This window comes from Calonectris borealis, chromosome 1 (assembly GCF_964195595.1).
Source record: "Calonectris borealis chromosome 1, bCalBor7.hap1.2, whole genome shotgun sequence".
Classification (NCBI taxonomy): Eukaryota; Metazoa; Chordata; class Aves; order Procellariiformes; family Procellariidae; genus Calonectris; species Calonectris borealis.
This window is the reverse complement of record NC_134312.1, coordinates 16,862,949-16,920,129: the sequence shown is the minus strand read 5'-3', so window position 1 is coordinate 16,920,129 and position 57,181 is coordinate 16,862,949. Positions and strand designations below refer to the sequence as shown.

The following is a 57,181-nucleotide window of genomic DNA, read 5'->3' as shown; positions in this document are numbered from 1 at the left end:
ATCTCTATTACAGTGGAAATAAACAGTAATTTCATGCCCGAGCGAGCTGGTTGGCGATCCACCAACAGCCTTCACACACTTCTTTGTGTCTCACCCACACAACAGCCACCCAGTTTGACTATTCTCCTACTCTGGGGACAGAGTTCCCTCCTCAGGGTGATGGGGAGCTGGCTGCTGTGGGTACTCCTGTCAGCACATGCCACACACAAAGCATTAGGTGGCCCTTGAAGACTGTCCCTGTGCCCCACACGCTCATCACACTTATCATGGGTCCCAGGTGGGTGGCCTGGGACAAGTGTCTTCCAGCATGACAAGAGGATGCTGGAAGTGATGGTGTCTAGGCAGAGAAACCATAGCATGCCAGAAAGGCATTCCTGTGGTCATGGTTGGATGTGGCCAGAGGTTCCTGAAGGCATCTGGTGTCCCATAAGGACCAGGGATTTAAAGATGTTCTACAAATGGGTTAAAAAAACCATTTAAACTATCTTTGGCCCATACAATGCTGGCTAACATCCCGTGGCCTAGGGGCTTGAAGTCAGCCTGGTTCTAATGATTTGCTAGAGGTGGGCAGCAATTCCGTTGGCTGTGGGCAGGCTCTTCTGGGATGGGAATGAGATCTCCCCGCAGTGGGAGGAGTGGTTTTCCAGCTGCTCCACCTCATCCTTGCGGTTGGTTAGGGAGTGGGTCCCTGGCTGGCAGTCCCACCCCTCTGCTCTAGCTGGGGAGCGGCTCCTTAGTCTCATTCTTGGTTGACTTCATGGCAGCCCTTGCACAATCCCTGGAACTACTGCCAGGCATCTCTGTTATGTGAACAGCCCCAGAGCTCTTATGTACTCAGCTTGAAACAAACTTCAGAGATGCGCTGCTGCTGGTCTTCAAAAGAAAGTTGCTGCTGCCCCAGAGGGGAAGCGTTCCCTGGCTTCCCTCCTGCCCGGCTTTCTCCTTCCCCTGCCGCACCGCTCGCTTTCCTCTCCTCCGAAGCGCAGCTGCCCTTTCAGCCTCCCGGCCTTTAACCTCACCTCATCAGTGTGAGATAGAGACTAATGTATTCCTCCTTCCCCAGTCGTTTCCACCATGGCAGGGGCCTTTAGCAGAGAGGCAGGGTGCCTTGGCAAGGTTTCCTCGCCCAGAAGCCCTGCAGAAGGACGCCCCGCTATTGCTGCTGGCCTCTGCCCTGCTCCTTCACTGGGGCCTGGAGGACGTGGCCTTTGGGGAAGCCAGGCTGGCAGCTGTGTTTGCAATACAGAACAAATATTTAAGGTGACAGCTGTTTTCTCAGAAAAGCAAATTTTCACCTTTTTTATCACAATCTCCTAACAGTTGGATTTCCACCATTCCCCCCGCTTCCTCGGAATTCTAGTTCTGTGGAGGTAAGTAAAGAGAAGAAAGCTACAGGTTTGTTTTTTTTAAAAATAAAATAAATAAAAAGCAACCTATTGAGAGCTTCACCACCAGAGAGTAAAGCCTGAAAGTATGAACCACAGGCAAAGCCAAATGCAAAGCGGTGCTGTGGGTGTGAATGCCAGCTAGTACTGCCAGCGTTGTGTGGCAGCCCCCTGTCCCGGGGACCTTCCCCAGCACCTCCTCTCGAGAAAGCCAGCCTGGGGTATAAGAAATTGTGCTCAAAACTCAGTGAATAAATAGAAGCACAAGCACAAGGGGAAAAAACCCTAAAATTTTCCAAAAGATCTGACCCCCTTATTTTACCATGGAAGGATAGATTTGGGAGCATGTCCCTCTAATCCTGCCTGTCGTCTTCAAATTCTCTGGCCCATGGACAGGCAGGCAACGTCCGTGATCCCTGCAGTGGAACCTGTCTGAAAGTGAGCTCTGACAGTCTCAGATCTGCCTTCTCTGGGAGCCTCTTCAAAGTGCAGGAGGGAAGCACCACCTGCCTGCTGGATCAGAGGAAGAGTGAATGAGATTTAATTAAGATGATTTTTGCCCTCCAGTCAGGTTGTTTAAAAATTAATTTTAGTTCTCCTACCCCTTCAATTAAACTTGCAAGCTAGAGGGAGCAATGCGCCCTGAAATATTGATTCTGCCTCTCAGATGGCAGTGACCTACATTTGCGGGCGCTCGGCCCATGAGCGAATGCCCGGGATTGTTGCTGCCCTGCCGCACTGCGCACGGGAGGAATGATCAAGGTGCTGGTTTGGATTAGAGGCAGAGTTTGACGTGAATCCTTTAATTTCTTTTAAATGCATCATGATTCATTATCTAAGACAGGATCCCATATCAGGTGCATGAAGAAAGCTTTGTGAGAGGCAAGCTGAGGTTGTTTGATCACAGCTATGCCCTAGGCAACATGAGAGTGCTTCCCAGCCTACTACAGCTGGTTTCTGTAAAGGCAGACAGCACCGGCTCGAGTGCTGGAATTGACTGGAAGGAAGCTTAGATGTGTTTCATTTTTTTCCCCAATATTTTTTCCCCCTCAGCTTATCAGTCATGTCAGTCCTACACAACAAGGAATAACTAAAGGCCAAATTCAATTCCGCTTTCATCTACACCTGCAAAGCTTACATCATCTTCACTGAAGGCTTCCTAAGTGTGGCAGCCGAGTATTCAATTAGTGTCAGCCTGGCAGAGATAAAGTCATGAAACTCTTGGGAAATGCCGTAGTTACTGAGCCCTGCCCACAGCAGCGCTGATCAGGATGCAGATCTGCTCCAATTAAGTAATGCAGCATGCAAACAATGGGGAAAAGTATTTGGGAAGGAATTTAGGATCTGTGAATAATTTCAACTTCAGCTCTCACCAATTATATATTCCATGCTGTATTGCATAGTCAGTCACTCCCAAGAGCTGCTGAGCACCTTAAAATCATATTCATACAAACAAACCCTTAAGTGTCTTCATAACATTAAGGGTCATGGATGCAGTTGTTATTCTATGTTTTGTGCCTGAAAGTAATGGCAATTTCTTAGCTCGCTAATGGCAAAAGGAGTTGCATATGTCATCATCAGAACACTCACTATCAATAATCTTTACAGAGGATACTTGCCAATAAAACCACTGTAGCTATCCTGCGAAGGGAGCAAGCCTGGCTCGGGAGCAAACCTTGGCAATGCTACGCTGATATGAGTCTGCAAACTCAGCAGTAACGTGGGTTCTTGCAAGTTCCTCTCTAATAATCTAATCAGCGTCATTAAGGAAACCTTTTAAGAACAGCTAGAGATGCCTGGTGACTTTCAGCTTCATGGACCAAACATTTGTTTTGTTTGGTTTTGCTGATATGACCTGTGTTTCACCAGGAGTAAATTTGGCTCCACTACTCAACGTGGTGTTCAACTTGGCGTCACTTTTCCTTCCTGCCAGAAGCCCACTGGACTGGAGTTTTAGCAGCACTTTCCAACCAGGATTCCTGAGGCTTAGCATTACGCGTGGAACAGGAAATCTGAGCCTATAAGACTGCACAAAAGCTTGTCTATTTGTGCCTGAATCTGGTGCTCAGCCAACTGCAGGAGAAACTGATTGAGGTAAATGAAGCAAGACATCGGTGATGAAGAGCTCTCCCAGCTCTTAAGTATTCCTGCATGCTGATGAAGTGCATTTGGAGTGAAACTCTGAGACCGTAAGTTCTCCACGGCATGCGGCAGAGCTGTGTTCTCTCCCCCACCCAAGCCTGCTGCGGGTGAGGACTCAGCTTCAAGTGCAACAAAGCAAATAGTTTCTGCTCACACACGCCTCATCCTTCAGGAGAGCGTGCGGCCATGCCTCTTCTGCCTCCACCCACAAGAAATCCAAAAAAACTTGAAAAGATCATGACAGGCAGATGGGATTAGAGCACAAACCCAGATTATGGCCCAGTTTAAGACCTGTTTGGGCAGGTGGATGCAGACAGCAGAGGTCTTCTGCCCATGCTCCAGGCTGGCACGGCAGGAGCCTGCTCTGATCTGGAGGCAGCCCAGCGCTGCGTTTAGTGCAGCCCAGCGTCGTGGTCAGCCTGGCAGTGGGTGATACAGGGCAGCTCCTGCGTGAAGAAGTGCCTTTTCGAGGTGGGCAATGCTGGCTAAGCGTGCTTTCATGGGTGCCGGGGCAGGGCAGCTTGGGTCTGTCTGTTCTTGTCCACCTGTGAACGCAGGAAACGAGCTGGAGAGACTCGTCCTTCATGGCTCCAGGTCTTCAGGCCTTTCCTCCCAAACTCACAAGCAGCTTGTCTCTGCAGCAGCGTTCAGCATGCTGGCCGAGTTGCCCGTGAAAGCAGAGGCGCTGCAGCCCTGTTGACTCCAGCAGCGCTGGAGCTCCCGCTTTCATAATTACCCGTCGGCCAGGAGGGGCTGTTTTGGCACCGCCTAACGCAAGCCATAGATGCCATCGAACAACGCCCAGTGCCAAACAGGCACTTTCGGCTGGAGCACCCCAGCACCCATCAGAAGCAAAACCTGTCCTGGTTTCATTCAAGCCTGAATTTGTCTACTTCCAACTTCTGCATCTCGTTTATGCCTTTTGCAGCATAAGGCTCTGAATTAGCAAAGTAAACACACATCTTCAAGCACGGCTTTAACAAAACAAACCAAAACCACTTTGAACATGGCCTTACACTTCACAGCAGGCTAGGCAGGTATTTGATGATACAGCCCTGAACTACGTCCTAGGTAAGAGCCTGCTTTGGCCCATCTGATCCGGTTTGTCTTTAAGATGCCCCTGGGAGCTCCAGCCTCCACTGGAAACTTTGACAGGCAGAACAGGAGTTAAAGCCAAGAGAGTGAGAAGCTTGTTTTTTAGGAAATAATCCTTGGTTGGAGAGGAAGGGGTCTGGAAAGGTTGGAGCCCATGCCGGTGCAATAACCCCGGGTTTCCCAGAGGCACTCCGCGGGGCAGAGGAGCAGGCAGTGTCCCGCGGGGAACCGGGGTGCGCAGTCCTCACCGGCGCAGCTCCATCCTCGCAGAGCAGCCCAGCGTCGGAGCAGGGCGAGGAGGTTGACAAAGCAGATTGGATTGATTAAAGGGAGCACCCATCAGGCTCATTTTTAAGAAACAGACATTTTTTAATACCTTTAAAACTGCTGATGCCACCAGGGTTTTTTTCCTGGTTGTTAATTAAAACCTCTCTCAGACAAGCAGTTTTCGGCCCATGACTTGAAAGAGGAATTGAACCTCCCTTCAGAAGTCCCTGGAAGTAAGTCCTTACACAGGAAGCGCAGTCGTTCTCCCAGGCCGGCATACCTTGCCTCCGCTTTCATCTTGGCATGAAATGCATTCATCACTCCTTTTTTTCCCTCATAATAATGCAAGCAAGAAGAGTCTAATAAACAGAGTCCTCGTCCTCTGATGCTCAGCAATGAGCCATATGGCACATACATCAGTGAAGATTAGTGATGAGACAGGGGTTGGATACTCTGTAACATGATTACAGTACAAAAATAGGCTAGCAAGAGACTGCAACAGCACCTCCTTCCATGCTCATTTTGCATCAGCAAGGAAATGGGGATTTTCATAATTTTGCTTCTGTGGCTGCCATTTCATACTGGATATAAAGGCATTTTTGATTGAATAACAGAGCTCAGACAAGGCATGTCGTTATTTAAGAATTGATTATATTTATGGGTTACCTAGAAATACTCCAAAGGACATTATGAAAAGCAATTGCGTGCTTCTGATGACCACTTGCTAGGATTAAAAGAGGATTATTTGGGTTTTTATAACTTTTAAACCACGCATTGCAGGCATAAACTGATACTGCGATGTGTTTGCTCAGTGCAAGAACGTCCTATTATTAGAGCACGCATCTAGCAAAGCCCAGCTTTGTCACTACTAGTTGTTGCACTTTGGTACTTTGCATTAGTACCTTGTTAGCTTCTGATCATTTAGTAGTACAGACATTATTTCTTAAGACTTTTCCTAAAGGTGTTTGCTGACTACCTATAAAAAACAGTTGCGAAGTCTGGCCATGAGATGCTCGAGGACTTCTGCTGCTCACCCGCATGTTCATGCAGTACATTTCCCAGGGAGGAAGGCACCAGCACGCGGATGTCTCAGCGCTGCACCCATCCCGGCGGGGACAGAAAGCGGGCCAAAAGGGTGGGAAGGAAGACTTCGTGCAACCTGTATAATGAAGATAGAGATCTCCAAACACACCGGCACAGGAAACACCAACTGATAGAGAAGTCTGTCATAAACTTAATGTATTTATAGCACAGTGTGGCTATAATTGAGAAGAACATTTTAACTGAGATACAGAGGACAAGAATATTAGAATTACTGAGTGCAATTTTTTTAAATTTAAATATTAAATATTTATTGCTTTAAATATTAAATAGGTTGGGTTTGCTTCAATATTTTGCTTCTCATTTACAGTGAGAATAATTCCTACTTCCCAAAGACCCAAATCTTTATGAAAAGCATTATGAATCTGACCTATTTGAAATGCAGTCTAAAACACAACAAATATAAACTCTCTTTCAAAGACACTGCAATCTAAATAACTTTTATGATAATTTTCATACTAAAATTGATCAATAAATGAACACTTTTGTTTCTCTTGTTGTTTGTGTTATCCTACAAATGCTGTGTCAGGGCCAGCTTGTCTCTATATATTTGATGACAATAGAAAAAAAGTAATGTGCTATTGCATAATTATTTTATGTCCTAGACAGGTTTCATTATTCCCTTTTTCCAACACCTGGCTCCTCCCATGGGCTTTTTTGGACTGATTTTTCCCAGGCTTCATCCCAGCCTGGTTTCTCACTGGGGGCTCAGCCCCAGGACCCAGCTGGCTCCTCAGCCCTGCATAGCCATCATCACAATCTCTTTCTCCCTTTTTTAATTACCTGTTTAAAAACAGATTGTTCATACTTGCACTGGGTGGGTGCAGTATTTTTAATATGTCGCTGTTACCCTCTCATAGATGGTCTCACTTATATGACGTTAAAGACACTAATTTAAAAAATACAAAGCAGGTGCTGCAGAATGAGCCATAATCAGAAATAAGGCCATAGAGAGAAAGCATAAGGTGTTCTTCCAGATATTCCCCACTTACTAGAAAATTTCACCTGTGGGAAGTCTTTGAACACCTCTGCTCTGAATATTTCCTGAGGCCTTTTTGCTCCCGTGGTATGAGCCTTGCTGTCCCGTCTCTCCTGGGAATACTTAACCCTTGGGCAGAGGCTCAGGGCTCCGGCACTTCACCGCGAACACGTGGCGCCAGTCCTCTGGTGGCCTGATCAGAAAGCAGGAATGCTCTCCAAAGAGCAGACACCAAAGCATGTGCCCCAGCATGGTCCTACAGCCCCCCAGAGACCCCCAAAAATACATTTCTCACGGCTCGTGTCCTGGACTTGCTCTCTGTCAGTGCTCTCCCTCTGCGTGGGTGCAGTAGCTGGAAGGGAGGCACTGGGGATAGGCCTTCAGCTACCCGTAAGGATCTAGTTCTCAAGTGACAACCATCACCATGGGCTCCTCAACTGCATAATCCAGGTCCTGTAGCACCACACAGTACCTCACCGTCCCCCGCCACGCAGCCGGGAAGGGGCTACACAAAAGCCAGCTCTGGGTGCTCAGGAGTCAACCGATGTCCTCATACTCCTGGTAGTCTGAAGGGCTAAAGAGACTGTATTTTTTATCTTAACCCCTAAGAAAAAAAAACCCTCCTTTTCTAGGTCAACATGGGCACTTGCTTGTAATATTTGTGACATTGATGCTTTATGCATAACTTTTTCTTCCAAAGACCATAATAACAACCTTTGGGAGCGATGCTGCTGAGGCCACCTGACGTTGTGCTACTGACAGCGTCCCCTGGCGCACTGCTCGGCGCCAGCCTCCCTGCAGAACTCTCCAGCAAGCGCTGGCAGCTCTTGTCACCTTCCCGTCACGAATCAGGTCCACGTTGAAGTGGATGGGCATGAGACATGAGAAACCTGACAGCAGCCTTTGACGCCAGCCTGAGCTAGGAATGAAACACTTGTTTTAACTTGCAAACACGCAACATCCACCCCAAGCTTTCCTACCCCGTCGCAGAAACAAGGAATGGGAAGGGGCTCCCAGAGCACACGCAGGCAGGTCCTGACTGCTTTGTGAATGATTCATAAGGAACACTGTAAACTCAAAGTAAATGCAACATGTTTTATTTGAGGTTGGAATAAATTACAACTGTAAAGCATAATTTATTGCTTTATAAATTGTCTGCTCTTAAAAGGCATTAATATCAAACATAAACAAAACAAAGACACATTGAATTAGCAGTTCAGTTCTCTTAAGCTTCATGAACAGCTCAGTAGGGGGATTTCATTCTATATACAACTGAAATCTCTGATCACAGGCTCGTAAACTTGACTTTAACATGCATTCAGACATATTGAGGGGACTGTAGATGGGTTCATTTGCTTTAAGATATAATTTTTATTGCAATTTTCCCTGAAATATCCCATTGAATACCCAGTCCTTCATTCCTCAAATACAAGTGCCCACGGGTTTCAAAAAACTCCGTTAAAATATGTGTGGGGTTTTCTACCCCTGCAGAAGGAGGGCTTCCAAGTCTGAACCAGGAACGAGTCTGGTCCCAAAACTAAGTGAAAAACAAACCCCTCCTAGGTTAAAATACTGAAATCCCATGCACAAAAAATGTGTCCTCCCATTCTGAAGATCTGAAGAAAAAATCCCAGCATTATCTGATCAAACTGATGTGGATAATTCGTACTTTTATTGTACAGTTACTCCGTGCCTGAGACTGGTATGAATTTTGCTCAGCACCTGTACTCCTCTAGGATGTAGACCCAGGCAAGCCCAGCCTGCCCTGAGTGCCGGGGGATGAGAGGGTGCTCACGGCAGGCTAGGTGCCTGCGCGCTGCGCGCTACCCAGCCCTGAACGCACAGGTGCTGTGACACACCGAGCTGGATCTGGCTAGCTTCAGCTAGATGTGACAGGCAGAAGGCAGGCCAAAAAGTCACTTCCTCGGCCTCCTGGGGAGTCACGGCTCCTCAACACCAGAAAGGGAATGAACATTGATGAGCAGCTCTCATCGCACCACGAAAAAGGATTCCACCATGGCATCCTGCCCTGCTCCGACCCTCTCGCACTGCAAGGGCCAAGTGCTCCCTGTGCCTTGGCTCCAGAACAGCATCTCCCTGAGCTATTCCCTGAGCAGGGAGCGTGCAGCTCTGCTCCTGCTTTCCAGCTGGGTCCGAAGCAGCACAAAACGAGCTGGCTTATGCCCTGCATTACACCAGAGGTAAAACTCTCCAGAAACAGAACTGGAGACTCCTGTCTCAATTAGCCCTTGGAACAACTCAGAAAGTTTGCAGAGAAAATCTCCAGGGCAGCTTCTCTTCCAGCCACAAAACTAACTTTAAAAATAATGAGCCACCAGTACAGAAAATCCTTCTAAAACTGGCTCAGTATTACTCAGTATTACTCAGTATTTAGAGAAGGGTTTCTTCTCATACCAACCTCTAATGTTCTTGTCATGCCTACAAGAATGTAAGTAGCTGAGTGAGATGCTAGGATATTTTATGCTGTATGGGAATGGCTAAGTCTAGTACTGGATCCAAGAAATACATACCAAACTTCAAGGAAAATACTATTACATTGATCCTGGCGCAATTTCAGTTTTCATTAAAATTTCATCAGTAATGTATGTATCTTTTGTATGTTTTCTGCATAATCTCATTTAAAAAAAAATCAAACAAACTTTCTTCTTCTAAACACGGTTTCCTCAGAAGATGTGTTTCTGTTGTGCCGTGAGGGATGGCCACCTTCGGTCTCTGCGAGGCGGTACAGCAGATTTCAGGCGCTGCACTTGCCCATAATGGCTCCCAACAAGTCAAGCGCCATGGAAGAGCTTTGGTGGGAGGCTGGGAGCGTGCAGGGCTGTACCTGGAGCTGTGCCGAATTGGGCCAATGGTTCAGCACTTCTCAGTGTCCTCCTCATTCAGGGACTGGACAACCCTGGTTTAGCTCCCAGCCACGTGGTAAAGTGCTTAACGGAGGGGTGGGGAGCACTAATGCCCCTTCCTCCACCTCAGCTCCTGCTTTGGGAGAGGCTTGTGGAAAGGTGGCTTTGCGTCTGCTTTGCGCTGCAGCTGGGACAAGGGCATGCATATGGTGCGTGCCTGATTCATCACCATCTTAGAGAAACATAACTCAGAAATGCGCAAGCCTTTAAAATCATCAGTCATCTCATTTACGCTCACCGAGAACAGATTCTTGGCTGACTTCTTTTTTTCCTTAGGAGTTCTGAATTTTTCTTTGAAGATGAGAAGGAGGAAAGCTAGCCTTCAGGGAGAGGGACAAGCAGAGACACTTGCAAATTAAAATGCATGCACATGTCATCCACCACAGCAGTGACCTCCAGTCTGCACTTTACAACACAACATCTTAGTATCTTGAACCTTAATTTCTCATCCCTTTCAAAGGTTCCCAAGAGCATTCCTTTCTGTGTCAGTGAGGTGTCCCAGGGGACTCTACAAAGAAAACTAATGAGAGGAAAAAACTGTTGTCACCAGGACAAGTTACAGGGTTACATTCAAGCCACAGACTCTGGAGGAGCAGGACAGGGAGCAGACTTACTCTATTTTCTGGTGCAAGTGCCATACCAAGCAGCAAGACAAGCACACAGTGAGAAGGAAGATGGGCTAATGGTTAGTGTACTGGACTGGGATTTGGCAGATGGAGTTAGTTCACCTTCCCCTTGTTCTTGAAGCGATCAGAAAAAGGAAACAGTTCATATTAACTTCAGGGTGCTCAAAAATTCCCAGCTCAGCAAATACCCCCAAAAGATTTCTCCTCTCCTAATAGTTCTTAAAAGTTTACGCATTGCCCCTCTCAGACTAAGCACACCAGACAGAAATCTTCTAAGAAATCACACTTCTTCTAGGAAAAAAAAGAACCAACAAGCTTCAGAACTGCTACATTTCGGCTAAGGCTCATTTACCCATCTGCAAAGCCTCTCACACCTCCTGATCTTCACTCCTGAGCTGCCCATTTGCCGTGCACTTGCAGTCAGAGAGAGCAAATCAGGAGCTATTAAATCTATTCACATCTTTATTTCTAATTCACCGGGTTTCGCCTCTGGCAAGGCACTCAGGCCAGCACTGTCTTAGAGGTTTCTGTTTAAAGCACCTTCTGACTGACTGGGGACCAGGTTCCTACTGAACTGAAAAGCAGATGGGACAATCAGTGAGTGCATCGGAAAGCAAAGCTGTTAACTGATGCATTTGCTCACGGCGAGGGCAGCGTTCAGCCAAAATATGGCAAGCATATTAATTAGTGGTTACAAAATGCTCTAACTTTTCACAGACCTTTATAAGTGCTGAGCATTTTAATTGGCAGGACAGCCATGCCTGAGAATTCAGTGTATTGTTAGAAACTGATATTTTCCTCTCCTACAGTCCTTCCCGTCACAAAGTGTCTCATGGAACAAACAAGTGTCTATATTGTGATTTTACCAACGGAGGAACTGGGTCAGAGATGGACGCTGGCTGGATCAGACCCATGGAGCAGATGCATGACTTAGTCAAGCAAAAACTAAGTCACTTGATGCCAGGCCCAGTGCTCCTTCCCCCTCACCAGCGGTTACCAAATAGGGGACATAAATAATCCCCCAAAGGAACTGACGTATCACGAAGGGCAAAGAGCCTCTGAAGCTATGCATAATGGCATAAAGTAAAGCACAAGTATATTACACATTTAGCTCTATCCCTGCTTCTCTGTCGCGAGGGCAGTGGGTTGCTCGGACAGTTGTCTTCTGGTCAGCCTATTACGTTATTTCCTATGGAAATGCAGGTAAAGGTGCGTATACGATTCAGTAGTAGAACAGGAGTTTGGTTTTACGTGGGCTGAAAGAATGTTTCTTATACCCAAATGAGATTTTTGCATGCATCTGCATACTCACCCAGATGCTGCCTCTGCCGTGCTCCATGCCTGAGTTTCATGCCAGGTTTGCTCTGCGTAGCAGGCACATCATACGCACACAGTGACCTGGTACAAGAGCACATTCTGCAGGCCAAGTCTCAGGCAAAAATTCACCTACAAATCCTAAGTGTGTTGGTAGTTTTTTTGCAGTGAATCGGGCTTTCACTAGGAATTAACATAAGCTGCAATGACTAATCTTATACTCTGTGCACTTGCTTATTTTCTTTTCACAGTTCAACCGCTTCCTTCCTTAATACTAAAATGCTAAAGTCTTACATAGCATTCAGAGCATTATTTTCTGCTGGCTCTGTTTCTCTATGCTCTAAGCCTCTATCACAATGCATGCAAAGGATAATGGCTGAATTTGTAATGCTTTTAACTAAAAAAATACTTTTAAAAACATAAAACATAAATTATTTATTCCTCTTTGTCCATTGTTTTAAGCACTGAGTCTTCTCCCAAGATTTTACACAGTTCATTCAGTCTCTGCTGCATTTTAGGAATTCCTGCAAGTTGGGATTCCAGTCTCTGTTTTTCCTCACTCAGTGATAAACGGATAGCGGTGTCCAACTGCTCGAAACGCCAGCCGCCTTGTCCGTCAAACTGCAGCAAGTGAGAGTGGTACTTCCTGCAGTAGAAATTAAAACATTAGTAATGGCTCGGGGAACAGATGGTTCATTTTGGCACACAAATTTGGATGTCTGTGTCTCTTTTCAATGGTGCCTCTCAGGAAGTTGAGAGTTGTCCAGTTTTGGATCACTGGGTAAGACTTTTTTTCAGTGACTCATAATCCCAGGACACTCTTTCAAAAGGGATTTGGGTACTTCAAAGCCTGTCACCGGGACCTCCCTAGGCCACTTAGTGAAATTCAGCAGCGAGGTGCCAGCTGTAAGCTATTAGCAGCGGTGTGGGCTCCCCAGCCGGGGCGGTCATTGCCTGGAGCAGCCCGCACGGCCGGGCTGGCCGAGGCCCTCACCTGCAGGGATGCTGGCAGGAGCGGGCAGCAGGGCCGTGGAGGGTCTCCTCATCACCTGCTGTCCCTGGTCACGGTGTCAGCCTCCCTCTTTCTGCCTCCCTTTTAGAAACATTGTCTGTGGCTACAGTTGCCTTCACTGCAACTCCACCAGACTCCTTTTTCTCCAGGAGCTTGAACAGCAGCAGACAAGGCTCCCTTCTCCCCCAGGAATGCTAGTCCCAGTTTATTTTATTTACCTCGCTTTCTGAAAGACATTTTACCTCCTTAGCAGAAAATCCATTCAGGCAGGCATGGTAAACCTGATGCTACTGATAAAACTCTAGTTTGTTCAAATTACACCTCAATTTGTTCCCCTGCATCTTATCAGGTTGGCTAAAGAAACCTCCAGTTCTAAAACATGGTTCAGTTTGCAAGGGGCCAAAATAAAAAAGTCTGTGTAGGAGTCACAGATCCTTCAGTGAGTATCAGGGTGTGTGCACCGAAAATATTCAAAGGTGTACATGTGGAGTTTGTCAAGACCTGACAAGACATTTATCAGGAGGTGCAAGAGCAAGAGCAAAGAGTTCCCTCAGAGCTGGTATGACTGTAATTTATCACTATAAATTATAGAAGATGAGACGCATCATAAAACAGTGATTATAAATCCCATCCAGGGAATGTGACAGTTTAATAAACTCAGTAGCTTATGACATGGGGCTCAAAAGAGATTCAACTCCAGGCTTACATTCACAGCTTCTTGCATATTATTCTTTGTGACAACAAATACTTAACCTATCCCTCTATTTTTCCCCCACCAAAAAACCAAAAAAATCAGGAAGCTAAGATAGCTGATTGACACGTCTAATGTTTGTGGTCTAGGAAAGTAGCCAATATTTTGATTAAAAGAGCAAACATTTCCTGGTATAATCTTGAGGAGGAGAAAACGGCATGTGAACCCGGTTTTTGTCTATGCAGCGCAGTCCCTGTGGGAGCATACCTAAGTTAAAGGCATTTGATGCATATTTCTAAACACTCAGCACTTCTGTTTATTTCTCCAGAACCCCACAAATCACCAGATTTCTGATAATTTCAGTAATACTGTGGAGGTTACAGGAACAATCCCAAACCTTCCTGAATAGCACTAGTAGTAGGAAACAAAAAATGTTGGTAGGAAACTGAACTCAAAAGATTCTTCTCACAAATTCTTTTGCATAATTTCCCTCTGCATCATCATTATTTATAGGTGAGATGCTCTCAAATACCTGTTTCCTTGGGCAGTGGTTTTAAAATAATACCAAACTAAAAAATTTGAATACTACTTTTCTTTTTAAGTGTAATTTACATTATTTTAAAAACAAATGTCTATATGACTTTTTTTCCTACCAGAATACCCATTTCTTCTTAATGTTTAGGTCCTGATCCAACAAAAGCCATTTCCAGTGTCACCATCTACACAGAGGAAGGAGGAATGCTGAGGAAACTGTTCTGTTTCAGAGAAGCAGACACTGATACAGTTTCTTTCCTTTGAGGCAACAGACTGGTAATGGATTTTTTGTTATCAGTTTAAAAAAAGCAAACAATCTGACAGTAGAGATCAAGGAGTTCAGAACAAATAGTCTCTGCTAATGTTAGCTTACACTTTCTTGATCTCCTTTTGCCCTTTAAAGTATTTGGTTGTTTTATGTATTCGGTAACTACATTTATTTCCTTTGAGGGACTCTTCCATACTTAGTACTCCCTCACTAGAATGATGTTTCTCAGAATTCCAGTATTTCTTTTTTTAATAAACAATCAAATTTTGAAAGCTCACAAACCCTGCAGATAGAGGACACAACTGAAGTTAAAACACCAGATGTATTATTCCTGGAAGAATGGAAGAATGGAAGAACAAAGAGTAGTTTAACCACTTGCCATGTTTCCCATCTTCTCCCTGCACTGGTGAACTTCCCCAGGACAGCTCATGTATCTTGTCTCCTTTACAGAATAATCTGGTGATATCTGTTGTGGCTGTGGTGTGGTGGACTAATTAATTGCCTCTTAGATACCTGCATGTTGCTATTAATAGTTAATAACTGAAAAACATTTAAAAAAAATAAGAGGGAGGAATAAATACGTGTCAAAGAATGAGAGAAATCAATGCTAAATGCATTTGCATCACTATTATTGTAGATAAATTATCTTAGAAAGTACAGTAGATATTGATTAAACAACTGCCCTAGTACAAAGAATAAAGGCCAATCCACTGCCTGTCAGAAAGCTAGAAGCAAGGACCATGATAAATCCCTGAACATACTTACCAAAGAGAAGGTCTGTGTGTTATAGAAAGCAGGGATATCCCAGCAGCTTTTGCAGCTTGGAATATCTTTCCTTCAACATCAATGCTTACAGCACTCGTGCATTCATCCAGCAATGCATATTTCGGCCTTTAAAAAGCAGTTAAAAAACATTACTCTTCTATGTTTTGAACAGTATTCCCATGTACGATGTTTAATTGAAAGAACAACAGAAAGGAGAGAGCTATTTTTGCCAGACAGCTGTCTCTCATCTACAACTAGAAGCTGGCTAGCAACACCATAAAGTTTCCATGCATTATTCAGGTGCAGAGCCAGCTTTCAGGAAAAATGGGGTTTATTTTCTGGTCCATCTGAGTACACAGTGATCTAACTTCTATGTTCTAGTTTGACCTAGTGTTATTCTGTCCTGTCATCAAGGCATGCAGTAGCTACAGCCAACTCAGAAACTTTCTATCCACTGCTATGTACAGACTGGGCGGCCTTTGTGTGCTTGCAGTCTCCAAAATCAAAAAGTTTTGGAGTTTGGCTTTCAAACTCCCATAGCCTCTGCAACAGTCCATCAGACTGCTGCAATATTTGTAGGACAGATACAGGGAAGATGTTTGTGCCTGAGATGTTAAAAAAAGGAACATCTGGAAAATGTAATGCTATGTTGCCAAAAACAAAGCTTAAGTAAGCAGCATTGCCCAAACTAAAAGCAGAGCTTGTATGAATACACGACAAGGTCTGAGGTTCTATGCAACCGACTAGCAGTATTGCACATTGCATGGAGATTATAGTCTACTACTGCTCAAGCTATTACAGCAAACCTGCAAACCCCTTCCTCATTTTCAGATGCTACTTAAAGAACAAATCAAAATGCTTACTTATGGTAAAACATCCGAGCCATGCCCATCCTTTGTTTTTCTCCTCCTGATAAGACATCTTTCCAATCCATGATGGCATCCCAGCCTTTTAAAAAAATACAAACAAAACACATCAGGACAATGTAAGTTTATGAAGGAAATGCACCTTCACTTGCAACATCTCTGCAATCTGCAACCAAAAGCATAAAGAGCATTTCCATTGCAGAAGAGACAGCTCAGGGTTCTGGATCACATCTTCTGAAATACCTCAATGCCTTTCCACTGGCACTCAATTGGAAAAATGTCCCAAATATCATGTCAATTTTGAAAGTGGAATTTAACCTTCTTGGTCATGTAGGTATTGTCAAAAAACTTTACTTACCATCTCTTTGAAAAAACATCTTTTACCTGTGTATAACAGATCATTTTATTCTGTCATGTTTGGTTTATAGAACAATTTGCTATTCCTTCTTGAGAGATGTGAGTGGAAATTTAAAAACAAATTCAAAGAAATAAAGTGTAAAAAACATAAAGAGCAGTGCCAGACTCCACTCACTACTGTAGGCAAAGAATAACTGTCAGCAAACTCAACAGAAACACAGATGCAGAGACAGGGGTGTGTTCTCTGTGCACAGACAAGCAGCTAACATACAAACTGCATACAGACAGGAGGATTTTCTATACAAGCTTCCCGCTACCTCATACTTAGAAATGACCCACAACTGTTATAACACTGGGTATCCTTAGTCAATATTCTGCACGGCCTCTAACTGATTTTTTTCTTTATCACTTTCAGATACATGCAACGGGAGCGTGATGCATTTTATCTGCGGTCTTACAGTGGACTGGTGTTTCTGTGAGTACTCTGACGTGATTCATTGCCACTAATGAAAAACTTCAAATACCAAATTACCCTACTGAAAATAAGTTTTCAATCAAACAATCCAGATGGATAGAGTAGCAAAATAGATGAGTTTTGAAAAGGGAGAGTGTGGATGTCGAGAAAATCTGATAAGACATTTCTCTCAATAGATCATCTTATTCATGAGACAGGCAGCTGGAGCGGGGCCGAGCGAGGAAGGGAACATTTTTCCACATCAGCCCAGAAACACTGTAACTAAAAAATTAACAACACAACCAAAAACCCTTTTCTGCCAAAAGAAACATTTGCCAGAAAAGACTATAAACAAGGTCAAGCAAGGAGGGTGGGCTGTGTCATTTCTGGTACCTGAACAAAGGTGAGACAAGCGGGGCTTGTGAAGGTGCAGGAGGCTGGGGAGCGCTCTGCCTGTGCTTGGTGCTACACCAGGGCTTGGTAGGTCTGAACAAAACCTCAGTGAAGCATCTGGCGAGAGGTTGTGTGACTGAAAACAGGAACTGATAATGCTAGAGACTGAATTCCAAGAATTTTCTATACGTGAAATTGTAAAAATATAATGTCATGATTTTTTAATATGTGTGTATATAGTTAGAGTTAAAAACCAGGCATGCACACACCAGAAATACATCACCTTCAGTGATCCTATTGTTTTTCCTTAGTTTCCTTCCATTCTTGTTTAAGGACCCCAGTGGACACCCCCCCTGGGGGCACATACAGTGCTTTCTATCAACGGGTTCCTAGCAAGATGGAGTTGTGTGATCATTACCTGAATCACCATTTGGTTGAACTCTGGTAAAGGGAACAGATACACAGAGGCTGCTGCTGGTGAGCAGTGCTGGTGCTGGGACCACACAGGGAGCTGGAGTGCTGTTCCACCGACACCCTCACCTTCCAAAAAAGACTGTAAAACACCTGGAGCACTCCTTTCTGGCAAAGGGTTCCACGGGCAAGGGATGGGAATGGTCCTTCGTGAAAGCAATAGAAACAACTATGCTGCTGAAGACAATGTTCAGGCTGCTGCTGCTTATATTCTGTTATTTTTAAGCTGAGCACATAGACGAGCTCCAGGGATCTGGATCTGAGGTAGGGTGTGGGTGGGTGTGCATGCGTGCACATGTGCCTGGGGAAGCAGTGTCTGCGTTCATACAGTTTCTTCCAGATCAGCTGATTTATAAAGACTTATTAAAGACAAAAAGGGAATGAAGTTCAAGAAGCAGCATCATCTTGTCAGCAAAATCATTCTATTATTTCCTCTAAAGGTGTAAGATTTCGCCTCTGTTTACCAGGACACAATGCTCATCTCTGTGGTCACTTCAACTTACATTCTAACTGAATATTAAAAGTGTGTCTTGTCTCTTCCTGCCTAGCTCCCTCCCTGACCTTTCCTATTTGCTACTTGGAATGTCTCAAACAACAGATAAGGAAGGATCTGTTTTAATATTACCCCTTTAAAAATTATTTTCTAATGTCTGAACAATTTCCTCCTTAGGCATTGTAACTCACAATAAACTGACTGCCTACTGTGCATTAAGAATAATGCACCTACTTGTTTCTCTTTTCTTCCTGCTGACATGGCACAGGTCAGTGAAGGTTGTTAGTGTTCTGAAAATATCAGCCACTTTACAAATGAAATGAAATGGCTTGTCCATGAACGCAGCACAAATCTCTTAGTAGGTACAAACATAATCCTGGCTTTCAGAGCCCAAATTCCTTGCCCAGCCTCTTGTTACACATAGCCTTTGATCACACGTGGTATGATGTAGATGTTATGAACACTGGATGTCACAGAAAAGCCTTTTGCAACCAGTAAGACAAAGAGCATGTGTAATGTGCTGGGGCAGAGACACAGCAGTAGAAATACATACAGCTGTCAGCAGAAACTAGTGATAGCCTCATGATAGCAGCATTTCATTTTCTTGCATGGCTTCTTTTATAATTCCTTTTACCTCGATTTTCTGAAGGAAAAAGCAAGCTAAATTTGACAACAAAAAAAGGTTACACCTGGGATCTGTAGCGCTGTGTATCCTTCATCCTTGTGAATCCTCGCACTTACATGCAAGACAGAGCACTCAGCTCCATAAAAAGATACGTTTAAAAGTTCCTTTTCCAGATCTACATTCCAATGCACCTCATCAGACATGGGCTGGAGTGCTACAGCTTCATGACAGAAGAAAGGCTACCGCAGCAAACTACAGCCAGAGAGTCCACCCCTGGTGAGTTTTTGAACATGGAGGCCTCTTGCACAGTGTATGTCCGCAGGCAGTTGTCAAAATGGGAGAGAGCCCGGGTGCCGTGCAGGATGAATACGCAAGGGCAATCCTTAGCTGAGGAAGGAACAAAGAGACCATCAATTGCGTGAGCCCCAGCTCAGCGTGACTCTGCAGGGAATTGTCTCTGGATTTCAGAGCCACTGGAAAAGCCAGCAGAGCACTCCAGAGTTCCTGCTGGTACCAATAACAAGAGCAAATCCAGGGCTAAAATGATCAGATGAAAAAATCTCGGAGAGAGGAAATGCTCTTGTCTGTGTGTTCGTATGTGGCCTAGCACAAAGGTTCCCTGGACAAGACCCAAAGATATGACAAATGTGCGAAATAATGAGGAATAGTTATAATCTGGGGTGCTGAGAAACCATAAACAGGTTGAACTTGTTCAGTAATGGCATCAGCCCCAACCTGACAGGCCCGGTCATGCATTCAGCGTGCTGCTACACGTACCCATGGCTCCTCTCATGTGACAGGCGATCGGCAGCTTAAGGCTGCATCACGATTGACACTTGCTAAATATACACAGATTTTCAAAGCAGGTCAAAAAGGAACCACTTTATGTATATCTACTGCACACCTCCATGCTATTACTCACGATTTCTGGACACACCTTTTCACCACCCGTCCTGAATACAACCTTCTTTGCTACCCTCATTTTGTACGAAATTATTGTTCTGGTAGAGCTAGCAACTTTGCAGGTGTTGATGGAGGCACCTTATTGGTAATACAAAGGTAAGTAACAAAACGGCATTCCTCTAATATCCAGCAGGTGAGAAAAACATCGGTGTGGGCCTCAGTGGGAAGGAAATTCTGCCCCAGCAGCAAGGGGGACGACTGTCAACAGCAATTGCACTGGGTTCTACTGGGGCTCGGCCTCAGGGGCATCCGGAATGGTGGTGGTTGGGAGGGGGGTTGTTGTTTTGGTGGTTTTGGTCGTTCTGATGTATTCTGTTGCTACTGACTGAAAAAAGTTTCATGAGGGTAACTTAGAAGCTAAACACCAACCTGGGCTACTTACTCTTGTAACCATTCTATTTACTTCTAACTGGGTCAAACCTTATTGCTAGAAAAAGAGAATTTCTGCCATTGGCAGCGACAAGAACAACATCAGGCTCTTGTTGGCTACTTTACACTTGGAATCTGGTGACCCTTGTACTGATGCAATGTGGAAGTAATTCAGCTAAAGACAATAAAGTTACGCCAGGACAAATAAATTGAGTCAGAGTTGTGCACTTCTGGCTCCATCTGGCTTTTTCATAACTGCCCACAGAGAGCAGAACACAAAACTGCAAAGCATGATATTATACACGCATGACATTCGTGGTCAATTAAAGCACAACAGGGTCGTGCCCTAAGGAGCCTGCTGTCCGGTAGAGGCTTAATACTGCAGGGGATAGGTGAAAAGGGAAGAGACAGAGGTAAGGCTCTGAAGGAGAAGAGGATCTACAGAAAAAAATATTGAAGAATTATATTAGATTTCTGTAAATTAATGATTGACAGATAGTTAGCTCCATTCTTCGAACAGTTTATGGAAATGGTTCAAAATAGCATGGACATACGCCATATATCCACAAGAATCTGAATAACTAAAAATGCTTTCACTGATTTTTTTTCAGATGTAGTACATTTTCAGGAAGTGTATATAATATATAAATAGAAACTTGCTGGGAATTTTTCAGCAAAACTTTTTTCTATTGGAAAATGCCAGTGTTCGCCAACCATCAAAGCAGTTTGCAAAAAGGAAAAAGTTGGTTTGGGGCAAATCCCTTGTTCTACAAGCTTTTTATGGGATTTTTCATTATTTTGCAAAGAAAAAGGTTCCATTTTTAATAGAAAACAGTTTAAAAATCTGTTTTTAAGTAAAAGAATAAAATAAAAATTGGAATTAAAAAAAATCAGCTATGTATAAACAAAAATGTCAATTGTTCACTTTCAACAAGTATTTCTCTGGCTTGCTTGTTCAAAAAACCAGAATATCAGTCTTTGTCCCAGACTGAGGGAGCTCTAAAGAATATGTAAGCATATGAAATCCATGTAATGTGTCAAGTCTTATGTCACGGATTTCCTCTCTGCTGCTACCTTGGCACTTGTCTCCTGCAAATGCAGAGAAACGGGAACAAGTAAGTGTATTATGGTCCTAAAAACTTCGTGGTATGTGGTAATCTCTCCCCCTGTTTTCCGGCTTTGCCCACTTCTGTCATTTTAGATCGCAAAGTACCTAAGACACTTTTTTTAACATTTTTTTTGTGCAGACTTTTGCACGGTGTGCTCTTTTCCTGAGTGGAGTTTCAATAGAGCATCAGTGAACATTAACAGTGTCCTTTAGACTTTTTTATAGACTGTGTGTGTCTTGCATATGCAGTCAGACAGGTAGAAGAGCAAGAATGGGGTCAGCAATAAATACTTTCTTTGGCACAGTAAGTAGAGCAAGACTGATCCAAACCCAGGTTTTCAGTTTGCCAATACAGAACACTGACCCTAGGCAACAGCATCTCCTACGTGGAGCACAGTAACTGCCCCATCATCAGTTACATGCTCCAGCTGCAGGGTTATAAACCCCAATGATGTGCATTCAGAGACTGCTGGGGATATGGTTTTGGCCGCTGAGGGTCATGTGTTGTTCAGTACATCTACAAGTACCAGCAGGCTATGAATGCACACTCCACAGTGGCTTCTTGCCACTGACAATTTAACTGTTCCTCCTTTTCCAGCTCCCCATTCCAATACATCTGCTTGTTCTTCTGCAATCTGGGCACTTCACTTAGTGAAGTAAGTGACTCAGGAATACTAACAGGAATAATTATAATGTCAGTGTAGGGAGTAGAGGTCTTCTCTGCAATTATTCCGGTCACTGAGTTTAGCTCTCTGCCCACTTTTTCAATCCTTGTGTCATAGTATCAGATCTGAATAATAATAATATGAATCAGAATGATGGCAGATTCTTATTTTCTATTGCAACTTCTATTGCAACAGTCATTATTACATTCTTAACAAAGAAGCATTAATCCATGGAAAGATAAGAGTCTATCAACAGGATTGTGACGTGGAGAAGTATCTTTTGCTGCTGTAAATGATTACTACTCCCCACTCTAAAACGTGCAGAAAAGACACCAGATGAGTGTCCACGCATACCTCAAAAATAAAAATTAAAAAAGATATAATAATACACCTTATGCCTTTTGAACAGAGCAACTGGCTGCCATCCAGGAATGGGAATTTAGACGTTGCCTTGGGATTCCCAATGGCTGAAGCACTACTCTCTATTGTCAGAATGATCCTGAGAGACACCAAGCACAGACATTACAAAGCAATGCACGCGAAGTACCCTCTCAAAAAGGAGCACTGACAGCTGGCAGAGAGAGGCAGGGTACATCCAGCACTCCCGACATCAGTTCCTTAGAGGGGTTTGAAGATCCTCCTTCCTCCCTCTAAATGTAACCAACTTTGTCCTATGTCTGTTTTAAAAGCATAATGATGGGGAGAAAATTCAAACTAGAGATTAGTGGCTGGTGGGAACAAAAGGATGAAAATTATTGCTACGCTTGGGGAAAAAAGTCATGAAATGCTCCAGTTCCTTAGACACAAGAGAAGCCTTTAGCATATTGACATTTACTGTGCCAGTGTATTTACACTGTCCCCTACCCTTAGGACAAACAACGCTGAGAGCACATGGCAACTTAAACAGCAAGTGGTAGATGGCAACACTGCTGCCAGCCAGTGTCGTTTGGTTATTTTTAACTTGTTCACCCTGGTGGTGTGGTATCAGACACTCCTCCTCATGGCACATAGTCCTGCTGATCCCACAAACCAGGGAGGTGAAAGCAGACCTGACTCTCCTTTCATTCACATGGTTTCAAATTGGTGTAGTCAGTGACATTATAAGGTTTTAATACAGGTTACATTTTCTAAGAAAATGAAGGAAGGTCAGTGATCTCACAATACCATGAAAAGACTGGCCGTTACACGAGAACAAGGATGTTCAGCTTAGGCATGGATTTACTGGGGAGGAGAGGAGCACTTAGCTCTTCTCCCTCCGTTAGCATCAGGAGCAACAACAATGTGGTTGTGCAGCTCCCACAACCACAAAAGGTCTGGATCCAGTTTTGCCAGTTCAGTAAGTAAAGGTCAGTCACACTAAGACACACATGCGAGGAACGGATTTTGTAAACCTTTTTACAAAAAGATGCAATTTACCTCCTTCTCTTTGAACTATGTGGTACAGGTGAACCATATGCAGGATACACTCCAGATCTTGATCTTGGTAGCCTTTCTCGTGCATGTCATCCACTGAGTCTGGATAGATGACTTGATCACGCAGCGTTCCAATGGACATATAGGGCCTGAGAAACAATACCAAGAAACCGGTAATCTGGAGCTGGCTCCAGGCGAGCGTATCTTGCTGATGCTCTATGAGCAGGGTATAATGCTTTAAACACCATGTTGCTAGAACTGGATTTATCTGTGAGTGCATCGTGGGTGAATGTTTTTCTAAAGTTACCCTAGGGACAATGTATTGTTTCCATAACAGCTGATTACAGGGTAGCAACAGGGGTAGTAGTATTAGCATGAAAACAAAATGACAGATCAGGTAGAATAAACATCCACTTCATAGCCCATTCTGAATGCTTTCACTTGGAATCAGGGAAACTCTATGCTGTATTCAAGGTTTGGTACGCTTAGAGATTTAGAAATCGAATTACACACTCACATGTTAAAAGCGAATTGCAACAAAAAAATTGCAGCTCAAACTGCAAAAGGCTTCCATGGTGCAGAAGAGATACCCAAGTCAGGTAGGAGAGCACCAAGAGCCTCTTTTGCACACTGCTATTCTGGACTGCAGAATTGGGCCCGGGAGTAACTTAGCTGGCTGTAGAAGCCAGTGTAACACTTCTGAATTGCAAAAAGGCATACATTAGAGAAGTTGATCAGCTTAAACCTCCCAGCATCAGCCTCCCTTTGTCAAACACATGGCTGAGCTATATGTGAAGCAGCTTCTGAATCACCACGTTCCCAGATCAGGTAATACCATCCGTCTTACTAAAACGAGCTGTCTCCACGTTGGAGCCAGAGTCCTCAATCATGGCCATGTCCCTGGAATGGCTATGGACAGTCTCCACAATGTCATGAGCTGTGCCCAGCCTCTGGTACAGCCCAGGCCCCAAAAATCCTCCTAGTCTCTAAACAATGTCAGCTCAAAGAACGGCTTTACAGCTCTCTGAAAGATATCAGGCCATTCAGGCTAGGATAGCAAAGGCAATCTAAACCACATCTATTTGGCCATCTCTTTTGCTGCTTTTGTTCTAAGGGTCTCTTGCGAAGGACAAATATCCATCCTGTCCCACAGACACTGCTGATAACTCCTGGAAGCTGGAAACACCCCGGCAATGATCTATGAGATTCTGAGTTTGGAAGGGAAGGCCAGAGCCAAAGAACAGTCAGGCTCCAGACTCTGTCCTGCTTTCTGTGCCAAGAGCTACGCTGACAACCTCTGGGTTCATCTGCCAAAACAATGCTAGTCTTATTAAAGCTGTGGTGCCAGGGAATGATGACAGAGAGGAGCAGTGAAAATCGGGCCAGCAACAAGGAGGCTTCCAGGCAGCTTGCCACTGAGAACTGCTTCCGACAACTTCACAGCGTGTTGACGAGGGGTCAGTTTTCTTCCCTGAAGAGCTCTGGACCTGTGAGGTGGCAAGGTCTCAGCCACGCAGAGGCTTTCCCTGACAGAGATGTGTAATACCTTAGCAGATTTCTTCCCTTCCCTTGGAGGTGCCTCTGCAGAAGGGGTGGATCTACCCATTGTTATTCTGAGCGTCCCTAAAATACACCACAGAGTAATTCCTTCAAATTAGATGCTACAGATGTAGAATTACAGAACTAAAGCTGCAACATGAACTGAAAGTCACATTCAAGCTGGCATCAGCTGCATTGGTTTTAGTGCTGCAGACATCCATGGTGAACTGTCTGTACCCGCCGTAGTTAAACTACTTTCACCACCAGCTGGGTGAGGGTGGGAAGGGCAGGGGATCTGAATGGCTCACAAATATTCGGTCATCTCCCTGCTGTGGGCAGGCACCCAGATGAAGCAAAACCAGAACCACAAGTCAAATACAAGCATTGCTGCTCCTCTTTGCTTATTGTTCTGCTTTGTGCTTATTGTGGAAAGAGTGCTGCTCTGGGCTGCTGCATGAACACTAGCATCAAGTGCAGTGAACCATTTACGTTAATGGGGATATTGCAAAATGTCAACTCTAAAAATTATGTTACTTCATGAAGTAATGATATATTACATTTCCATAGTGCTCTCCATCTAGAATCCCAAAGGGCTTTACTTCTTGCATATGTAGAAATCACTTCACTTGCTCCCTCCATCTCTGGGACAGAAGACAGCAACTCCACCTGGGCTCAGAAAAGTTGAGATCAGGTTGTGCATAAGACTGTGTAATTTAGGTGAAGCTGCAGGTAAGGGCAAGGAGGACAGAGTTACCTATCATATAATTTGTCTGGGGTTTAATACCTTACTCTTGTGAAGTATGATCCATGTAATGACTAGCAGCTCTGAGATTTAACCTACAGCACAACCAGGAAGGCAATGCTCGAAAGCACCGCGCCAGGACACTTGTTGCCACGCTGTTTATTGAGTCACCAGCACTGCTTCCTGGTACAACTGGATTTTCCTTGTGGCCTCCCATCTAAACACACCAGTACTACCAAGCACGCCTCTCCCCACCTAGTTTGTAAAAATTAAAGAAAAGCCCAGCCTGGAGTGGAATAGCAAACCCCGTCAATTACTGACTAACTAGCAAGGAGGAAGAATGGCTTATGGTTACGGGTCTGTCCCAGGAGGTGGCAGAGCACATTCTGCTTCCCCCATCCTACAGGGAGCCACTCATGTCCCTGAAGGGACACTTCATCTTGCTTGGCATGAGATGTCTCGTTTGGGGCTCCAACTCTTGACAACAAAGAGAGGCACCTCTGTGGTTGGTTTATCCCATTTATTTTAGGGTGGGGATGGATTGCCTCCTGGGAGTGTCTTCTCTCTCAGTGGGGGACAGAGCCCAGACAACTAACTCAGATAACTAACTTCTAAAGTGCTAAAGTTAGATGAGATCTCATCTAACTCATACTCTCATAATCTCATGCTAAACCAGATTTCTCTAACCGCAACTTGAAGGCAATAACCTCCTTACCTACCATGGGTGCCACAAAGTCAAACACACTAAAACCCGTTAAACATCAGATGTTACTGTAATTGAGGTTACATGTGTGTGATAGCTAGACATTAAATAGTAAGAAGTATAGGTAACTGGATACAGCAACAGTGAAATTTTGGCTTTACCAGTAAGCTCCTTGTTAAAATACTGTTTTCATTAAATTTTTAGCAGTTCAAACAACAAAACCAGTCTTTTTGTCCTGAAGTAATACTCGAGTTTAACTGGACTTAATTGATTTCTGATGGAGTTTTTCCTTTCAGCCAGAGCGTCTGGGTTCCAGTCTCAAAGAAAGCACTATTACAGACTCCGAAAGCAACTCCTCTGCCATGCGGAGGTCATGTCTTTGACGGTAATAGCTCTGCTATTGTTTTCTTTTTTTCTCTGCTCTCTGAAAAAAGATTCCTACACTGTTTTTGAGAGACAGAATTGAAGATCAGTAATGCTTTTTTAAAGCTTTGGTATCAAACCTCCAGAAAGCTAAACTAACTTACTGATTCTTGCCTGGTTTTCTGGAATTTCAAGGCATTTATTGGAAGAGACACTTTCAGTTCTCATAAACCGATCTTTTTTCAGTCAGTTTGATGGTTTTATTGCATCACCAATTTCTGTTTGCTGCACTTAGCACTTCACTTCGCACAGTTGTAATTTCATTCTGCTAGCCATCATCCCTAAGGCTTACGGCTTCCCACTTGCAGTGCAGGCTTTAAAGAAACATGATATCAAGATTTGCTGCAATCTGAAGCCTGTGGTATGGACAATTCCCCAGTGCCCTATTGACACATGACATTGTGTACAACGTTGGCAAAATATTAGAGAAATCATTTGGGGAGGAAGGGGAAGTGTTGCCGATGACATGGTCTCTTTATTGCGGACAGCTTTGGGAGGGAGAAGGGGGCAGGTGCTACACAACATACTGGAGTACATACCAGTTGCTTGTCTTTCCAAACAGAGGACTTACACACTGGAGCTGTTAGGCATAAAGAAAGAGGTATAATGCCAATTCAAAGGGATTGTAGATTAACACTGCACGCTGTAACCAAGCAGTACTAACATCTAGCTATTCTCTGATGTCTTGAAGAGCAGAGGGCTTCACTCTTTTGGGTAGCAAGTTAAGCAAGATGACTTGTTTAGATGTCACAAAATTTCTGTTCCAAAATCAGAACAAGCCATATCCACGTAAATGTTTACAAATACTTCCTGAATGTATTCAAAGGTGTTTACTTCTTCCATGCAAAATAAACTGTGCTGACAGAACTGATAACCTGTTCTGACATCCATAATATTATTTTAAAGAATTATAGCAACTAATCAATATGCATTTTGAGAGTCTATAAAGCAATCTGAATGGTCAGAGTCTTAATTATAAGCACCCTGGAATAAGAAAGGGACTAAAAACATACCTTAATTAAGTGGTTGGCATCAGAAGTTAAGGGATATTAGTCCAATATAAGCGCCCAAGGAACTGCTTCCAGGTATAGTTTGAAGCTCACCTCGCCTTCTTTGGCATAAGCTGTGGTTAACACTTCCTCCATGGAAGGTAAAGTCTAAAAAGATGTGGCTTGTGATTCTAGAAACGATCTGCATGCCCCCGACCGAACAATCAGGACCTGACTTGCCATTTGCTGTCCAAGTGTGTTTGCAGTTATTATTGCACTATTATTCTCACAGATATGCAAAGTTATGTGGGAAAATTATGTGTAATGCAACTATAAACTCTTGACTGACCCATCTTTTAAGTTTCTGTCTCTGGCTGACAAGGTACCACACTCTGTAATACACCGAAGTAAGAGAGAGAAAGGGGAACACTACACCTGAGATTCTCCTTTTCGTATAAATTGCGGCTTGGATTTTCAAAAGAGATTGGGGTGGCTTCAGAGTGCAATTCAGAGTGCTTGCTTTGACATCTAAAAGAAAATGTATTCCAAATGTAGGCACCTGTATTCAAAAAGATGATACTGGAGCCCAAGCTCCAGCCATGGAGGTATCTTCCTAGGAAGATCTTAAGGAGTCAGTGCTTGCACTGAAGAATCTCCAGTCCAGAAAGCCAAGGGCACAGCTCACACCTACAGCTGTGCCCCAATGCTGTCTAATTCCTCAGAAGGTCCAGTACAACATGGAATATGAAAGCAACAGTTTTAAGTCCAGCACAAAACACTGCAGCTACTAGAGATGCAAGATGAGGGGCTCTATGACAAGCTAATGGTTAGCAGATCTCTTCCAAGAACTGGGTTCAGGCTACGTTCTTCTCAGCTTGCAGGGCATCAGATCCCCATTTTTTTCGGCTAGCATCCAGGCTAAAGAGGAGTCAAAGGGAGAGGACCTTCTAATTTTCCCACTGAAGCAAGGAAACTGCTGCTAAGAGGCAGGAATCATGTGTCTGAAGAGAGAGTTATGGGAAAGAGCCTAATTATATACTATACCAGTCAGAGTCCTCAACTGGAAGGAGGGAGACTTTAGTACCAATCCTTGTGCCATATATTATTTATGTTATTCCTTTTTTTCCTCAATGTTCTTTAATATAATAACATAATAATGCAGTAACTATCCTAATCCTTCAGTAGCATTGTAAAAACATATTAAAGGGGGTTCTAATCTTATTTAGGTGCCTGCTCTCAGGAGAGGGCTTGTTATAGATAAAGGGATTTAACGTTTAGCTCTCAGTTTGGCACCTAAACTTCAGTAAGAGGCAGGAGTTCAGATACACATTTATATTTAGAGATTCCTATGGATTAACTCTAGGTGGCTCCCTTTACCTACCACACCAGTTTTTTGGATAATTTTCCAAAAGCCCTAAATCTCTGCCTGTCTATCTAGGGAATCCACCTATATTTAGAACTTTCCATCACCTTGCTGATGCCAAGATCTTAATTTTCAGGTGCTGTAATACCTCGGCTGGAATCACCTCAGCAGAACTCTGGCTCTTGCCACGCTCCTGATTTAGTCAATAGTAAAAACTCCATGGCTTTCAACAGAAGCAAAGCTTGATCAACAGTGATGCTCAAGAAATGCCAACCTCCCCTAAGTAAAGTGATCTGGACTCCTAATGGTTCTTTGATGACATTAATAAAATAAACAGCAAAAAACTAATGATGGCACCACCACTATAACTTTGAGAAAATAAAATGTCTTGAATGAATGTGAATTAAATTCTTTTAAATAGTGTTGTATCTACTACTCTCACACAGAAGGTGGTATCACCAAAGAGTTAAAAAATAATAAATTATATAATATTTAGCAAAATGTTAAAAAAGCAACAGCCATTGTATCTAGTTCAAGGGATTTTAGAGCCAGCTAAAGTTTCAGCAACCCTTCTAAAGTTATAAATAATTTATCTTTCTTTAAAATACCCTACACTGAACTCTCCTCTCCACTCATACAGAACTAGCCATGAACATCCTCTAAATATTTCAGATAGATCAGTTACCAGAGTGGAATGTAATCAGCTTATAGCCGTTAACATAGTTAACAGGAAACAAAATGTGCAGTATGAAAGACTGAATTCTCAATGCATCTAATTAGAATCTGATATCAAAGGCTGAAAAAATCACACTAATCACTCGGTGGCTTTCTTTGCAAAGAAGCTATGCACATCTCTGCAAGAAAACCATCTGGGAGGAAATAATAACCAGAAAGGCAAAAGAAGCCTTTAATTTAAAATGCTATGCATGCTCAGGTATCATCTCATCTCATGATTTACTTATTCACCATTACCAAGATCACTTACAATATAACTAGAACTGGTCAGATGGCATAAAAGTTTAAGGTGAACAATTCACAAAATTATCCAGTTCAGTCTATTTTGTATCTTGTGATAGGCAGAAACAACAGAAAGAACACAAGAACACATGTATAATTATAAACAAAACCCAGACAATTTCTACAAAATATGAGCACCTAATGCAATCTGAAATAATTATACCTCCTGCAATGAATCAAACCAACCAGACAAATGAAGGAAAAATACTCTCCTTTTCTTAAACATCCAGTTTTTGCAGGCCCAGTCTTTTCATAACTCTGGCAGTCCTGATGATAAGAGGATTATTTGGATGGATGATAATGAAGGACAATGAATTGAAGAAAGAACAATGAGCTGTTCTGGACAAGAGTCTAGCCTGCCAGTCCCACCAGGCATATCCCAGCCTAAGAGGTGTTTCTGATTGTTATCACAGCAATGTAACACAATGAGCAAGGCAGATCTTTTAGAAAGATCTCAAATTATTCATCGTTTTACAGATGAGAAGTGACACCTTACTTCACAGAGAAGAGGAAGTGTAGACAGTGAAGCCTAGAGCAGAGGCTGCTTTTGCTCTGGGTTTCTACAATGCTTAGTTGTCCATGGCAACATTTTTTGCATGCACTGGGATATGAATATGCAAGTAATACCAGAGCAATAGTGTGTCGCCAGTGAGACACCCTGCCAACAAGTGGGAAGTCACACACTGCACTGAGTTCCCTCTCTAACCCTCTGTGAAACACTGCGATACACAGGACAAAACATGACAGCGCAGAATACATAGATGCACCATGTATATCGAATGTTATTATAGCCATTTTGTAAGTGTTATAGGTACCTGGAGTGGCCACAAGGGAGCTGTAGTAATCTCTAGCAGAAACTAAAATTGATAGGGTATAATTAATGCAAAATGCTAGGCAGATAAACAAGTCTGGAAAAGCCTTTCCTCTCGGGAAAGACCTGCTCCCATCTAAGCTAGGCTAGCGCACACATGCTGAACTGCAGAAAGAAACCCACCTGCTACATGCTCCCACAAGACCATGACATAATTCATGACTCAAAAACAAAGAACTGAAAATCCAGTGTTCTGGGGACTGCTCAGCATTATTTGCAGAAGAGACTCATCTCACCTAAAAGTTACTCATGCAAGCCTGAGTTAGTCAGCCCAGGCTCTCTTGGTGGTCAGTGGAGTCCTCTAGTGAACTGGTATCTCCAGTAGGTCTCATGTGTCTTAGATGTTTGTCCTAGGACACAGGATGAACAGCTGCAGTGGTCTAAACTAGAAGACTATTGTGCATTGAGGAGTTAGCGATCCATGTAACGGTTGACCTGAGGGGGCACAGGCCTGTGCTATACCTTGCTGCACCGTGTTGGGCTGTGCTGCACATATAAATTGGCCTTCAGGCCTGTGCTGTGCTGCACTTATCTCTTGGCTGCAGGATAAACTTTGCTGGCTAATCATAACTGAGGAGCCTGCAGGCAGCTCCCGCTTGGCATCGGCAATTACGCCACCTGTGTGTCCTTGTCTTTATCTTGAAGTGAAGCAGCATGTTCTCATGCTAACACCCTTTTGCTTGACAGCAGAAATGATAAATGGAATTATTTCTTCTAAGAAAATCCTATCAGAGCGCTAAAGACCATAATGCCAACGAACCTTAGCATGGATGGGATCAAGTGCAGCATGCCATGCTGTGACTAGAGGTCCATCTGATGCTGCGCAACACTGGGTTCCCAGCATCTGATGGGACGTAAGTGCCACAAAGATGATGAAGGGACTGGAGCATCTCTCCTGTGAGGAAAGGCTGATGGAGCTGGGACTGTTCAGCCTGGAGAAGAGAAGGCTCAGGGGGATCTCATCAATATACATAAATATCTGAAGGGAGGGTGCAAAGAAGGTGGAGCCAGGCTCTTCTCAGTGGTGCTCAGTGACAGGACCAGAGGCAATGGGCACAAATTGAAACAAAGGAGATGCCATCTGAGCATCAGGAAACAAGTTTTCACTGTGAGGGTGATCAAGCACTAGAACAAGTTGCCCAGAGAGGTTGTGGAGTCTCAATCCTTGGACATATTCAAAAGCCATCTGGACGTGGGCCTGTGCAAACAGCTCTAGATGGCCCTGCTTGAGCACAGGGGTTGGACCAGATGACCTCCAGAGGTCCCTTCCAACCACAACCATTCTGTGATTTTGTGATTATCTATGCTATCAACTTATTCCTTATCTCTAATAAAAGGAATTTTAATTAATGCATTACAGAGTTCAAATACCTTTCTTACTGGGATTGACAATGAACACTTTCATTAGTGCACTGCAACAGTGAATCACCTTCCGGAGGCAGGCAGTTCACTCATTATAAAGCTCACGCAGGGATGTCTAACTTTTAGCTGCCTAAATGAACATAAGACAAATTCTACCTTTGGTGCATGAGTTGACAGTTTATTGTTTTAACTTGTTGGGAGAGAGGGTTGAACACTTGTATACAAAAATAGCTAGTAGTCTTCTCTCTGGAAGATGGGTAGTCACTAGTGAATACTGCATTGCCTCCAAGAAATGCGGAACAGAATCACCGTGCTGAATAAAACTTACATTTACCTTGGAAACCACAGTGAGTTGGAGGAGAGACAGAAGGTGAGATCCTCAGCCTGCAGGCAGGCAAACACGGGACTAGACTCTAAGAAATGTGTCTGAGTGAGCAGACCTTGGAGAGGCTGGGAGAGGGCTGAAGGTTCAGTTCACCTTGTAGCTGGGACACAGTTCTGGAGCCCAGGACACAGGGGCAGGCAAAAGGCAGAGCCTATAGTGCATGGGAAGGACTACACCTTCTCCTCAAGAGGGAGATGTTGGCTATGTCTACTCTGTGGATATTTAAAAGCATAGGGCACTGTAATGAGATTTCTGATTGAAAAGTAAGAAGGAGGAGAAAGGACTTCTTCCCAGGGAAGATGATACAGTTGTTATTAGAGCTTTCAGTTGTCCTCCCCTCACAAAAGCCAGCATCCTTTCAGTCCTTTTTAGGTCAGGAAGGTTTTGTAGTTTATTTTTCCCAGTGCTTCCCAGTGTTACGTAGCCAAGTTGCTTCTCATAATTTGATATGCATAAGGCATTTGAAGCATCTTTTTGACATTCCTAGGTAAAATATTATTGAAATAGTAAATACTTGCCATTCTGTTCATCTGTCAAAGATCCTTTGTTGCACAGTTGCAATGTAGGGCATTAAGCTGGAGGTAACTGTTCAACCTGGACACAGTAATGGCACTTCTCTGCAGAAACTAGGTCATGTAAATGCAACCACCAGATCACTCCTTAACATGCAACTTTGTCCACACCACTGCCAAGTTGCACAGTGATATCAGTTAACCTGTAGGTGAATTTGTTCCCTTGGCACTGCTATCAAAACTAAATTTTAAAGGCGAGTGAGCTGTTTATCTGAGCAAAATGAACCCAGCACAGATTAAATAGATTGTCAGTGGCTTTGCTGGATGGATCCTATAAATACAAGCCACGTACTCAGTTCTTATAATGTCTTTAGCGACTTCATATTTATAAAATATTTGTCAAGCTTAACCTGACAATGTACTTAAAAAAAATTTCAAAGCCTAGTTTTCCCAGCTTTTAAATGAAGTTCCATAAACAGTCTGGCACATACACGGATGCCTGGAAAAGAGGTACAGGAAACATGTAACTATTGGTGCTGAATGAGGACTTTTGATATTCAAAATCCCATCAAAAAAAGCAAGTGGAGGGTGGAAGCATTGCAAGTTCATGCTGGCAAGAACATGCAGCTATTATGAATACGTTATGAAACACAGAGCAGCTGATTGCCAGAGATCCTGGCAATAGTAGAAATATTCCTGCAACTGGGCATCCCCGCAGACAAAAAACTTAGCTCTTCTGTAACAATGAGGAAAACATCTCAAAAGAATGTAAATGGAGGAAGTTCTGCATATTAGTGACACCCACTTTTGTGCAGGAGCCAAAACAAGATTTATATGCTCAGTACTGAAGCAATATTCAAAATAGGAGGGATGCTGCTTTGATTACAAGAACGGATTTCACCTTTTAGTTGCATACGTATCATGCATTTAATCAGCCATGCAGTTGACAGCACTTCAACATTATACCTCTGCGTATCTCTGACTTGGTGGGAATGCAATGACTTCCTGAATGGATCTTAATCCTCTGAATGTTCAAGTTCCTTTATGGATCACAAATAAAAGGAACTTGGCTTGCACCAAGTTAAGTGACCACATTGTGTTTTAAGTGACCTCCATGAGTCTGGAGAATGAAGTCTCTCCATCCATCTATACAGAAGGTGGTAATAATAGAACCTGCCTCAACTGAAAAGACCACCAGTAGATAAGAGACGATACTCAAATCAAGCCTGGACTTCCCCGGAGATTCAAACTTCATTTCTATCAAGTGTGGTACTGGCTTCTGTGCTTCACACAACTGCCCACTAGGAAATGCACTAGTCTCCGTATGGAGTAAAAGTTGAGTATGTATCAACACAACTCAATTCCTCACTCACGTTTAGTCTTCTTGGTATCTCCCATAGCCACAGCTTGCTCCAGGCAGGCCCCTAGTCTGAAGGGATTGAGGGACCAAAACCCCAGAGCATGCTGAAGTCCTTCACAAACATCAGTTCAGTTGCAGCCTTTAAGACCAGTGTTGGATTTACGTAAATACATTTTAAATCTAAACTAAACCCCAATGCAGCAAGCTGACTAAAACCTTCAGTCTGGGATTTCTGCAACTCTTTACCTAATAACAGAAAAGACTTGTAAGCTGTGCTTTAATTAGCTGACTCTTGTGTCTGGCCAGTAAGGAAGGCACCTTGCATGGCTTGAGAGGGAGTAGCAGCTAATCCATAAAGCCATTTTCCACCTCTGACTATTAGCGTAGGTGAATCTTGTTCGCAATATGCTACCAAGAGATACTGTCATTACTTGTGATCAGTCAGCAGATGGACCTAATTAAAAATCTCCAAACTTTACAGCTGTGAGTGACTCTTCATTGGAAACGGAGAGGTCTCCAAGTGATCCTGGCAGGCAAAGCTTCAGCTAACCTACAGGGCAGCAAAAACTTTTCTGTTCTAGGTGAGACGAGACAGGACTTCCTTCAATCAGGAAGGAGAAATGCAAGCATTTCTATGAGAGTCCCAGTAAGATGAAATGGGAAAAGCTGTGCCCTGGCAAAGTACTGAAGGAAGAAGTCAATGTGGTGGTGTACTACCAGCAAAATGCTGAAGGGCAATGACAATTGCTAGTGTGGTGTTGGCATGTGCAGAGTACAGTTTAACTCCAGCTGACCCAACTAAAGGGATCATAGTTAGAGCAGTATGAGCTGACAAGAAATTAGAATGTGCAAAATACAACATAGCATAGAGACATCTGAGCCAATCTAAATGAGATGAGGGAACAGAACTCACATAGGAATATTTGCACAGCGCTTCACTTGGGCTACTTGTCTAACAGACCCCCTGCTAACAAGAAAGTAGTCTAATACAGAAGAACCATATATATACATACTACATATGCACATACTTTTGACTGTAATATAGGGTATCTGAAAGTGAACGTAACAATTTTGCAAGATTAAATTGTTTAGGTAATCCAGAATTGTCTCAGGAAACAACTACATTTTAACGACAGTCGCCACTACTACCTCCCTCCATGCTTAAGGTAACATTTGAATCAGGCTATAATCTTCAAAGTTTCATGTGCTTATAATGTAAAAATGACTTTTATTTTGTCACTTTATTATTTATATCACTTACAACTGAAATATTCTTGCTTGGTTTCATCCACGTGATGAATATTGTCCTGGTTTTGGCTGGGATGGAGTTAATTTTCTTCCTAGTAGCTGGTATAATGCTGGGTTTTGGGTTTAGTATGAGAAGAATGTTGATAACACACTGATGTTTTAGTTGTTGCTAAGTTGTACTTACACTAAATCAAGGATTTTTCAGCTTCTCATGCTCTACCGACTGAGAAGGCTGGAGATGTACAACAAGCTGGGAAGGACCATAGCCAGGACAGCTGACCCAAACTGGCCAATGGTATATTCCATACCATATGACGTCATGCTCAGTATATAAATTAGGGGAAAGCTGGCCGGGGGGCTGCTGCTCAGGAACTGGCTGGGCATTGGTCAGCAGGTGTTGAGCAACTGTATTGTGCATCACTTATTTTGTATATTCTTTTATCTATCATCATCATTATTATTATTTTCCCTTCCTTTTCTGTCCTATTAAACTGTCTTTATCTCAACCCACGAATCTTACTTCCCCTCCCCTGATTCTCTCCCCCATCCCACTGCAGGTGGGGACCAAGCGAACGGCTGTGTGGTGTTTAGCTGCCTGCCAGGTTAAACCATGACAGTCCTGGAATTTGAGGGTAGGGAAGCCAAGCAGCTGGGATCCCTTTCTAGGGAAGGGGGCATTGACAAAGCAATTGCACAAGGGGCACAAATCCTCAGCCTCTGGAGGCGACTGCTGTCAGGCGTGAAGGAAAGGTATCCCTTCAAGGAAGATGTTATATGCCACCCAGGCAAGTGGACCACCATGGAGAGAGGTATCCAGTACCTGAGGGGATTAGTCGTGCTGGAGGTGATTTATAGTGACCTGAACCCCGAGCAGTTATCCAAAAAGCCACATGAGTAACAAATACTATTGTGATGTGACTTTTAGTTGGAGAGCAAGAAGAGCTGGAGTAAATGTTAGGAAGAATTGCGTGCTAGAGCTCACTAATTCCACAGAGATGGAGTCTCCTCCCATGTTCCTTCTTAGGGTAGGAAGGCTCTGCAGAGGGACCTGGACAGGCTGGATCGATGGGCTGAGGCCAACTGTATGAGGTTCAACAAGGCCAAGTGCCGGGACCTGCACTTGGGACACAACAACCCCAGGCAACGCTACAGGCTTGGGGAAGAGTGGCTGGAAAGGTGCCCAGAGGAAAAGGACCTGGGGGTGCTGGTTGACAGCCGGCTGAACATGAGCCAGCAGTGTGCCCAGGTGGCCAAGCAGGCCAATGGCATCCTGGCCTGCATCAGAAATAGTGTGGCCAGCAGGAGCAGGGAGGTGATCGTGCCCCTGTACTCGGCACTGGTGAGGCCACACCTCGAATCCTGTGTTCAGTTTTGGGCCCCTCACTACAAGAAGGACATGGAGGTGCTGGAGCGTGTCCAGAGGAGGGCAACGAAGCTGGTGAAGGTCCTGGAGCACAAGTCTTATGAGGAGCGGCTGAGGGAACTGGGGCTGTTTAGCCTGGAGAAGAGCCTGTAGCGCTCTACAACTACCTGAAAGGAGGCTGTAGCGAGGTGGGTGTTGGTCTCTTCTGCCAAGTAACAAGCGATAGGACGAGAGGAAATGGCCTCAAGTTGCGCCAAGGGAGGTTTAGATTGGACATTAGGAGAAATTTCTTTACTGAAAGAGTGGTCAGGCCTTGGAACAGGCTGCCCAGGGAAGTGGTGGAGTCACCATCCCTGGAAGTATTTAAAAGACGTGTAGATGAGGCCCTTAGGGACAGGGTTTAGTGGACATGGTGTGTTGGGTTGACGGTTGGACTCGATGATCTTAGAGGTCTTTTCCAACCTGTATGATTCTATGATTCTATGATTCTCAACCAGTTAATTAAAAGAGGAATGCAAAGAAGTGGTTAACACAAATGAATTTTACTTTGCAAAAGAGGGACAGAGAACAGAAGAAGGGATAAGAGCATACACTCTGCCAGTTACTGAGGCTCCAATGAGATGTGACAACTTGTTGAGCTGTGACCAGTTCCTAGCACTGATCCATCCTTGAAAACAAGCTGCTTTTGACACCAATATGATGCTGGACTGCTTAAAGCCTCTTAAAGCCTCCCTCTCTTCTGCCACCCTCCTCTTTTACAGGCCTGTCACAGACAGCAGCAGAGCCACACTCACAGAAATCCCTGGGCTTCTCTCTCCCTGCCCCCCAAAAGGGCAGTTTGTCCCATCAGCATCCACCAGAACTGTGACGGATTAAGGACAAATTCTGCATAGCCTGGCCCTATATAAGGGGAGAAAAAAAATCTCACAATGATTCACAGAGGTAAAATCTAAAAAAAGCAGTATAATGATGCTAAGCAATCTAAAAAGATAAAAAGATAGGGACTCTTAAGGCTCTGTTTTAAAGCCTACATACTGCTAAGTAAAGCTAACTACAAAGTGTTTGCAGTGCTGATGGAATTTGGAGTATTACAATGAGATAATTAATTTTTTAATAAATCATACTTTTGTGTGTAGCGCTTGAACTCGGCAAAGACACATAATTTCCTAGGCATTTCTGGAATACTACGCTGGAACATTACAAACAGAGATGAAAAAAGAATCTTTTCAGTGAGCTTCTATTTACTGTGCAGTATTTTGTTACTTCGTAGTCACTGTATTCTCCACTATTCACCATGTGCAGATGAGGTTCCTACATTTGACTCAAAAACGCAAAGAGGACTGATGCAGAATTAAATTCAGCCACAGGCACGCAGGAGTAAGCTCTTACCAGGCTCAATGGTAACTGTGTCCACTCATGGAGAGCCATCTCCCATATTCTTAGACCAGAGACATAATGTATACACTTAAACACAGTGATGTCATTCTAATTCACTGCTCTGACAGACATTCACCAATTTGAGAGACTTCTGCTATACCACAGTTTTCACTACCTACCAAACGAACGAGTGAGGTAGGTGGAATCCAGGTGATACCATCCCACCACCTCCCAGATCCTCTTAGTCCAGAACACAAATTTTCCGTAAAGTTATGTTGAAAAATATACATGATTAAATGTAAGCAGGGCACTATCTTTTCCAGTTTTAGAATTATGTCTAAAAAAATAAATAGACAGAAGGTAATTCTGCTCCAGAAGCAGCAATGTGCACAGGGTTAATAAGAAAAATGGTTGCACCAGCAGGACCTTCCAAAACAAGCTGCTTTAATTTCAGGACTTCAGAACAATTTACAAACCACTACAGAAATTCTAAATGTATTCTAGAGCCAGGGACAGACAAAAAACCGAACTGAATGTGTAATTTATTTAGGCCATAAATAAATGAACTGTTAAAACACTCAGAAGTGGAATACAGGCAGAAAAAAAATGTCTGGACCACATAAGGCAATCCATAGAAAAGCCCTAAAAATTCAGCAGATCTGTTGCACATCTGGTCCAGGAATGTATAAACTTCAATTTAAAACTGAATCTCCTTCAAGTCATTCTTAGTGTCTCAGGTATTCATCTAAGACTCTGTAAGCCCAAAGAACAAATACATTGGGCAAAAAAACAACTCAGGATCCTCAAGGACGTCCTAACAAAAAATCTGATTTATTTCTGTCCTATATCAATCCCTTCAGCCACATTCACCCACAAATCCCTACAAGACTCAGTCTCACAGTCCCTTTCCAAATACAAGACATTTATGAGTGACAGGCCAGAATTCCAAGCCTACAGAACCCATACTGACACAGCTGAACTGTCCCCCAAAGGAGACTTCACAATCTTCAGCCACAGTCAAGGTGTAGCATTTTTGCAGAAGAGCCCTCTCTGTCACTCACTGTTGCCCCATTTACGCAGACACTGCTCTGTCCCTTGGGAAGGGAATACCTCTGTACTGCCTAAAAAAGCCTCCAGGAACGCAGAGCTCACACAGAGCCGCAGAGCTGAGCCATGGCAACGTCACTTAGATGTCCCGAAGACATCACGGCAGCACCCTTTCTCCTGGCAGATGCTATTAGGGTGGAGTGCATGTCAGTGACACCTTCAGGGTACACTGCAAAGATGATATGCCAATCCCTACGTGGATTCGGTCACAGAGGGCTGCAAAGACACTGGTTGAACCTCCGTTTCTGATGAAAAGTTTTGAAATGTTCTGAAGAAGAGGTCTGCTGGACAAACTCGCCCAGCACTGCAAAGTTAGGGGAAACAGCTAACAAAGAACCATGTTTATGGACATGAAACCCCAGCAGATGTGATTCAATCCCCTCAACCAGCACCTTGGCAAATCTGCCTGAACACAATGTGAGTCTGTTTGCTTTCACAGAACAAAGGGGACATAAGTAAAGGGGAAGGGCTGCAGGCAAGCCAGACACAGATGTTGATCTGAGAAGGGGTTGGGATCACACAGAGGACAGAAGTGGCTGAAACTCAAGATTTTCTGCAAGAAAAAAATTCGGAATAGCTTTTGTTCTGCCTAAGAATAAAACCGATTCTAAGAATGTCCCACACAATGGGAATTCTGAAATATTGCTTTGAAAAACATTTCATAAAGCATTTTGCTCCGAATTCCTGAATGAAACCCTCGAGTTGTTCAGAAAAATGACAATGGCTAGCAATAAATTATGCATATATTTGAAAAAATTATAGATAAATATTCTTTGTTACCTTCACCTGCAGCAAGGAAAATCTACTCATCAGTTAATATTTTCCATTAATAGGTTGTACTTTTTAAACAAGACTACAAACTGTAGCATGAATATTTCTTTTGTCCACGGGAAAAAATGAACTACAGAAAGCAATCAAAGATTCTCAGTGTTTGATTCTGCTTTTACAAAACAACCAACCTAGTTAGAAGTCTCTAAGGAGATATTCTAGAATCAATTGCATTAAATTATGTTCTGAGAGTCCAACAGCAAGTCAGAATACAAACAAAGCACAAAAAAGTAATGTTCCCTTTAGTGAAATGAGCACATATTATAAAAAAGGCAATCTGCAGTTAATATTGGATTGGATTCTGGTTTTGCAGTGTAAAAGTCGAAGTTTTGAAAATTATTTTGAACAATTCAACATTTAGGAACCAAAACACTCTCACTTGTTTTGATCTTTGGTTTTAAAGTGAAATCAGAAATAAGATCTATTAGGTCTATTTCAAGTTTCTTTCAGATTCTAGTCTGTTCCCATGACCCCAACCATTCAGGACTTCAGCCATCAGGGGAGCATAGGCTCCATCACGAGGGTATGTGAGCCCTTTCCAATGACTGAAGATTTGCATTACCAACAAGAAGGGATCTTTTTTTTTTAGCACTCTCCATAGAGCTGAGGTTGTGCTTACCACCTTTTAACTTGGCTGTGCATATCACAGATTAAAAATGAGAGAAGCCGGGTCAAAATTCATGTAACCAGAAAAAAGGTATCGCCTTAAGTAAAACACATACCTTTGTGGTATATAAAACATGTGCTGTGGAGGGGGTTTGTAGAGAACTCCTTCATACACAGGCCACAAACCACTTAAAATTCTGAAAAGCGAACTCTTTCCACAGCCATTGGGTCCAGTGATTAAAAGATTCATCCCCTCCTGGACCTGCAATAGCAATCAAAATGCAAAGATATTACTATGCAGTATATATGGCACAAGACAGTCTAAGACCCCTAGAGGGAGTGACATGAGCATTTATATAAAATTATCAACCCATTTCATCGATTACCTGCACATATTTATGCAACTATTCTGGGAACAGTGGTATCAGATATAATATGTGGGCTGAAATAATGAAAATAACTTCTATAATGTCTCAGTATTTCTATAAAATATACTGATTATATCACAATGTCAATACACCACAGTCAGAATCAATTATTCTAATGCAGATTAGGTCCAAAGGTGTTAACAGCGTACAGAGCAGTGCTATGCCCACCAGTGACACTAATTTAAGCTATGGGAGTCCAATCAAATGATTTGGAAAATTTACTTCACATTGCCCTTTCCTCCTTAATTACCAGTGTTTTTTTTGGTGTGATGCACTTGGTTTTATTCATTTGAATATTACCCTGTGTATATATAAGTGTATATTTACGCATAATCACAATGTCATTGTCTATGCTTTACATAAATATATTGACTATGTTATATTTTCTGATGTGTTTGTCTCTTGAGCCAAAGGAATAAATATAACTGTTTCCTTGAACTTGAAAGTTGTAATTTTACAAATCCAAAATTGCTACACTGCAGCCATTACAAGTTTTGCCATAGCTAGGACCCTGTCCTCCTAGTTGCTAATTCCTATACCAATAGAGGTGGCAAGAGGAACACCCTGCTTTAGCTAAATTAAAGGACCTGCTGGAATTATTCATGTTACTGTTCTGATAAATTCAACTATTTTTTAAAATAATAACATTCGCACTGGAACATAAGATCAGCATATATGTGGAAGTAATTCATTAAAGGTCACCCATTAAAACTGTCAGCAGCTAGCGAGTGGTATCTGGAATAGCTTTTTAAAAGCAATACAAGTTTTTAATGAGTAAAGACTCTACAGGTGGGCTTGTGAACTATGCTGTCAACTATTAGTTAGTACTGCTCTTTGTGGTGATCAAGCAAAACTACAGACTCAATTTTTTCACTGTTGCTGTGAACTCAGACTGGCAGGAGCCTCTGTGAGTAAAGCATCCCAGTTACACTGAAATTAAGTAAAGATGGATGCAGACTTCCGTATACACCTTTGAAAATCTCAGCTTGGTTTTTCACCTGGCAACAGCACCGGAAATCCTCTCTTCTCTTTCTTTGAGCAGGATAAACTACTTATGTCTGGCTCTATTGAGCTACTATGCCTACCTTTCTGGACTTCCCCTTTTATCCATATGCTCCTCCAAGTACTTAACATAAGGTATATATATTCTGTGCTGTTTATGTTAATGTGATGGCAACAATCAATGATATGATTCTTGCATATCATCTTACTTTGAAGTTTAGTCTGGAAACCACCACATCGCCATTCGGAGTAATAATAGGAACATTTTCACAAATAATTCCATGATCCACATCAATAACTTTCCCTAAAAAGAAAAAAAAAAAATTAGAATTTGTAAAGCCTTCCATTAAGCAATGATATGCGATAGTCTCTGTGCATGGCTGAGAAGTATAAATTGGTGAGTTTCAGACAACTCTTTTATGGGCTCCAGGTTCCCCTGGTGGAAAATCTGGATAATAAATCTTAGCTAGTCAGAAGGACAGTCAGCAGTAGCCAAGAGTGTGCAATGAATCTTACATTTGATCATAAATATAATGCACAATATGCATCATAAATATAAAATGCGCTATAAAGACATGTTCATTCACATCCTACCTGTATTTACTGTATTTCATTTTAAATAGGCGGTCAATATCAACAAGTAAAAAAGTTTAAGGACAGCCTTAGCCACAAGCAGACCAGTTTACCTTCTCTTGAGGATTTTATTAGAAAATGAAATCTACTTTCACTACCAGCTCTGAAACTCGGAGATCAGTTCAGTCTCCTCCAGCTATGAGGGCAAAGGAGAAAACACTTAATGGCTTGCTTCCATTTCTTTTTGAAGCCACAGACACTATAAATATGTCTTGAAAGTATTTGCGGAAACCCATATAACATTTCACGCCAGTAGCTACATTTACTATTTGGATTTCTGGCAAATTTAAATATACAATCTCAATTGGACATTTGGATACTCTGTAATACAAAGACTTTGAAATAAATTCTTCTGGAAACAGTAAAAAAAAGAAACCAACTCTAACTTCTCAGTTGCCTATTAATGGGCTTCTCTAGCAGAACCCAAACAGCTGGGCTCCTAGACAAATATCAGAAATTACCTTTACAGAAAAGATGCAAAGGAAAGACCTTTCTCTTTGTATTAGAAGGCTGCTTACTTTATAACTGATCTGAACAAAACTAAGGAAAAGTGGAGTTTATTATAAAAGGATCTGGTGGCATTTCCTTTAGTTAAGGTTAGTTTTACATTTTCTATTAAGAGGCTCTTTGTTCAATTGCTTCTGATTTTGCCAAACTATAACAACCTGGGCAAAAATTTCTGGGCCGTTTATCAGCCCAAGCATAATTTTTTTCCTAAAATAAGTTTTATTTAAAACAGTTCCGTGGTGTCCAACATGAGATTATGGAAAACGAGTGTGTTTTGCTGTTAAAAAAAAATTATTGCAGCCTTCTCATCTGAGGCTCTATTGCCCTCAGACTCCTACAAAGGCACTCAATAGGCAACTGGGAGATCAATCACACCACACCAGGCATGTGTTTTTTGATGGGTTCACAAAAGTGCTAACAAATTTGGCCAAAACATACTTTTGTGAGAAAGGGTCATACCAGTCACTCCAGCCACATGAATACTTGCGAAGGACTTGGCATTCATCTGACTGTGTCTCCACAGAAAATCATCTTTCACAAACTTAAGCAACCTCTGCAAAATTCATTCATGTTTTTGAAGCATTTGGATACGCTGGAGAAATTCTAGTTAAAATAAATCTATGATAAAGAATAGTAAGCTAGGCAAGTATTAAGTAAACTTAATTCTCATCTCCTAACTTCACAATGTTCGATTGCATCTTTAGCATGCTTTTAAATCATATTTATGTGTGATCAGAAATACAATTTGACAGTATTTGTACAAGATGTACAAAATTCTATTTCAACTTTAAAATTCTGAATTATTAGATACACTATGTATAAGGCAATATTATTGTCTGTTAAAAATATTCTAATAGTTTTCATATTTTCGCAATGCTCTTATTGACAATAGTAAATGTAAAGCACAAAACAGACATCCCTTAGTTACATAAACTTATATTGAATGATTCAAAAGGAAATAAGTAGTATGTGTTCAAAGAGCCTTTGGGGAAGCTGAATATTAAGGTTTTTCTTTTCTAACAATGCAGACACATATAGGTATGTGAGCACGTGTACTTTTATCCACATACAAATCCACTCTGCAGGCATTTCTGAAGTATCAAGACCAAAACAAAGGAGGAAAAACAGTATTACAATGGGACTTGTCATAAAAAGTGTGGAGCCTGTGGCCTAGATTCATCTGGGCTAAATTCTACTTAAGTCCTTGTGCACAATGCTTGGTATCGGCCAGCTGCCTCTGAGAGCCTACAACCACTCAGGAGCAAACTCCAGGCACCACGACTTAGGAGGAATTCAGGCTGGATGAAATGTGTGACTGTAGTGGAATCAAATCTTGGGAAAAGGCTGCAGAGAAAAAAGGAGTGGGGTATAGACCAAAAGGGAACGTGAACAGCATGCTTGCATATCTGAACTGTATTTGGTTTTGTTTTTAAAACAGAGTTATCTAAAAAGAGCCCCCAGATTACTTTATTGCTCCAGGAACTATAAACCTTTTATCTTGTACAGGACAAAATGTAACAGTTATAAAATGCCATTTCTTTTAATGTCAGCCAAATATTACCAAGACCTACAAGATTAAGACATCAGCTATTTCCACAGCTATCCACCATGCTGCATCAGACTGTTTGTTATGAAGAACCTTGTCAGAGGACCTTTGAGAAATCTGTGCTGAAGGGCAGCATTGTTGAAATTGTTGAAAGAAGTTATTTCATAAAGACCACTTTGGTGCCTTCAACTCTACCGAGGTTTAAGTTTTCAGAAGCCAAAGGGAGGGAATGAGGCTTTTCAACACCACAGAGAGGGGAAGCAGAACGGACCTGTTGGGAAAACTGGGAAAAGCCCATTGCAAAACCTGCCTTTAAGTACCTCAGAGAGAAACTGGATGCAAGAGGAAGAGAGAGGTGGCACATAATGGAGGACAATAAGAAATGGATGTACACAGAAAATGCTTTGGGGAGGGTGGAGGCAGAAAGATAGTGGCACCAGAAAGATACAGGATAGGAACGGGAGGGATAAGGTATTTATTGATCAGATCATTTGGGAGGTGAGGGGACGGGTAAAGTTGTCAGCCCATTTTCAGTTGAAAATTCCCACTAAGTTATGAAAAAATGAGCACAGTCGCTGAAAACAAAGTCAAAAACTATTGAACCAATCTGTCTTTCTCTCCTACCCCAAACAAAATAATGTGGTGTTTGAAGATGAAAATGTTACAGTCTCAGTCTTCTGAAAAAAATTAAGTGACTGAGGAAAGCAGGCACTGTCCGTGTAAGAATAATAATACCACCACCACAAATAATAGTATAGTTGAAATGCCTTTTTCATTGAAAGTTTTCACAGAAAACATTTGAGCAATTTTGTGTATTAGAAAAGCACTGCATAAGCACAGAATTACAAAATAGCAGGAGGTTAAAATGGAAGGCAACATAGTCTCTGGGGTATTAAGGCTGAGAGGCTGATTTGTTGTAGAAACAAAACCTCTGTTCACCTGCTGTCCCACTGCAGCGGCCCCACACACGGGGAAATACATACAAATATGAATTAATTACCTTTGATTTCTAAGGGCCCATCGATGTGTAATTCTGCTTTATCTTCATTCTTGCTGTTGTTTTCAGACCCTTGAACAACAGCAGTTCTTTTGTAGATGCCTCTCTTCACCTCATCAAAGACCGAAAACATGTTGTAGACACGGGTGGTGTAGCCTGCTAGCTCAGTAACCTGAGAAACAACAAATGCCTCATTTCAGTTATACTTCACAAATTCTAAAAAATGAAATGTTTGGCCAAAGGTTCATGAAAAACATTCCCAGCTATTCTGAGTCAGTGCTTCTCAAATGCTCTTCTGGAAGGATCAATGATGCGTCTTTTGAGGCCTATCAATTTTCATTCCTTGAGATTCTGTGCTAATCCATATGCCACCCACAGCTCCTACCAGCCAGCAGACAGAGACAGTTTGAGGGGGACAGATTTCAGCCAATGTAAGCTATGATAGCTCCAGTAAATGAGGAGGTTGCAGAGACTCTTTTCCACAGATCAGTAGAGTCTTTAACCAGCAGAGAATAGCTATTAGCATATCTGAAAATAGAGAGCCTATCATATAAGAGAGAAACAAAATCTCTGCATTTGTCAGCAAAATAAAGGTCCACAGTAGTTTGTTTCTTCTTCACAGAAGTATGTTTACTTCCCTGTATTCCCAAAACCTCCTGTGGGAAAGGTGTGCTTTTCTGTGTAAAACAGGCAGCACCAGGGCATCCTAATCTAAAATACAGTACAAAAAAAGAAGTTACTCTTCTGACAACTGCATGCTAGAGTATCAGAGCTGAATCTGAGACCTTGGATTAGAACTGGGGATTTTTAAGATGGTGAGGTCTCTCAAAAGGCTTTCTCCTTTTTTTTGGTCCTTTTGTCACAATTTCCACCTGGTGAAGACAGAAACAACAGATCTCTGGACGTGATAACTTCCTATTCGTGGGCAACGACACCACCAAGAGCTCCCAAAGAACTGCCTCCATCTGCTGGCAGCAAAGAATTAAACCTGGGCATTTTATTATAAATGTATTATTGGATGTTTTTAAAAGGATGAATTTTCATACTAAATCCAGAGAGCAAGACATGAATAGCAAGAAAATGAGTTCAAGATTATAAAATCATTAGCTTGCTGTGGTTAAACGCACACACCCCATAACTAAGTTCACCTGCTATGGGCGTACATAATTCCAATATAAAATCCTCTATAAATTTCACTATTTGTGCCAGATTCAGAAGTGAGTGCTAGTTATGGCCCCATGGCCATCACTCCACTGGAAGTTAAGTATACAACGTCTCGAAAAACTCATTGTTTCAACTCCATCAGCTGTACATTGTTTTGCACTATTGGTAATTGCATTAACAGCTGTAAGAAGTATTGGGCTAGCAGCACTTGAGGCAGTAGGTAGCACATAGGAGCTATAACATCATTCTCCACACTGGAGTCTTTCTAGCAACTTCAATGGGAGCTCATGCCAGGACCGAGTGCTCCGCGTAGCGTCAGCAGTGGCATTTGATGGAGAGAGTCCTGCATGTGATGAATGAAACTTGTACCAACTGTGCCCAGAAGAAACGTAACTTGCAGTAAGTTTCTAAACCATGACCCTACAAACTGGCTTTGTCAAAACACTAAATACTACCATCTAAACTATTGACCTGCAAAGAAAAGTTGAGCCCACCTCATCTGCATGCTGAATTACATTGACTGGAAGGAAGCTGCTTTGGTGAATCAGGTGGGCAAGAACTGGAACTTCACTACCACTTGAAGTGGATTGAAGTACACCGTCCTTTGGAAACTGCCTGAATCACGAAATGGGAATGACAATGTGGTTAAAGTACCGCAGTGTCTCTTGAAGAGAAGTACAAATGTAAAATTAAAATGGAAATTCAGAGAACTGGTCTTTGATCTCATGCTGTCTGGATTAAAATCTCACCATGTTATAAACAAAGTGAGTTTGTTCAGTTGTTCCTACTACTTTATGGGTATTTTTGTTTCCAAAAAATAAAACCACAATGTTTTTAAGTCCCCATGTACATTATATAAATGACTTAAATGTTGAAAATAAAACAGAAATTACATCAGTGTACAATGGTTATCTGGCAGTATCTTTAGAAAAGAGGCCAAGCAGGGGAACAGCTAAAGAAGCATAGGTCAAAATCACAGTCCATTAGAAGAACTCCTTCTGAAAAAAACACAGACTCTGCCTTTGTCAGAGTCCATATCTGAAGGTGCCAAACTACCCCTCCTCCTCCAATTTACAAAGCTGTAGCTATTATGGCTGGATTCCAACTAATGGAATCCATAGTCTTTGATTAGCTGCCTAGCTAATGCGTGCCTCCTCGCACTGCACTGGGAAAAGAGGTACCCACCAAAGGAAAAGCAAAAACCAATTAACAAATGCAGAACCAACATTCAGAAGGAAATGTTGAGGAGAATAACGGCGCTGCCTCACTTTTCTTTTGCTTAACAGCCAGCACCTAGAGAAACCCCCAAGAAAGACCACAGATGAAAGCCCAACTTTACTGGAATTTGGGCAAGGACCTGAAACAACATCTCTGATGTTCCAGATGAACATCCTGTACTTCTAAACTATCTGCCATCCCAAGGTGGATTTTTTCCTGCTAAAATTTCTCTACTTTGCAAAATTACTTACAATTCAACAGGTTCACAAGATACTGAAAATAGCACTACAGTTTAGGTGGCCAGGAAATAAGTATTCAATTCTCTTTGTGTTTCATACAAAACATGACACTTCCAACAGAGAAGTCCCAATACATTGGAGGCAGACAGCCTGAATTCAGGCCTGTGCTCCAAACAGAGGAGGAATTTGAACCTTTACCACTTACATTCCAGGAACTTCTATTTTGCTCTCTGGTAGCACCTGAACACAAGTATTAAAAATGACATTTACATGTTGCACCATACTGGCAGCTGTGCACTTTAGGCTCTTTGTGGACTTAACTCTAAAGATCAAACTATCAGTTCAAAGACCTCCACGGATTTAGTTGCAATAGAATTTCCCTTTAAAAACTGCACTTAATTTTTTACATTTCATATTAACTGTAAATTCTGTTTTACTTTTTTTCTCTTCTGTTTCATGTATGACAGATGTACAGCACCTCTTTGTACGAAGACATAATCCTTTCAATAGCATCTGCTCCAGAGATCAGCAAGTTTCGTGATGTAGTAAAAGCTTCTGTTCTTTCACTAACCATTGCCTGTTTCTGGCCATCATCCAATTCTAAAAGTAAAAAAAGTTTTCTGTTAAAATATTCTTCTGAAAATTATCTCTACAAACTCAATTATGATTAGAATGTGAGCCATTATAGAGCAGCTTTTAAATTAAGAAAAAGTTAACTCTATGAAGACAACCTTTCAAAAAGAATCGGTGAACGTAACTAGCACAGATAGCTTGGTAACAAAAAATAAGCGGGAGCACATGGAATTCACCTCCTTATGCAAAACATCCTATTCTTTTATACTATTTGTCTACCTAGATAATTTTCCTTTTAATATATTATTATTCAACCTAAATTTTTCAAAATATGAAAAAAAGGAAACCTAAACAATGATCTGAAACAGATTTTTAATAGCATTTTTACTACTTTTGCAATTATTTTCAGCCTTACTTATTTACTGACTTCATGTAAAAGGAAACATTCATATTGATGGAAATTTGGAAACATGATTATATTTCTATAAGAAAGCAATAAGCTCTTTTATTATCAAAGGCATGGTTTAAATAGGATACCTCTCTCTCACAACACAGTTTCTCTCTTCATCTGACCCCAGCACAAAGTTTTGATGCTTTGTTTATGACACTGCATCCTATTAGCAAGAAAACTCTTGCTCCAAAGAAAGGAGTTGTCTCATAAGAACACGTCAGCAGCAACAGGCAAGGAAAAAACAGCAGCAGAAATTATAGAAGATACGTGAGAAATAAGTATGTTTACATTTAAGACATCTACATATACTCTTGCTACCATGTGACCTACAGATTTATACAGCATAGTCAACTTGCAATGTTTGCTTTTTGAAGGAATCAAGATTTAAAAAGAAGTGGCTGAATATTTTAAGACTGAATGTTGTTTCAGTGTTAATCTATAAAAAAGAAGACAACAATGCGTAGTAAACAACTCTTAAAGATTTTTCACATACAAGATTTAGAATGAAAGGTCTCAAAGGTTTTCTGTATCACATAACTTTATATATATCTTTATATATTGCTTAAGTCCATTGCAGAATGGGGTCTGGATTTTTTTTTTAAGTTTGCGAAGTTTTTTTAAAGTATCTTTTTTAAGCTAAGCTGCTGCTAGGCATCAGGCTAGGTAGGGTAATAAATGATCCAGTCTGGCAACTCCTGTAATAGCAACTGTTATTAACATCCTCTGTGATGTTTGCACAGTGCTTATGGTCAAGAAAATCTAGGAGGAATTCCCGGCAGGTGTGATGTGATTGTAAATTTTATGGGCTAAGTCAAGTAATGCAAGAGTATAGCAAACAATATTTTTCTATTTGGTGAGTAACTCTCTCACCTCCCTGACAAGATCAGACTCTAGAAATCTGGTGTCTAGAAATCTACATGCAGTACCACAGCCAGATGTATCTTTCTGTCTTTATTAGTTAAATCTAAATGTTACTTTGTTTTCATTTACACATCCATAAAGGTATTGCTACAGATTTACAGCTGAATCACTGAAATACACTATGGATAATTTAGGAAAAACGTTTTTAAAATTCTTACATCATAATTTTGCATATATATGTATACACTATCTATATGTTACTCTTTCTGGCCTCAGATGTTTTTAATAACAATTTTAATTAATTGAGATACACGTTCAAATTTTTTAGCTTAAATTATACAACATCAGTACACTGTCAACTAGTTGGATGTAATCTAGCAACCTGAGACACAATGAGAGGTATACTTTTTTCAAAAAAAAGAGAGAGGACCTCTTGCAAAGGGAGAGATTACAAAACTCTTGCTCATGTAGTTCTCACTTGTTTTAAAAAGACATTTCCACTCCAAGAAGAATAAAGCTAGGGGATAGAGAGAATTCAGTTCATTCATTAGTAAAAACTAAATTGAAGTTTGTTTCTTACTTCTAAGAGGACCAATTTTTGCTGCTCTTGTTGGGATTACAGCTCATGCAGCCCATGTTATGTTGAACCACCAAAATTAAACTATTTAGGACTCAGCTATGCTTTAACTACACTGATGCAGCATTCCTCCTGTACGTAAATGCAGAATTTACTGACAGCTGCTTCCAGCACCCAGGCTAGCTCATATAGCAAGAGTTTAGAGATCTCTACAAACCACTGCATTGGTCATTTTAGTCATACTTCTAGGGGTATTTGAAAAACTAAAATTATAGAAAATTTATGAGCATTTCACTGTTCCAAAACACAAGCTCTTATATTACATGCCTAACCCACCAAGACTACTTTTCTTGAACTTTTCGTCCAAAACATTTTTCATATGGCTGGCCTCCTGTGTTTGAAGAAGTGGTGCACTGTAACAGAGCAGACAGACTGTCTCTGTTTCATACAGAATCTAACATTTCCCTTTTCATCTTCATTTATGTAATTGATAGTCATACTTGTTTTATAAACAAAGATAAGTGTCCACTGTGCCTAGAGAAATCAAAGTCTTGCTTCCAAAAATAGTTACTTTCCAAAAACCGATGAGAGACATGACATTTGGAACACCAATCGTTTAATACAAAAAGAATGAGAAATGTTAACAAACGGGAATCTTGGCTTTGCCAGTTAATTTCTTCCCTGAAATATGTAACAGAATTAGCAAATTTCAGTCAGAAATATCACCGTCACAGAAGATTCTTTTTTCTTTTTATTACAAGATTTTTTTTTACTTTTTTTTTCCCCCCTTAAGAAGTGTACAAAATCTATTGGTTTACACTTTTAGTCTTAGGTCTGGTACCAGTTTTGTGGTATCCCTGATTCTGGTGATTTATCCTAAAGTAATAAAGCCACTATGTGTTCCTTCAGATATGAACAAACTTGCATCTGACCTGCTGAGGCACAAAGCACTGTTTTCCCAAGCAGGCCAATGGTAAGTTCAGGTCTGTTTGATTCCTTGAATACCTGTTATACTTCGAACTGGTCTTGACAGTGTTGATTTGTCAGTATTATGTTTGCGATCCATCATTATAATATGCCTCAGGTCTCCATAATAAGCCCCATGCTTTATGTTGCTGGTGGCAAATATTCTTCCGCTTTACAACATGAGCCATCGCTGCATCTTTGTTTTCTCCCACATTTGAAAAGTATTTATCAAAAGAATACTCAGGAGTAACAGGAATGTTATTTAGTTTAGCATGAATATGACTCTTTTTTTTTATTCATGCTGTAATACCAAGGAGACATTCACAATGTGTGGTTAAAGGATCCTTTTCTTCACTACACTCCCATCTTAGCAGAAAGACTCTCATCACTTTTTCTGTTGTGCTGATAACCTTCACTGTGAGGTGAAATGGCTTTGTACAAACTCCCCTTATTTTTGAAGGTGTTACCAGGATGCCAGCCAGGGTCCTGATACAGTGCCCTCCCAAGCCATGTGATGGGCAGCGGCTCAGACAGCTGAACACCCAGCCACGTACCGACACAACTGCTAAACCACGTGGGGGCTGCACGAAGCCGTCCTACAGGTCGAACCCAGCTTGTCCAGTTGGACAGCCCTGATTTGGAATATAACTATCAAGACCTGCATGGAAAAGAATTCACTCATTCTTGATCAAATGTACCCAACTTAGAATTGATCCTTCCGCAGACATTGTAGGATCTGTGCTTAAAGAATCCTACAGAATTTGTAATACATTCTATGGTTCTAATTGTGCCTAAGGAAGCCTGCTGAGGCAGACTTCCCCACTTGTCTTTCACTACCTCTCCTTAATTACATTTCTTTCCGCTCTCTTTTTTTTTTTTCCCCCCTCCAACTAGCATCTACAATAACAACACTACTTGAGTCTCATTTCACTTCCTGGAAAGTTGTGATAGGATGTCAAAAATGATACCATCCAAGCCTCAAATCTGAATTTCACTTTCTCTTCTCCCAGGGAGTCAAGGAAAAACAGCCGTTCCTAACAGGTCATCACATAAGAGAATAATCACCTATAATTACACTATGGTTTATGGAAGGAGGAGATAAGCTCTCCAGGAAAGTTAACAGTATCATTTTGTAAAGTAGCAGGAGATGTTGCAAAAATAAGCCTGCCATCCCAACAGTGGCTAGTGAAAAAGGACTATCATTATAATCTCATGTGACACAAGGATCCTCTAAGTCCTGAATTCATGCTGTTTATCAGGCTTATGTTCAAAGTTGGATCTTTTGCGATGCTCCTTCCTCAGCTGACTTGCTACGCTTGAAAGTTACACACAAAACACTGACGTTGTAATAGTCTGTGAATAACAAATATGAATGGCATTCAGGGGAAGTACAGTCTTTTGAGGATGCAACTTTAAAGAAACATTTAGATATGAAGTAAAAAATGGTATTACCGCCATCTGCAAATCCTGTTGCGGTGATGATGGGCACAGCCACCATAATCATACCACAGCTACTCCAGACATACTTCATCAGGAACTGCTCTATCATGATGTACCATAAACGTTTGGACAAAATGAGACTCATTTGATCTGCCAAAGCCTTGTAGCTTTTTTGCAGTTGTTTCATTTCCACCTACAGTTAAAAAATAAAACATTTATACAATGTAACAAAGATGCACATGTCAAACAAGATAAGTTCACATACATGCATGAAATAATCGTGTACCCAGAACTGTGACTTCCGAGTCATATCTGCTGCGTGGTCCTTTATTTTCACAGTGCTGCAGTCTCACAGCAAAAGTGCACAGCTTTATGGAAGTCAGCAGACCTGGTTCTTACTTACACCATCGTCCCTCGATACGGACGACATTGGCAGGTTTTCAGCTTTTTTAAGATCTCTGATATATACAAGAACAACATACAAGGCAGTCACAACAACTGATTCTAACAAGCAAAATAAGATTGATTCCACATCCTTTTAATGAAGCTGCAGCTGTAGAGTTTCACAGCAACTGAAACTTCTCATATTGGAAAGCGTTTGGGGATCAATTATCTTCAACGACTTAAAGTTGCAGAGCTGATCCCTGAAATGCAATGCTGCTTGGTTTTGCAAGCAGTCTGGAGGAAGAGAGAACTATCCCAAGAGGTTTAACAAGTCAAAGACAGTTGCAAGTCAATATGATATAATGCCAGTATATGTGGGATTTGAAAAAATGTTTAATTTAGCTGCACTTAAAACATTACTATAGGCAGCTTTTAAGAACGATTGCTTCTACCAAAATAAACCATCTACGTTATATAATCATTGGTTGGACTGAAAGAACAATACTTCAGGCTGGTTTCCAGCTTTCATTTTCACCTTACAGGAAACAACTTTTTTTCCAAAATGTGTTTGAAAGGTGTTACAGCCAAAATTCACTTCTAATAAAAACACGAAGAGTTCCTTAATAAGGTGGCTTTAAAACAAGCCATTAGTTTATGTAACTGTGACTGCTGAAGTACTGTACTTAAGTTATTTTAAGACTCTGATGACTACATCTTTGCTTAGCTATGTAAAACAGTGTCAAAGGTTGTAGTGCTCTCTCTGCTATCACAGAGTTCTCCCTTACACTTTCTGGTGTGCCCAGGTTGTTATTTCTGCAGCATTAAATCTGGTAGTTCATAAACATGGGTGAAAAAAAAAAAAGCCTGGAAAAGTTAAGCGGAATGGACTGGGTGGGGGAAAAAAGGAGATTAGCTTTCTAGAAAAGCATAGGATCCAGCTGCAAAACAGGAACATTGTCAGAGCACAAGGGAACTACGGTCCGCTCCCCCCAGATACCGCCCGTGGGACTGCATTTTCCTAGGAAATGGGAAGTGCTAGCTGTAAACAGGTTTAAATGTCAGAGAGACCCAAAGTGCTCGGGGAGGGCAGCAGGGGAAGCGCGGGTCAGCTCCGGCACTGCAGCAGCAACCCCAACACGCTCCAATTTCTCTCCTCCTTACCTTGTGCCCTCGGTAAAAGGCGATCTCTTCCACATTGGCAATGATGCGTGAATGCATGAAGCGCAGATAGCCCTTCTTCTGCGCCTCCTCAGCCACCAGCTTGCCAAACTTGGGAGAGCAGGCTTTGAGCACGCGGGCTGTAGCGTAGACGACAAGCCCAGCCAAGAGCGTGGGGCCCATGGGGTTAGCCCCCCGCGACCGCGCTGTGCAGATGAGGGTGTAGGAGGTGAGCACGACATCCAGGATGGGCTTGGTGAGGTTGGAGTAGAGATGTGCCACAGACTGTGAGAACATCATGATGTCCTCAGTGAGGGACTGGTCAGGGTTGGCCAGCCGCCCGTCCATGCTGATCACTCTGTAGTAGGTCTGGTTGGCAAAGTAGGTCTCATAGGCGTGATCCACCAGGCGTGTGCGGAAAGCGAGGGCCAGCTTGCACTCCAGGTACCGTATGGTGCTGTTCACGAAAGTGGCCGGGATTGCAATCATCAGCCATTTGATTAATTTGAAGACAAAGCTCCTGGGCTTTTTTTCCACGATGCTTTTCACAATCTTCCCATCGAGGGCGGCCACATAGATGGAGAGGAAGGTCCTGGAAACCAGAGCGACCGAGTGGAGGCAGAGCAAGCCCAGCTCGGCGCTCACCAGCTTTGGGAAGAACAGCTTGCGAAGTTCCAGCAGCTGCTTGAAAAATTCCGCGTTCACCGCCGGGGAGGCTCTGCCCCGGCTGCCGGCGCGGTGCGGCGCCTCCCGGCCCCCTTCGGCCCGGCCGGCAGCCTGCGAGCCGCCTTTGCAGCCCGCCCGCTTCATGCGCCCGCGGATGATGGGATAGAGGATTTTGAGCCCGTACGCCGCAGCCAGCAGGCACGCAGCCCTCTTCGCGGCGCCCGCCCTGCTCCATTGCACCCGCCGGGCCGCCGCATGCAGCATGTGGGTCATCCTGCCCCGCCGGAGGCACCGCTTCGCGCCGCTCCTAGCGGGGCCGGCTCACGCCCCGGCTCCCCGCGGCCGCCCTGCCGTGACAGATGCCGGATGAGCCCTGCCTCCGAGGGGCGATGGTTGCCTTCAAAGCGCGGCGCGTTGCACAACGCAGCCCGGCGCCGCGCAGCCCGCCCCGCCGACCACCATTGGCTGCGCGGCGCGGCGCGGGGCGGCACCGGCAGCGCGGCCCGGCTCCCCCGGCACCGCGGCCCCGGCCCCGGGGCCCGGCCGCGACTGCAGCAGCGTGGGTCCTCCGGCGCTCGGCCCCGGGTTGATAGCGGGTCCCCCGGAGCTCGGCCCCAGCTGCACGGCGGGTCCCCGGAGCTCGGCCCGGCTGCACGGCGGGTTCCCGAAGCTCGGCCCGGCTGCACGGCGAGTCCCCGGAGCTCGGCCCGGCTCCACGGCGGGTCCCCGGAGCTCGGCCCGGCTCCACGGCGGGTCGCCTCAGGCTGCGGCCGGCCCTTTCCTTCCGCCTGCCCTGCGGAGCAGGCACCGCCTCCGGCCCCGCCAGCGGCGCAGGGGGGGCACGACGGGGGGCGGCGACGGAGAGCTCGGGCCTGGGGGCGGCGACGGCGGAGAGAGCTCGGGCCTTGCGGCAGCCCCGGCGGCGGCGGGGCGCCGCGTCACCCCCGGCGCCAGCCCGAGCCCTCCCCCGGGGCGGGGGGGCTGTAACGTCGCCGCGGGGGGGGGGGGGGGGGGGGGGCGCGGCGCGGGGCGAGCGGCGGCCCGGGGCCGGTGGCCGGGGGCGAGGGCAGCGCGCAGCCGGGGCCGGGGGCCGAGGGGCAGCCTCGGGTCGGCAGCCGGGGAGGGAGCCGGGCAGCACGGCGCCTCCGGGGCAGCGCTTTCAAATAGGCGTAATTTATTTCCTGTCCTCTCGTCAAGAGGAAACCGGTATTGTGCTGTTGCGGCGTTATTGGACAAAAACAACCCCACCGATTCGCACGGTCCCTGCAGCAAAACCAGGCTAAATTCGCACAAAGG

The 57,181-nt window shown here is 43.0% G+C and overlaps 1 protein-coding gene across 1 annotated transcript; it reads right to left on the bottom strand.

Annotated features, from left to right (window-relative positions):
• Positions 1–8,050: 8,050 nt before the first annotated feature.
• Positions 8,051–56,229, bottom strand: ABCD2 (ATP binding cassette subfamily D member 2). Its single transcript, XM_075145815.1, has 10 exons — positions 55,223–56,229; positions 53,690–53,870; positions 49,288–49,409; positions 46,192–46,360; positions 42,715–42,809; positions 41,192–41,337; positions 23,284–23,429; positions 15,967–16,051; positions 15,104–15,229; positions 8,051–12,479 (listed from the first exon to the last, which is right to left on the bottom strand). The coding sequence occupies exons 1-10, from the start codon at positions 56,156–56,158 to the stop codon at positions 12,269–12,271; spliced, it is 2,217 nt and encodes a 738-aa protein (XP_075001916.1). The 5' UTR covers positions 56,159–56,229; the 3' UTR covers positions 8,051–12,268.
• Between the last annotated feature and the right edge of the window lie 952 nt (positions 56,230–57,181).

Coding starts and splice junctions, on each gene's coding strand:
- ABCD2 (XM_075145815.1), bottom strand. CDS start 56,158: ATGACCCACATGCTGCATGCGGCGGCCCGGCGGGTGCAATGGAGCAGG. Junction 41,338..42,714: donor TTTCCAGACTAAACTTCAAA/GTAAGATGATAT, acceptor TTGCTATTGCAG/GTCCAGGAGGGGATGAATCT. Junction 23,430..41,191: donor ATGTTTTATATACCACAAAG/GTATGTGTTTTA, acceptor ATTGTTTCTCAG/GCCCTATATGTCCATTGGAA.